This window comes from Eschscholzia californica, unplaced genomic scaffold (genome assembly GCF_041429995.1).
Source record: "Eschscholzia californica isolate CP2 unplaced genomic scaffold, dmEscCali1.0.p SCAF_1, whole genome shotgun sequence".
Lineage (NCBI taxonomy): Eukaryota > Viridiplantae > Streptophyta > Magnoliopsida > Ranunculales > Papaveraceae > Eschscholzia > Eschscholzia californica.
In genome coordinates, this window is record NW_028238198.1 from 18,301,887 (window position 1) to 18,372,320 (window position 70,434).

General features: G+C 37.2%; 6 protein-coding genes across 11 annotated transcripts; 4 read left to right on the forward strand and 2 right to left on the reverse strand.

The window, feature by feature from the left end:
* The first annotated feature begins 1,352 nt into the window (after positions 1 to 1,352).
* LOC147564818 (succinate dehydrogenase [ubiquinone] flavoprotein subunit, mitochondrial) lies at positions 1,353 to 7,703 on the forward strand. 2 transcript variants are annotated; one of them, XM_086650092.1, is made up of 16 exons: positions 1,353 to 1,789; positions 1,913 to 2,107; positions 2,896 to 2,983; positions 3,953 to 4,099; positions 4,190 to 4,330; positions 4,648 to 4,733; positions 4,821 to 4,913; positions 5,005 to 5,068; positions 5,318 to 5,461; positions 5,724 to 5,911; positions 6,016 to 6,190; positions 6,265 to 6,435; positions 6,782 to 6,851; positions 6,936 to 7,056; positions 7,147 to 7,184; positions 7,315 to 7,703. In XM_086650092.1, exons 1-16 carry the CDS (start codon positions 1,685 to 1,687, stop codon positions 7,415 to 7,417), a joined length of 1,929 nt encoding a protein of 642 aa, XP_086506218.1. In that variant the 5' UTR covers positions 1,353 to 1,684; the 3' UTR covers positions 7,418 to 7,703. The 2 variants fall into 2 exon arrangements, with proteins under 2 accessions (XP_086506218.1, XP_086506224.1); XM_086650098.1 differs by lacking the exon at positions 1,353 to 1,789 and having other exon boundaries at positions 2,896 to 3,400; positions 3,451 to 4,099.
* Positions 7,704 to 14,729: 7,026 nt separating this feature from the next.
* On the forward strand, positions 14,730 to 17,752 carry LOC147564819 (scarecrow-like protein 4). The gene has a single exon (XM_086650143.1). The coding sequence runs from the start codon at positions 15,478 to 15,480 to the stop codon at positions 17,332 to 17,334; it is 1,857 nt and encodes a 618-aa protein (XP_086506269.1). The 5' UTR covers positions 14,730 to 15,477; the 3' UTR covers positions 17,335 to 17,752.
* Positions 17,753 to 23,626: 5,874 nt separating this feature from the next.
* LOC147564820 (uncharacterized) lies at positions 23,627 to 26,859 on the forward strand. The gene is made up of 6 exons (XM_086650123.1): positions 23,627 to 23,846; positions 25,062 to 25,148; positions 25,464 to 25,640; positions 25,826 to 25,924; positions 26,004 to 26,249; positions 26,391 to 26,859. The coding sequence occupies exons 2-6, from the start codon at positions 25,089 to 25,091 to the stop codon at positions 26,694 to 26,696; spliced, it is 888 nt and encodes a 295-aa protein (XP_086506249.1). The 5' UTR covers positions 23,627 to 23,846; positions 25,062 to 25,088; the 3' UTR covers positions 26,697 to 26,859.
* A 176-nt stretch (positions 26,860 to 27,035) lies between these two features.
* On the reverse strand, positions 27,036 to 29,504 carry LOC147564821 (uncharacterized protein At1g01500-like). Of its 3 annotated transcripts, none has more exons than XM_086650103.1 (3): positions 29,244 to 29,504; positions 28,070 to 28,862; positions 27,036 to 27,485 (listed from the first exon to the last, which is right to left on the reverse strand). In XM_086650103.1, exons 2-3 carry the CDS (start codon positions 28,781 to 28,783, stop codon positions 27,258 to 27,260), a joined length of 942 nt encoding a protein of 313 aa, XP_086506229.1. In that variant the 5' UTR covers positions 28,784 to 28,862; positions 29,244 to 29,504; the 3' UTR covers positions 27,036 to 27,257. The 3 variants fall into 3 exon arrangements, with proteins under 3 accessions (XP_086506229.1, XP_086506235.1, XP_086506241.1); XM_086650109.1 differs by lacking the exon at positions 29,244 to 29,504 and adding an exon at positions 28,980 to 29,183; XM_086650115.1 differs by lacking the exon at positions 29,244 to 29,504 and adding an exon at positions 28,943 to 29,049.
* A 5,440-nt stretch (positions 29,505 to 34,944) lies between these two features.
* On the forward strand, positions 34,945 to 38,966 carry RUS4 (root UVB sensitive protein (Protein of unknown function, DUF647)). The gene is made up of 10 exons (XM_086650147.1): positions 34,945 to 35,495; positions 36,126 to 36,272; positions 36,369 to 36,515; positions 36,787 to 36,849; positions 36,940 to 37,016; positions 37,199 to 37,304; positions 37,797 to 37,899; positions 38,001 to 38,152; positions 38,232 to 38,297; positions 38,413 to 38,966. The coding sequence occupies exons 1-10, from the start codon at positions 35,037 to 35,039 to the stop codon at positions 38,650 to 38,652; spliced, it is 1,560 nt and encodes a 519-aa protein (XP_086506273.1). The 5' UTR covers positions 34,945 to 35,036; the 3' UTR covers positions 38,653 to 38,966.
* Positions 38,967 to 39,765: 799 nt separating this feature from the next.
* LOC147564823 (uncharacterized) lies at positions 39,766 to 58,085 on the reverse strand. 3 transcript variants are annotated; one of them, XM_086650140.1, is made up of 17 exons: positions 57,718 to 58,085; positions 52,587 to 57,495; positions 52,306 to 52,494; positions 51,596 to 51,710; positions 50,363 to 51,419; positions 48,556 to 49,003; positions 48,218 to 48,271; positions 45,272 to 48,122; positions 45,062 to 45,175; positions 43,686 to 43,816; positions 42,590 to 42,682; positions 42,130 to 42,399; positions 41,012 to 41,624; positions 40,837 to 40,912; positions 40,551 to 40,747; positions 40,310 to 40,444; positions 39,766 to 40,091 (listed from the first exon to the last, which is right to left on the reverse strand). In XM_086650140.1, exons 1-15 carry the CDS (start codon positions 57,954 to 57,956, stop codon positions 40,648 to 40,650), a joined length of 11,259 nt encoding a protein of 3,752 aa, XP_086506266.1. In that variant the 5' UTR covers positions 57,957 to 58,085; the 3' UTR covers positions 39,766 to 40,091; positions 40,310 to 40,444; positions 40,551 to 40,647. The 3 variants fall into 3 exon arrangements, with proteins under 3 accessions (XP_086506266.1, XP_086506262.1, XP_086506255.1); XM_086650136.1 differs by having other exon boundaries at positions 39,766 to 40,078; positions 40,310 to 40,747; XM_086650129.1 differs by having other exon boundaries at positions 40,310 to 40,747.
* Between the last annotated feature and the right edge of the window lie 12,349 nt (positions 58,086 to 70,434).

The following is a 70,434-nucleotide window of genomic DNA, read 5'->3' on the forward strand; positions in this document are numbered from 1 at the left end:
CACTATCTCAGCCCATCTAAACTTCTAAGAGAAAGTAGAGTAGAAAATGTTATAGACACTTAACTACACCCACGGGCCACGGTTATTCACAGTCACCATTTGAACCCATTTTTTCGTTTTACACTCACTTTTTATATAAATACATTTTGGTCAAAATATTTTCATTGGTAAGACGGTTACCGACGCTAATTGAACTAAATTAGAAAGATGCGTTTGATTCAGATATTTGGTTGTTGATACTCATCGTACAGATAAAAAACCGAGAGAATATTTAGAATGATAATTCTTGGTTTTCAGTCGGTAAGACGATAAACCAACGTTATTTGAACTAAATCATAAATATACATTCGATTTTGGAGTTTTGGGGTAGATTCCTAGTTTTGGAAGCGCTCAACGGTTATAATTTGTTTGTGAAGTTTTAAAGGGACCTCCCATAAGTGTTATAGGCGCCTCCTTCTTTCACAAACTCCCTCTTATGTTTGCCTTGAGGGAGGCCCCTAATGATGACCAGGCGGTGAGCATGAATTTCTTTTGACTTGTGGATGAAATTGGGGTTCCAAGAAATGCCGCGCTATGTGTGTTTTAGCCATGGAGAAATTTTGTGTAGGCGTGGATGGCATTAAAACCACTCCCCTCCAAAAGACTTCCACATTCCCACGAAAAAGCATCAACCCATTCAAATTGCCCTTATGAATTCCATCTATTCACTATTTTAAGACTCCCCTCTCCCCCTCACCCAACCATATGATTAAAATTGAGTTTAATTTTCGTGTGACTTTTTTTTTTAATTTGAATCATCTGAATTTTAATCGGTTTTACTTCTAATTTGATTACATCTGAATTTAGTTTAAATCGATTATATAGACAAAATCATGAAATATAGTTTTTAAAATTATTTAATTAAGTACCCTTGGATTTGAATTAAATGAAAAAACAAGCATTACTTAAGAATCTGACTATCCCTTTGAGGAGAGACACCCTTCTTCCAAATCGTTAATCTATCTTCCTACTAAATTACTATCATTTAAGTTAATGAGTCGGTTATTAAAGTAGTATGTTATATATTTGTAATGACGTTAGAAGTCAGGGTTCACCACTTTTTGGTGCAGTAGTTGGACACTCCTTAAATCCATGAAGTTTTCAGATCGAATTTCGATAGAAACTGTTTATCATCAAAATTTATATAATGTAATTTAGAAAATAAATAAATTAAAAATAAGAATAGATGAACTTTAAGACTCCATAGGACGAATATAAGGATCTTTATACGACCTTTACAAGGTTATATTGTTCAACGAAATTCATGATGTATTGTATATTATAATCATAATGTATTGATGTAATTCAAACATAACGGATCTTTCAGTCCAACCTCCAAATAAAAAAAGATGGAGTTGGGTAGTATAGTAAATATAAGTGAAATGAGGGTCGATTTATGGGTGAGGAAGTATTGTGTGCCCTTAGTCATCACCTTAAAGCGCGCGCTTCCATGATATTGATATTTTGTCTATCTACATTTGGACTTCCCTTCTTCCTCCTCCTGCCTTATTCTTCTTCTTCCTTCTTCTTCTTCACAACCAATATTTCTCACAAATCGGAAACCAGACAGTTTTTAGAGAGAGAAAGTTTTAGAAAGAGAGAGTTTTAGAGAGAGAGAGAGAGAGAGAAAATTACTAGTACTAAGATGTGGCGGTGCATTTCAAGAGGAATCGGTCTTTCTTCTTCCAACAGATCCATTTCTAACCAAACTATCAAACCCTTGTTTTCTAGATTTCTCTCTACTGAATCCGTAGTTACCTTCTCTTCTTCCTCCTCCTCATCCTCTAATCTCTCATTCATTCTTAACCAATCAATCTGTTTTCAAATTTAATTTATTTTCATTTGTTCTGATCTAAAATTTTGATTTTTACAGACAGGAGCAGGAGCAGGAACAGGAACAGGAGGAAGATCTTCTTCATATACAATTGTTGATCATACGTACGATGCAGTTGTTGTCGGAGCCGGTGGTGCTGGACTCAGAGCAGCCATCGGATTATCTGAACATGGTTTTAATACTGCCTGTATCACCAAACTTTTCCCTACTCGCTCTCACACCGTCGCCGCTCAAGTATGTTCAAATTCATTCTCAGATTTTAATTTACAATCAATAACATTACTTCTTCTTCTTCCAAATATCTTGGGTAATCCACAATTTCAGGAACGTATTTTGATTGGAATTGGGAATGAATTCGTTTTCTGAGAGGAGAGAGATTGTTTTAGATGATCAAATCAGCTTTTTTTAAGGGAATTCTTGATAAAGTTTGTGCTTTTATATTGTCTAGAAGCTACATCAGCTTTTTTTTTTTTCTTCAAGTTCCAATTTCTAATCCGCTAAACTATCTCCTATATTTCAGAGTTTGTATGGGTATTAGGTTCTATTCCGATATAAGTGCACAATCCTAAAGGGGGCGTTCGATAATTTAATTACTATGTGAGACATGCGAGTTTAGCTGTATAAACGTTATTACATTGATCAATTCAAATTATAGAATTCGGGTATCACTGTCTTACCATATGCATCTTAAACACCAAAAAGCGAATTTGTACCAGTCATTTCTGTTCTACTGTCAAAATATTTGCGCTTAATTTGGTTTATATACTAATGGAATATATACAAAAACCACGGCATAAATTGTTTATAGAAGTTGCAATATTATGCAACTTAAAGTTAAAAGACGCGGGGAAGATGTTTCCGTTTCCTTTCTAAGACTAAAACATCCTTGCGTGATTCTTCTGAGCTGGCCGAAGCTCTTTCTAATTAGTTGTGGCGGAACCATTCCTGTTAATTGCTTGCAGATGCTTGTCATATTCCAATACTTGAATGTGTTACTAATTTAAGCTGGTGCACCTTTGCAGGGTGGTATAAATGCAGCACTGGGAAATATGAGTGAAGATGATTGGAGGTGGCACATGTACGATACAGTGAAAGGAAGTGATTGGCTAGGTTAGCTAATTCTTTAAACTGGATCAGCTTTACATTAATATCTAGTGTACTTTGGTAAACTGATTTGGCACTGGGAGGAGAAATGTTACCTGGTACACCGTCCACTCCGATACGTGGTACACGGTACACTATACACTACCATGTGAGTGTTGGGTACACTAGGGGATACTTCTTCGATACACCATTTCGCAGTATGTTTAGTACTATTTTTCTAGACAATATATACTCTTATGGTGCATTTATAATATATAAACCTACTCCTACACATCCTATCTCCACAAAACTTGCAACTTAACAGGTTAACTAAAAAATTCTTGTAGTTAACTACCCAACTAGTCTAGTTTATAGATTTTTACAAAGACTTCGGGTTGCGCGGTACGCAAGTGGGAGGAGAGTATCTAGTAACCAATAGAGGTCGTTCACCTTTGATGAGATCATTCAATGATCTATATGTGAAACGGCTAAAGCATTTTACCCACGACAAACCACTTTGAGAAACTTTACCTTTTCTACCTGAAACGCCTAGTACAAATTCTCTAAAGGGTCGGCAAGAAATTAGCCAATGATATGATTCTGGTTTTAAATGTACACTCTCTAGCACTTGAGGCTCAATAACCAAGTGTTTTTTACTACAAAATATCATTGTTGAGCCTCCTAAACCTGTTAACAGTTGCCTTTTACCTTACGGTCCAAGACAGTTCTCCCATGAATATTGGCTTCCTTGATGTCTGTGGAACTTGACGACTTCTCTTCTAGTTCGGTGACAAAGGACGAACCATGGCTCATTCATCATTGGAAACCATGGCACTCTTCTTATGCGCTTTTGGATGTCCCAACACCAATATCATATTGATTTCCATTCTCAATAAGCTTACATCTCTTTTTCTTTTTGCAACATTCTTTTAATTCAGTTCCTCTTGAGGCGTTTCTTATTGTTCTTGACATGTAAAACCTGTTGATTATTTCTAGGTGACCAGGATGCTATTCAATACATGTGCAGGGAGGCACCAAAAGCAGTAATTGAGCTCGAGAACTATGGTTTACCATTTTCTCGAACTGAAGATGGTAAAATTTATCAGCGTGCTTTTGGTGGTCAAAGCCTGGACTTTGGGAAAGGTACTGTGGTAGTTCACCATAAAATTAAACCAATGGTATTATTTATTTGAAAGTTCTCTAAGCTTTGCTTCAACCATTTTCTTATTACAGGTGGACAGGCCTACCGATGTGCCTGTGCTGCAGATCGAACTGGTCATGCTTTGTTGCACACTCTGTATGGTCAAGCAATGAAACACAACACACAATTCTTTGTGGAGTACTTTGCATTGGATCTTATCATGGATAGTAGTGGTAAGTTACTGAATCAGTTTGTTAGTTTGCTTCCAATTTACTTAACTTTTGAAATGGGCAATCTGAGCTTAGAAAGATGCTGCACTGTATTTATTTTGGAGATTTAGATCATATCCCGTAGTGTAGGTGCCGATTTGCATCATTTCTCTGCAGAAGATTATTATTTCAGGCCTCTCAAAGAGTTCGGCATCTACTGTCTCCCAGCTCACCTACTTGACCTCGTCACAACGTCCTTGTGGACCAAACCTGCTTATAAATATAATAGGTTGTAGAAATATTGTTCATTACATATTTATATGTTTACGATTTGTGGTCAGGTACCTGTCAAGGAGTAATTGCTTTAAATATGGAGGACGGGACTCTACATCGCTTCCGTGCTGCTTCAACCATTTTGGCCACAGGGGTACTTATAAGTTCTATATAGTACTTCATTTACCTCATCATATTGGTTATACATGTATTCTAATACAATGCTATGTCTCTTTATCAGGGTTATGGTAGAGCATACTTTTCGGCAACCTCAGCTCATACATGCACTGGAGATGGCAATGCCATGGTCGCGCGTGCAGGTCTTCCACTTCAGGTCTGTGAATTTGTCTTTAATTAACAGGATTATTTTGACTTCCTAGAAACCCATTTCTCCTTTCATTATATTGACTTACATCCATTTGCAGGATCTCGAGTTTGTGCAGTTCCACCCTACGGGTATTTATGGTGCTGGGTGCCTCATAACTGAAGGTTGTTAGTTACTCTTTTTTACTTGCGTTGAATTGTTATTAGAAAGGAACTATGATGAGGAGGATGCTGAAAAGTTTCTGCTCACCACATACTTCATTTTTGTTTATCCAATACACCACTATATACAACCTCACCGCACATTGTACTTATGTTATTATGTTTCGTGAAGACTTGAAGTTGCAACTTTTTATGTGGAGATGGATTCTTTTTTTTTATTAGTGGTAATTCTTTCTATTTATGTACACCTAGGATCTCGAGGTGAAGGTGGTATTCTTAGAAATAGCGAAGGTGAAAGGTTTATGGAACGGTATGCTCCCACTGCAAAGGATCTTGCCTCGAGAGATGTTGTTTCAAGATCGATGACCATGGAAATTCGAGAAGGCCGTGGTGTAGGTATGCTCTCATTTTAAAACAGACGGTCGCTTCATAACTGGAGATAACTTTACTTTTCGTGTTTTATTTAATTGAAGGGTCAACATTGCCGCTTACAAGTATACACTAGTTGGTTTCTTGTTATATATAACAATACTAAATTTGCTCGAACTATAGAATGAGACAATGCGTGAACACCTGTAGATGCGCAAAAATAAAGTGTGCGTTGATGTTTGTTACTTTTTAAAGTTCTCCTGATTATATTATCAACAATTGTGTGCAGGACCCTTAAAGGATCACATCTATCTCCACTTGAATCACTTACCCCCGGAAGTGTTGAAGGAGAGACTTCCTGGCATCTCAGAAACCGCTGCTATTTTTGCCGGAGTCGATGTTACTAAGGAGCCCATCCCAGTATTGCCTACTGTTCACTATAACATGGGAGGTGTGCCCACAAATTACCATGGAGAGGTAAAATTTTGAATTACAGATTGTCGAATTTTTGTTGATATTTATTTCCCCAATTTTTATCATCATGCCAAGTTTCAATTGCTATTATATTTGAAACGAGTTAGGTAGTTACCATCAATGGAGATAATCCCGATTCAGTAATTCCTGGACTAATGGCTGCTGGGGAAGCAGCATGTGCATCTGTTCATGGTGCCAACCGACTTGGTGCAAATTCTCTGCTTGACATAGTTGTCTTTGGTCGTGCTTGTGCTAATAGAGTTGCTGAGATCCGTAAGCCAGGTTAGCCAATTTTATAAATTATCACTCCAGCTTTCAGTAAGGTACATTTTATCATACCGTCGGTAACGTTGCAGGTGAGAAACAAAAACCATTGGAGAGTGATGCTGGAGAGAAAACCATTGCATGGCTGGATAAACTAAGAAACTCAAATGGTTCACTGCCAACTTCTCAGATCCGTTTGAATATGCAAAGAGTGATGCAAAATAATGCTGCTGTTTTCCGTACTCAGGAAACGTTAGAAGAAGGTAAGCAATAAAAATTCTTTAGCTATCCAACCGATACTAGGCACCAAAAAAGATTTGACAGGAGTCTGGTTTTACATGCGTTTCTCTTTGCTCTAACTATAGACCTCAGGTGGTATATTTTTTCCCATTGTCTCGATCTGACTCGTCTGGGCCCAAAATTAGCCAATCGGAGGAGTCAGACATCACAAGACAGATAAAGGCACATCTGACTCAAGGCAATTCAGACCTCGAGTCAGATTTTAGATGTGACTTAAAGAAAAACAAACAATACCGTAGGATGGTTCATTCCTGTTTGAAATATTTTCATTCTTGGCTTTCTGTCGCTTACACTTGTTTTGTTTTTTAGGTTGCCAATTAATTGACAAAGCATGGGAGAGCTTCCATGATGTTAAGCTTAAGGATAGAAGTCTGATTTGGTACTAATTTCTGCCATGATGTGGTAATTACATAATCAACAAATTTTCCATCTTCCATAACCCTAATTTACTTTTCTTCTGCAGGAACTCCGACTTGATAGAGACTATAGAACTGGAAAACCTATTGATAAATGCATGTATTACAATGCATTCTGCTGAAGCTAGAAAGGAGAGCAGAGGAGCACATGCACGTGAAGATTTTACGGTATTTGCTCACAGATTTTAATCATTTCTATCCACATATTTAAGTTGAATAATTATTTAACTTCCTATTCAACATCTCTTATCTTTTCAGACAAGAGACGACGAGAAATGGATGAAACACACTTTAGGGTAAGAGCGTTTCGCCAAATAATGCCAATTCGAACTTACCGATTTTGTATCGGCAAATAATGAAATTTCAGTAGCAATCTGAAGATTGTTTTTAGTTATGGGTGAAACTAATGTTCACTTTGATCTGCAGATACTGGGAGAAAGAAAAGGTTCGGCTTGAATATAGACCAGTCCACATGAACACCTTGGATGATGAAGTCGAGACCTTCCCACCGAAAGCTCGTGTTTATTAGAACTTCTTGCTGATTAAAAACTGATAGAAAAAGCCTCTTACAGGAATTGCTGGTAAGAAATCATAATCCCAGCTAATATTTTTATATTGCAGATTAGCGACAGTTGTTGTTAGTCTATATATTGATTGGGTTATTTACTAGAAGTTGATATGTTTCGTCGTCTCAGTGTAATAATCAGCATATTTGGCATTTGTTTGCTACATAATATTATTTCTGTGAGAAAACTGTTAAAATTTTTATGTAATAAATAAGGTTGCTTATGAATATATTAGTCCTTCGACTCCAATGCACGAAGATGAAAAACTTGGAATGAGAAACGGAATATCTTAATTTGGTAAGTGGTGTTTTATCAAAAAAAAAACAAGAAGAAAATAGTAAAATTTAGAAATAAACATGAATGGTGATATTATTTTTCAAATACTAATCATTGTCAATGTGAGTTAGTCATATTGATGTTGGTGGTGTTAATGACATGAAAAATATCTGGTCAACAACTTCCTGTATTTTAAAATCTATGTAGTAGACATTATAATGTCGACCCAATGGATGGACAGAAGAGTTCTTACTCTTTTTGTTGTTGAAAGGATGCATACAAGATTTCTTTTTGAAGAGTTGAATTTATAATGATGTTGTGATTACTAACGTCCTACACCCAAATAAATTAATAATATTATGCATTTTCAACATTGCTTTAAATTATTGTAGTGGTCTATAATTTCAACAATGACTACACATCAAGTTGTATCAAAAGAGACTAACAAGTAATTTTTGAATTATTTTTATTAGACATGATCAAGTAATCTGATTAAACCATTAATACTTTGAGTGAAATATTAAATATTTGGATTGAGTGAAATATTAAATATTCGAATTGGAAATGCGTACTTTGTTAGAGCATCATCAATGGAATCCTTCATTTTAGAAACTCTCACGATCACGTAAGACTTATAGAGGTTTTTCTTTAAAAAAGATTTGATGCAAGTTAATTTTAGGCCAGCGCTTTGGGGAAGCTAAATAGTTTCCGGGGTGTGAAATTTTAAAGGGAATATGTAAAATTTTGAAAATTTTCCGGGGATACATATTTTATGGGGAATATCTTCTAACTTCTACACCTCATGTATTCGCCACCTCATCGTCTTCACCGGTGAAGGTCGCCGGCCGGCCAATTTCCGCTATATAATTTTTGACCAAGTCTTCACACCCCCGAATCTATTTAGCTTTCCCCAAAGCGCTGACCTAATTTTAATGTCTAAATTGATGTGGCGGCAGTTAAATAGAGATATCTCAATATGTCATTTTATTTCTAGAGTGTCCTCTTGAGATATCATTAATTGTAAAACTTAAAAGTTTTTAAAAACAAATTTGTTGAAATATAATTTTCTAAAACTTAGATCAATAGAAATAAAGTTTTTCATGTACATTTAAAATAACTAAATATTCTTTACGGAGAGTTATCGTGTCATTAAATAGACAAAACAACATTAGAGATTTTGATCAGAGATAAAACAACTTTAGAAATTTGGATCAGAGACAAAAAAGTTTCGAGGATCTCTATCATACCACCTAAGAATGACAATCTAACGTAAGACTAAACACATAAGAATTTGATGAGTTAGTTCTTGAGTTTTCTTTTGGAGATGCTTTTAACCTAGCGTGTAATGATGATATTCGAGACTTGTCATAGGAAGAAGAACAAACGCACTTAAGAAGTGCTATAAGATGGAGAGTTGTATGATGGATTGTGAAAGTTTTGGAGAAAAATGTCTATTATTTGATGTGTGAAATGTAAAGCCTAAGAGGCTTTTCTCTATCTAAAACGAACAAGAAAATGGAAGGCTCTCTTGCCTCTCAATCTCTGTCCTATCTATATTGAAGAAGACAACAATTGAAAGGCCCCCTCTTCTTTCTCCACCACAATGACTTCCATGAGTATGTTAGCTTAATAAGGAAGTATTCTTAAGACATGAAAGACTACTACTTCTCTGCCTCCTCTTTGTCTACGGTTCACTTTGATTCACATTGATGGGAATGGGGAACGCTCCCCCTTGATTGTGCTTTTTGACTATCTCCCATTATTACTTCTATCCCACAAACAAACAAACAAATTATAAAGTCACTACACCCATCACTACTTTGTTTACAATCTCCCACAGACAATCCTTTCCACCTTGGATGCTCACATGGCATACATTTCTTCTTTTCATTTTCTTCAAGGAAAATTTAGCATTACTTGCTCCACATTAATATTAATTAAGAATACTCTTCTTTTAATTAATAAATTTATATCTAATTTGTAAGTTCTCCTCAACACTTGATTGTCCAAGTGGTTGAAAGTATTGACATAAACTCTAAAATGTGGGAGGTTCAGATGGAATCCATAGTTTATTGAACTTGAATTATTAAAGGTATAAATAATGTGGAGTAATAAATTTGTCGAGTTTTAGGCCTGATTCATGTTGTTGGGTTTTAAACCTATTTCAGTAATGGTCGAACTTAGTCGATTTAAAATAAAAACTAATAATTTCTCCTTAAATTTTTTGATTTTTCGTTCAGTTCATCGTTTCAATTTGAATTTGTATTCTTTAAATTTACACGAGTTATAATTAGTATAAAATTAACAGTTATTTCTTTTTTGGCCCACTACTTTGTGACCAGCTTTTTTTGGCTCTCTATTTTCGTAAATTAACAATTGACCCATTTTTATTAACTTTGCGAGTTAACTTTAATAACTAATCTTTTTAGGTTGTCATAATTACCCTTCTGATTTCTATAACCCCCTTTTCTCTCTCTATTTTAAATATGGGTTAGTTCTCCAAACAATTTCAACTTTCTTAGAAGAATTAATCTGGGGGGCCAAAATGAAAATTAATCATCAAAAGTATTAAAAAATATTACAGCCACCATGTCATCTCTCTAGCCCCTTCATCATCTTATCCGACAAAAATCGCTAGTCGTCAAAATTGATTTTTTTTTTTTTATAATCCTTCTACTTCTTCCCCCTCCTCCTCTTCTTCTTCCTCCTCTTCCTCCTCCTCTTCTTCTTCCTCCTCTTCCTCCTCCTCCTCCTCCCCCTCCTTTTTCCTCCTTCTGCTTCTGCTTCTGCTTCTTCTTCCTTCTGCTTCTTCCTCCTTCTGCTTCTGCTTCTTCTTCCTCCTCATGCTCCTCCTCCCCCTCCTCCTCCTCCCCCTCCTCCTCTCTTTATAACCCCTTCGTCGCGACACCAAACTTTGAAGGTCTGGTTTCAAGTCAGATCAAACGGAAGTTAGATCTCGTCTGATTTGAAACGAGGCGAGATCTGGATTTTTCTACCTCCGGTTAAGGGGCTCCTTTCCTTCGTGGGAGATATATATAGAGAGATAGAAGAAGAAGAAGAATAAGAAGAGAATACGAAAAAGGAAGAGAGATAGAGAAGAAGAAATAACAAGACTTTTTTTAAGTTTGAAGGCCGATAAAAAATTTGTCCTGTCACAAACTAGGGATCAAGAAAGAAATAACTCAAAAATTAATTGAAAATTGAATTTTATAATTTTATTTGTCGAATTGTTATAGTTTATTAATTTTAAATGTTTAGATAACTGTTGTTGGTCAAAATAAAAAGAAGTCGAATATAAAAAAAGGAAAAGATAGATGTGAGAAATGAAGATTAGTCGGGAGAAAATCAACAATGCTATCATAACAGCCATATTGGAGACGAGAGAATAGAAAAACTATAAAAACGGGACAAATATTGGTCATAAACTAGTTCTCCAACTAGTGGCCCCATACAGATCCACTTGTAAACATTCATTTAGGTGTGGGGTCAAACGTATCAAGAGAAAGCGGGACCCATTAGGACCGTCCATAAAGAACGGAGGGTAATCCTAGAGAGAGAGACAGGGATGGTCTACTTTGCATAATGATGATAAACCCTAATAGATAAGTTAGTGTGTGATAATACGTCTCTTTTGTTTTTGATCGTTCATTCATTCCTCCTTTCTCTTTTGTGCTTCTCTTCTTTCGTTTATTATAAAGTTTCCCATTTTCTCTTCTTTTTACTTTTTATTTTTCATTCACGATGTTTAGGGAAAACCGTATACTGCGAGAAAAAAGAAACATAGGTAGATAAATTAAACAGTGCTTGTGTAACATGACAAGATTTGTTTTGATACAATTTAAAAGTTTGTGATGATATTTACGTGTGTTTAATTTTGAACCTCACATTTTAACATGTGAAAATGAAAAAATTATGATGATCTTAGCATTACTTATAGCTTTTCTTCTATTGATTTCGAAAATTGTTTTCTTGTCATGATTGATATGTGAAAGTAAATCAGAGATTGAGTTTTTTCAATCTAACACATAGGGACCTCTTTTTCTTTTTGTCGTTTATACATTCTAACTTTGTTTATGAGGATAACTCATTTTGGGCGACAACTACGCCTTTTCATTCACTTTTTGTTTTTACCCACTTCATAATAGCTTATCTATGACCGCAAATAGAATTATTCAGATCTCAAATGATTTAGGGTTACTCGTCGTGTTAAAAAAACTTCATCGAAGTATTTGTAATACTAAACGTGTACAAAATCTACGAGCATGAGCTATAAGTGTCTCAAACCCAAATGCACTCCACAATATTGGGCTATACTTTTCTGATGCCATGATTTTTCCAGTGAAGAGATATAAATGTCACAATTCAATTAAAATGAATTCAAGTAGAAAAATTTTACCGAACCAAGTGAACACCACATAATCCAGGACCCTCATTGACGAAAAAACGTGATAAGTGGGGAAAAAGGTCTTTCTAGACCCACTGTATCATTGCACCATGTCGATGGTATCCCATTTTCACAAGAACATCCCAAAAGATTGGGGCCATGAGAGGATGCCAATAGCAATAATATGGGCCACCCCTTGGAACTTGGGGATGGTGAAAGGAAGTGTAAGATGTTAGTGAGCAACTCCACTCCAGTATAGCACCACTCCTCCAAGGAGAAAGGTTAACTTAACTAGGTGATTTTGGTTTTGCTTTGCTGTTAAATTTTCATTTCCCATAGCTAGAAAAATCCATTCAATCTCACTCTCTCTCTCTCAAACTGCTAGTACATATGTAGAAGCTCTATCTCTCTTTCCACTTCTTGTGCTGCCGTTGTATGGTGGGCTGGTCCTCATGTTTTCTCATCCCCTCTCCTATCTAACAATCGTGAAAGAGCTCATACGAGGATATACTTCAACGGTTTCGAATCTCTAAAAAATCGTGTGGTGGTATCATGCACTTTGTCATTTAAGATTTATCTAATGTAATTTGTAGGTACTGAAATACCGTGTTCATCAATAACTTGTTTGAAATTATAGAGCAAAACACGCATTAGGTTAGAGTGGTCTTTCTAGAATGGTAGAATTGCATTTCAGTCTTAAGCTTCTCTTGCCTTGCAATGATTTTTTTTTTTTTGTTGAACGCCTTGCAATGATCTTAGGCCTATTTCATTTCCAAAATTAATTTGGAAGGCGAAGCTTTCCCTCGTACTCTCACTTAATATTAAGTCACAATCACCCCTGCCACAAACAATGTGACATTAGCCATTTGTGACGTGTTTGGGTTATTAACTATTTGTTAGAAAGAAAGTCTAATTCCAATATTTTTGTTTTTTAATAACATACAAAGGTGAAGACATATTTTTCCATTTTTATTGGGTTATCAACTATTTGTTAGTAATTGTATTTATTAGCAAGTGTTGTTAGTTAAGTAAACAATCATTTCTTATTTAATTAGAAACATTAAAAATAAAGGAGCTAAGTTTTCATTTGAGTAGAAACAATATACTCCACTAATTTAATAGATGTTCTTGGAGTATATACAACCTTTTGTTCCTTACTCTTACTGATTGAACTAATAAAATATAAATAGTTAACATAAATCCTATACATATATATATAGCGTAAGTGCTTAATATTGTTGTGACTTGGGTAGAAAATTATTTTCAGGTAGGAAGTTTTAAAGGTATCCCTTCGAAAAGATATCAGCTGGTATTCAGAGCTTGAAGAATCTGGGAACGAAAGATGAAATTTTTTTCATGGATACATCTCTCCTTGAATGTTGGAATTTTTTTCCACGTTTAGGTTGGGATCCCTTTTGAGATTCAAAACAATTTTATGTTGATCGAAAATATCAAGAAAAAATTAATACCGTCTCTAAAATTCCTCTATTCGACGGTCAATATCATATAAATTTTTGGATTCAACATATGGAAGATTGGTTCATAAACCAAGATATCCATGACGAAGATAAGGTTTTTCTCATCGAACAACATATGTCCGAAAGAATCTATGAACAATTCAATGCAATGCAATGGAGACTCATTAATCAAGGAAAAAAATTCGTAGACGATTGGACTACATTGAAAAGCATCTTCAGGTATGTTTTTCTTCCTTTAGATGAATATTTTTCATATGTGGAGACAAAGATTGAATCAAGTAGACGGTTCTCCAATGTTACTTCGGTCACCGTGTTCGATGGTATTGAAGAAGAAGTTTTTGACAAAAAGAACAAAATTTTCTCAATGACTGAGGAAGAAGAAGAACAAAGTGAATTATCCTCTATTAGCTTGAAAAAGTCAGTTCATTCTGATTTAGATTTGATCACGCCATATTCGAGTTTGGTTTATAAGCAACACGAAGATGAACGTGGGAAAATCGTTCAAGTGAAGGATTTCAAGGTTGATTTTTCCATAAAATATTATGTGGTGTTTGTGGTCTTCTTCATCAAATTAAAAGATGACGGGAGATGTTGCAATTTGTTGGAAGTTTCTTTCCTACATTTATTTTTGCAAGATTTTTTGCACTATAAGATTGAAGCTAGTTATTTCGTCCAAGTGGGTGTCCTTCGACCCCAATGCACCATTCGCTCGAAGTGGGAATTAAGGATTGCATTGTTCAGTCTCACTTGAGGGCAAGTTCGTTCTCGGTCGGGGAGTATGATGGAGACCATCAAGATGGGCCTCACGGCCGAACTAGTTAGAGGGCCTCATGGCCGAGTCCATTAGGGTTAGAGTTTAGGAGTTTCCATGTTTTAGTATTTCCTACTAAGTCTAGGTTTAAAAGTTTCTATGTTTGAGTATCTTTGATATTTAGGAATCCTAGTTTGAGTCTATCTAGAAGTTTCTAAGTTCCTATAAAAGGAAGTCAGGTCTGTCCTTGTTATTCAGATCAGAGAATATTATGAATCAAGTTTATTGTTAATGAAGTTTATCGTTTATTATTAATCAAGTTTATCGTTTATTATTAATCAAGTTTATCGTTTTATCGCTTTTATCTTTATTTCATCAGCTTTATTTCATTAGTATAGTTTAATTACAATGGTGTATTCCATTACTTTTACGCTTCCGCAACAATCTACATCACTAAGTGTTAAAGACGTCTCCTTTTCTCACAAACTCTCTCTTGGATTTGCGCATTTAACACCAATAGAGTCCCTTTAAACCTACCTTTTCGTTATAGGTGTTTGTTTTGGGAACAATAATATCAATTACTAAACACATAATAACTTGGGTCAAAGCAATTTGTTTTAAATTGACTAGAGGCCATCTTAATTAGAGTTCATCGTCTTTATTTCTTTACTCTTAATATCCATTTTCACCTGTATTTCTGACCACTACAATGACATTCTTCCTCTGGTCATACCACCGTTTTCGACTATCACCACCATTTCTTTTGTGTTTGTAGATGTCCTATCGTTAGTCAATTTGGATCAAACTAGACTCAAAATCTTTATACCCAAAACAAAAATAAAACTTGTTTTAACATAACAAAGAAGGGCTTTGTGAATATCATGAAATTGTACTACTAGCATTGAGGTGGGGTCATCTTTTTTTTCCTTTTGGGTTTGGCCGCACTGGTTTTCTCGAAAACCTCCTCCCCTCTTAAGTACCCCCAAATCCCTCTCCTCTCTACTCTCTCTCTCTCTCTCACTCGCTATCTTCTTCCTCTTCTGCCCAAAATCCTCTCTTTCTCTCTCTAAAATTAACTATCTCTTCAAGGACTGAGCGTCTGAGATATCTAGAGAGAGAAAGAGCAACTGAGTAATGGCGTATATGTGCACCGGCGATAGTGGAAACCTAATGGCGATAGCACAACAAGTAATCAATCAACAACAACAACAACAACAGTTACAACAGCAGCAGCAACAACAACAGTTCATCAGTGGTGGTGTTGGTGGTGGTAATAACCCATTTTCATGGTGTGGAACTGCTCCTCATCAAAACCCTAATATTTCCACTAGTCCATCATCTTCTTTTGGTTTTGGTCTCGCCGGTGGTGGTGGTTACTCTGAACCATTTCCAGTTGTCGGTAGTGGTGAATCTGACCCACTTTCTTCTTTCCCTCACTTAGATCATCATTCCATTGGCTTTGGTCTCTCTGATATTGGTTCTACTGACTTTGAATCCGACGACTGGATGGAAACCTTAATTACTGCTGCTACTGCCGCCGGCGACGGCGGAGACTCGACGGAAAGTTCAGAACTTCCATCTTCTGCTCGCGACTGTTGGCCCTCGAATAACCCAAATTTCACGATTTACAGTACGGATCCGTTCGCCAGACAACTCAGTCACACTGATCTTCCTCCTCCCCCTTTCGTCTTCTCTGATAATCAGAAAAACCCAAACCTACTTCAATCTTCTTCATGGATCCCACCACCAGTTCTTCCGCCGGAATTACGGAAGGATTTACTGCAAAACCCTCCTTCACAATCACAACCCACACCTCAGAAAGACCCAATTTCTATTCAATCATCTGAAGCTGAATCCATTTCCCCACTTTTAAAATCACTTCTAGATTGTGCTAGAATTTCAGAATCGGATCCAAATCAAGCTATTAAATTACTAACCCATGTTCGGGAATCGGTTTCTGAAAAAGGCGATCCCACTGAACGAGTCTCTTATTACTTCTCTCAAGTTCTTTACAGTAGATTAATGGAGGTTTCTTCTGAAATCACAAACAACCCACTTTCAGATTTCGATCCTTCTTCTGAAGAAGATATTACCCTTTCTTACAAAACTTTAAATGATGCTTGCCCTTACTCTAAATTCGCTCATTTAACTGCAAATCAAGCTATTCTTGAAGCCACAGCTTCATCGAATCGGATTCACATTTTGGATTTTGGTACAGTTCAAGGGCTTCAATGGGCAGCTCTTCTTCAAGCTCTAGCAACTAGACCTGCCGGAAAACCATCACTGGTTCGAATTTCCGGCATCCCAGCTCCTTCACTGGGTAAATCACCTGGACCTTCTCTATTAGCAACTGGTAATCGTCTTCGTGATTTTGCTAAGCTTTTAGATCTTAATTTTGAGTTTGAACCGATTTTAACCCCAATTAATGAACTCAGTGAGTCAAGTTTCAAAATCAATCAAGATGAAGTTTTGACAGTAAATTTCATGCTTCAACTCTATAATTTATTGGATTCAACTCCTCTAACAGTTCAAAAAGCTCTTAAACTAGCTAAATCGTTGAACCCAAAAGTTGTCACTCTAGGAGAGTATGAAGCGAGTTTGAATCGGGTTGGTTATTTTGATCGATTCAAGAATGCATTAAGATATTACTCCTCTGTTTTTGAATCACTTGAACCGAGTCTAAATCGAGATAGTTTAGATCGAATTCGGGTTGAAAGATTATTGTTTGGGAGAAGAATTGCAGGTGTTGTTGGACCAGAAGAAGGTCGAATTAGACGAGAAAGAATGGAAGAACATAAAGAATGGAAAAGTTTAATGGAAGATTGTGGGTTTGAATCGGTTAGACTGAGTCATTATGCAATTAGTCAAGCTAAGATTCTACTTTGGAACTATAATTATAGTTCTAAGTATTCTCTAATAGAATTACCACCTGGGTTTCTATCTCTAGCTTGGAATGATTTCCCACTTCTTACTGTTTCTTCATGGTGTTAAAACTAGACAACTAGTCCTCTTCCTCTCTCTCTCTCTCTTTATCTCTCTTTCTCTCTCTAAAATGTTTTAGTGGGTTTTCTTTGTTTGTGGTTAATTATACAGTGGTTTTTCCCTCACAGAAAAAGAACAACTCTCTTAATTGTGTATTTTCTCTATCTGGATTGGGATTCAACACCATTAAAGTTATTAGCTAGTAGATGAAGATGAAGCTTCTTTCTTGATTAGAAAATTTGCTTGCTTTGGTCCCCATTTTTGTGGGATCTTTTTGAACTTTTTTTCTTGGTTTTCAGAAAGAGTTTTAACCCTAGATTAGTCCTGTTTTATTTTGGGATTCTGTATAATTTTGTGTATAGTGTTTAATTAAGAAATAGTGTTTAATTGAGAAAAAGTGTTTAATTAAGAGAGATGAATTGTTTTAGCTACTTTCCAATTTATTTTACTTTTTTTTTTTTATAGCCAAATGGTAAAAGGCCGGATCTGTTGAAGAACAGACCGGAACTCCGGCGAAGGGTAACCCCCTTCGCCGGAGTTTAGAGAGAGAGAGAGAGATGTGAGAGAAATTTTTTTTTTTTTTCATGGTCGCCGGCCGGAAAATTTTCCGGTCAGCGACCTATCGGAGAAGAGAGAGAAGATGAGGTGGAGAGAGAAGATGAGGTGGAGGGAGAGAAGTGAGGTGGAGAGAGAGAGCTGAGGTGGAGAGAGAGAGCTGAGGTGGAGAAGCTATTTGTCAAACAAAATTGACCAATTTTTTACCAAGTCTTCACACCCCGGAAGTGAGGGGAAGACTTCAACAGACCGGAACTCCGGCGAAGGGAAACCCCCTTCGCCGGAGTTTAGAGAGAGAGAGAGATGTGAGAGAAAAAAAAAAAATTTCATGGTCGTCGGCCGGAAAATTTTCCGGCCGGCGACTTATCGGAGAAGAGAGAGAGAAGATGAGGTGGAGGGAGGTGAGGTGAGGTGGAGGGAGGTGAGGGGGAGAGTTTTTTATTTTGAACCATATTCCCCATAAAATATACTTCCCCGGAAATTTTTCAAAATTTTGCATATTCCCTTTAAAATTTCACACCCCGGAAACTATTTAGCTTTCCCCAAAGCGCTGGCCATGGTAAAATAGGGGTGGCAAACGGGCCGACCCCGTTTAGGCTTGGGCTCATTTCAAGCCAGATAGGGTGGAAAATCAGAATGTAGAGTTGTAGACTAGTACAGTCGGGATTGTCTCCCCGGGTACTAATTGGTTGGGCCAGTCCGTTAAGTGTTTTATTTGACAAATTTGTTGGTCGGGCTAGTCCGTCGGGTTCTAATTGATGTTCCACATACGGGCTTAACGGGCTGGGAGCTGGATGAGAAACCCTACCCATAGTCCTACCCTTTCTGCTAAGATCTCACGGGCCAGTCCCACGGGCAGCCGGATACGACTGGATCTCGTTCTCCCAGCCCTAGTTGATAAGGAGAAGATTTAAATAGATAGTATGTTAATTTGATTCAGGGAACCTTGGATTAATTGTGTCAACATCATTATTATCAAAATAAGGATGTTAGTTGATATATTAATTTGTATTGGAATTGCTAAAGAGTAAAGGCAAGCTAGAAAAGGAAATGGGTCATTTTCTCATAACCCGACGGGTCAGAAAAATGGGTTCAAAACCGACCCCTCCCAATTGAGCTCATAATGTTTGTCACTTTCACTGTACATGCAGGCTTATCAGAAATTGAGCCCATCTTCATGACTTCACTCCATTTATTTTTGGTAACATGGAGTAATTCTCAACTTGGTCCATCCATTTAACCTAGTTTTCCTTAGGGCCAATTCAATCCAAGTGGCCATTAGATATAATCAGCAAGATTAGCTAGTCTTTAAACAAAATCAACATCTGATAATTACTGACATAGAACGGTCAAGTTGAAAAAAGAATTGAAATGATGTAGAAATATATAATTTATTAGTATATTATTTAGTGCTTAAACAGAACAGAGTTTCCAAAGTTACCAAATCTTCTTAACCTAATGGCCCCAGGTTGTGTAAAATTCAATTTTACTCCTATTAACTTTTGGAACCCAAATCAACTACCAGCAGATCCTATGCTGTTGAGTTGCAGAATTGGCAAGTTGGTGGCAGACACATTACTACTGATTGTTTGCTATTTTCGAACTAGAAAATAAAGGCCGTTTAAACTTCTGACCTTATGATATCTCCCTCAGTTTAGACACGAAGAATATTTAGTGAAATTACGTCTCACAATTTAACCCTAAGTCAGCAGTGACTATGGTCGGAAGTTAACCAGTGAATAATAAAATGCACACCTTGCGTTATTAGTACTTCTAATATAATTTCTTTTATGTCAGAAGTTAATCTAGATTTGCTCACATGATGCTCATTTTTTCAACTTTGTGATTGAATCCGACTTGAGAGCTTAATTGATTCAACTCGTATTCAGAATAGTTATGTAACGCCCCAAGCCTTAGCAGTTGCCGATATTGTCCCCGCTTTAACCACCTAGGCCCAAGCCCACACGGGTACGGGGTTTTGTTCTTGGCGAAGGCACCACAAGCCCACCCAAAAGGCCTCGGTACTTACTAAGCTTGAGCTTACACATATAGCCCAGTCTCTGGACACTCTTGTGAGCAATGTGGGACTATTACAATCCCCCACCCTCAGTGAAGAGCCGTCCTCGGCTCTGATACCACTTTGTAACGCCCCAAGCCTTAGCAGTTGCCGATATTGTCCCCGCTTTAACCACCCAGGCCCAAGTCCACACGGGTACGGGGTTTTGTTCTTGGCGAAGGCACCACAAGCCCACCCAAAAGGCCTCGGTATGGGCGACGACACACGATTCGCCCGACCATCAGAGTACGCAGTGACACCGTGGACCCCCCCCCCCCCCCCCCACAACGATTTTGTCCTCACACCACGTTGAGTGGTGGCTAAGTGAGGACAAAATCGTTGTGGGGGGGGGGGGGGGGGGTCCACGGTGTCACTGCGTACTCTGATGGTCGGGCGAATCGTGTGTCGTCGCCCATACCGAGGCCTTTTGGGTGGGCTTGTGGTGCCTTCGCCAAGAACAAAACCCCGTACCCGTGTGGACTTGGGCCTGGGTGGTTAAAGCGGGGACAATATCGGCAACTGCTAAGGCTTGGGGCGTTACAAGTTATTTCTTATCTAATTCGTATAAAAACTTGGCTCAAAATGATTTGCATTCTATTTGAATAAGATATAAAATAGTTCTTAATTAAATTATGCTCTGTAACACAGCGTAAACCAACTTACGTTCTTCCATCTAAAATAAATTGGATTCGAGTAACAAAAATTCAGACTAATCAATACTGACACACATTGGATTTGAGACAATAAAAAGAGAAGTAGATGATGGAAGGGCCACATTTTATAGAAGAAGGATGAATCATCCTTTCCAACTCTTTACCCCAAAAGTTCCAAAAGAAGTAAAACTTAGTGCTTAGGTGTTAAGGGCACTTTGTGTAATTTTGCACATTTCTAGTCATGACCTCATCACCACATAGTAACGGTCGACTGACTGGTCAACAACACACATGCACTTTTGACTCAGATTTTAGCGTGTACGTATCCGCCACGTTGGCCACTGCCTCAAGGGAAAAGGATGGTCACAACTCAACAAGTCACAGGTAACATTGACCCCTAAATTTTAAGTACAATACCATCTTGTCCACGAAGGGTCTGTTTGATTTTATTTCTCAATCACTTTATTTTGTTACTTCTAGTCATTAAAATAAGTATAAATTTGTGTATATTAATCCTTTTTAAAAGCAAATATTATTGTAAATCTTGACATCGATATTATAAAATATTTGTTACTCATATCAACAACAAAAATTTGTTGTATTTAATATGAAGATATTTTTTTTTTGATGAAATTTTATATTTTGAGTTGAATTTAGTATTAAGACATTTTATGTGACACTCTTACGTATGTTAGGTTAAACAATGGGTTTGTGTCAAGTGCTTTAACTGATGTGCATAAATATAAATTTTTATTCAATTATATTAAAAAAACACGTGACCTCTGCATGTAGAGTAACTACACAACATAAAAAATATCGGATTAAATAATATAAATGACAAAAACTTCATGTCCTCACTAGTATATTAGATCCAATAGATAGTTAATTTAATAAACAAGATACCATGAGAACTTAAAGTTTTTCATCATCTTACATGAGAGGAGGTAGTGAGGTACTATTTATTTTTGTTCAAAGTTGTGGTTTTTCATCATGTTACATGAGAGGAGGTACTATTTATTTAATCTAAACAAATTTTTTCACTAAAACAAAACCAGTGGATGTAATTTTATTTTGACATAGTAAAATTAGAAATTCGTTCTTTATTCATATTTTGTTTGGATGAACAAAGTGAAAAAGAGAAGAAAGTGACGTGTATTTGTCAGTAAAAATAGTTAGTCCGAGAAGATCTATCGAGTCTAGACTAAACTAAACTAAAAGGTCCAGTCACGTCACACACTTTCTATTTCTCTCTAGGAGGTTATAGGGTTGCCCCTACCCCCTCCCTTATAGGGGGCTAGATCTCCCTCCTATAGCTAGGGTTCTGTAGGTAACTTTTTACTTGCACCGTACCTCCCACATACCTACAACGCAGTCAACTTCAAAATAGGACTCCCGTTGCCCGCGCTGTAATCAAATCCGTCGGGCACCCATCACTCCTCCTTTCCTCCCAAATTCTCTACTTCTTTTACTCCTTTTTTCTTTTTTCTTTGATAACTAAATCTTTTTCTTTGATTGTTCATTGTTCACTACAATTATTAAGTTCGTTTCTTATAAGATATGAAACTTGATTGGAAGTTTGAACTTACTCGAGCCTCTTAGATTTCTCTAACATATTACTACATATGCCTAAGAAAGATCAATTTTAAGATAGTGTTGGTGTGTGTTAACAACTACTTCGCCAGTTGGTAATAGATATACTAAAAAAGTTCAAATGTCCGATTCACGGTAGATGTGAAATGTGAAATCCATTACAGGATATAAATAAAGTAAAAGTAAAAATAAATCATGCCCATATAATGGTCTCAAGGGTCTTTACAACCTTTATGACCGAAATGTCTTTGTCGTCAATAGTTATCTGACTTATTTAGTTTAACTTATTCATGAAATACACGGAAGAAATCGACGCAGTCAAATATAAATGTGATAGAATGAAACGGTCAAAATCGAAGTTACGGGTGTCGGAATTAGACAAAATTTTGAGGATTGGTACGAACTAACGGTCCACACTACTGATGTAAAAAAATTTCATTCTAGTATCAGTCGGAATGATGAGACTGTGATGTCGAATCCCGCTCTAAGTGGTGGGACTACTACGTTAAATCTCGTTTTTGTTCCTGTTCGTCTGGGGCGAAACTTGCGAGGAGCTCGAAAACCTCTACGACGCTTAAGACAGTCAGATTGTCCTTGCAGTTAAAATATTGAATATTGAGTGAACCGTAGAGTTTGTGCCTTCTCCGAAACAAGTTAATTATGTTTTGTAGGTTGCTTTAACCGAACTGTAGAGAGGCGGTGATGATGAGGCGGTTGAGATCCACCGAGTTGGATTGAAACTGCTATATCTTAGTCTGAAGATATTAGGGTTCACTTTTGGTATCTTTGATATCTAGAAGTGACCTTATTCAAGGATTATCGATAAATTATGTTTCTGAGTTTATAGATTCTTTAAGAGATGTTTTTTCCTTGAAAGAATCTCGAAGCCCAAGTTAAACAAGTACTTCATATCCTCTCCAAATGAGATCTTTTATTAAATTCGTGATCACGTCGGTAAGCATTAGGCACGCTTCTACCCCCATGTTTCAGGATTGAACTATCAAACCTCTGACATGAGCCCCCTAGTCTTCTCGTAAATCCCAACACAGACCTCAAATTTCGTTTAATCTTGTTAACTAAAATTACGTTTCTTACAAATATCATATCGCTGGCCTCATATAACACAACAAACAATTGGATCACATCAATTCTAGCATACTTCAAGATATTGTCAGGGCTTGTACAACGTAAACATACATTTTCTCACTAATTTACAACTTACTCACACTGCTAAAACATGACACATTTAAGAGAACTATTAGTATCCCACTAACACAAGCTATACTAGTAAGTGTATACTCCAAATCTCACAATCTCCCCCTCTCTCTTCTATTACCTAATGAGTTTTTTTGTGGATGGTCATCGTGTCTCGAATCTTTGACCTCTAAGGTGGAAGACTAAACCTCTTGTCATGCACCCTAACCAAGGGCTAGCAATGTTTTTTTTCGTTGGTTGAAAATACTATTGTGTGAATTGTTGAGTTAAGGCTGGTTATTAAAACAAGCAAATGAAATTGATGTGAAGGAATTTAAGGTGGTAGGTACATCCCACACGAGACCGACGCTCCTCCTCTTCCCTTCCGTTTCGGCTTTTAACTTTCTCTATCTCTCTATATATATATTGTTTCTCTCTCCCCCCAAATTCACTCACAGTCTTGCTTCAACCAGGTATGACCACTTAAACACCACTATACTATTATTCCACTCCTTCGATTTGATTGTTAAATGAAATATTTTAGCTATAAATTTGATCTTATACAAATTATCCAATAAAACTTCTCGTGTTTAAATTTCTCGATTTGATCAACTTTATGGAATCGAGAATTAATCATGTATTTTAGGGTTTTTGGTGTTAGGGTTTTACATTGCAGTTGTATCATTGCTTTATTTGCATAATCAGGAACCTTGTGTTATGAATACTTGAAAATGTTCGACAATCAGCTTCAATTAGCCTCCTTAAGTGCATGCATCTTACTTGTAAAAATGAAGGCTTTTTTCAAGCAATTTGACCTAGATGTCTTGAAGAAACCCTCCTCTTTTTCATTTTTTTAGTAGCTAATGCTGTGTGATGACTTGAGCAAATAACTGTCTTTGGGAGGAAAGAATTTCCAAGTGAAGCTCCAACCTTCCAATTTATGCAGCTTAGATTGCTGTTTTGTTTTACAATTAATTGTGTCATTTGAGCTATGTTTAGATTGACTCAGCTTTGAAGTTATATCGAAATGTGATAAAAATACAGCAAGAACATAATTTAGAAGAACCACAGTACAAGAATCTGTATAATGTACTTCTGTTTTGCTAGAAATTGTGATTCATGTAGTGGATCAGTCCTGTTCCTGATTTAGCTTCGGGAACAAGATAGAAACTGAAAGTTGAAATACGAAAAATATCTATGCTCATTTTACATTCAATTATTTGTCGAATTTATAATTGGGCAAAAGCTGGTCTTTTTCACGCTCAACTTCCCGTGCAGCAGAAGTTCCTCTTGTTAACTAAACAACCTCAACAAACTAGATTGCTTGGGAAATTTCTCTCACTTACCATTTGTCACGGGATCGACTTGGGATTTGTCACCCTTCTAAAAACTATGTATATGAAACTATATTGCATACAGATAAAATCATAAAATAACAACTGAAAAACTATCACAATGGTTGTCTACAAAAAGCCTTCGTACGGGATGATTCGTTATCTCTTCTCTTTCTTGAGATCCTGCTCTCTTAAGTGGGAAGTCCTGGACTCGGGTGAACGGCTTAGTCTAACCCCCAATTGCTATCCAATCCACGAATTACTGGGGTGGATTAAGCGATCCTAACTGAATAGTTCTCTCATGAGAAAAATCATATAACACGATTAATAAGGATTTGGTGTTAATTGTTGTAGGTTGGGGCATTTGTAGACTGACTTACCATGTTTCGGAGAAAGCACACTAATAACAACCAGGAGAATGGTTCTGCTCAAGATGCTAAGGTAATTAAAAGCACATAGATACTTATTTTTTAATTAGTTCTACTGCATTTTCCATAGTTAGCTTTTTGATTGATCTTTGCCCTTTTACTTGTTTTGTTTTCCCTAATTGGTTGTAAATGGTTATTATCTCCCTACTTTAACTTTTAAGAAATTCATTCCAAATGGCATTGCTTGCCTTACTTTAACTTGCCTATAGTGAATGTTGAAAGTTCAAATGACAATGCCAAACCATATTAAGCTTTTGTTGTTCATTTCAAGCAAAAAAGGTGCATCAGCAATTTCTTGAAAGAATATAAACTCTTGCTCATGAAACAGATAAAGGAGCTCAAGACTGCTATTGGGCCACTTTCTGGCCGTAGTTTAAAGTATTGCACTGATGCAACTCTGAAAAGGTATTTGGAAGCTCGGAACTGGAACGTTGACAAGGCAAAGAAAATGTTGGAAGAGTCTCTCAAGTGGAGGTCAACATATAAGCCTGAGGAAATCCGCTGGGTAAGTTGGAGCGACCTATTAGAAATTTAGAAGCAAAGAGAGCAAGTCATACTTGGGTTTCTCTGTGTTATCATTTCATCAATCCAAACGATCTCTTAATTGGCTAGACTGACATGAGTATATCCTCTTCTGTATGCATTCGATATAATTGAGTCAGTTCATTTGACTATTTATGTTACTTACAGAATGAGGTGGCAAATGAAGGTGAGACTGGCAAAGTATATCGAGCTGATTTTCATGATCGATTTGGGAGAACTGTTCTTATATTAAGACCAGGAATGCAGGTATTTGTACTTAGATTTATCTCTCTCATAAGATGTTCTATATATCATTAAGGTTTACCCATTTTGTTTATTTATGCAGAATACAGCAGTAGCTGAAACTCAGATTCGACATCTAGTATACCTGATTGAGAATGCTATCCTTAACCTTCACGAGGGTCAAGAACAAATGTCATGGTTGATAGACTTTACTGGGTGGTCATTGAACACCAATGTGCCGATTAGAACTGCCAGAGAATCTGCAAATATTTTGCAGAACCATTATCCTGAGAGACTCTCTATAGCGTTTCTTTACAATCCACCATGGATTTTTGAAACATTTTGGAAGGTTTGATTTCTCAAACCCGCTTAATGCATCTTAGACTACTTGTCCGACAAATATTATGTTATATCGTCGATATTCCCAACATTTTATATAGTATTGAATGTGGATGGTCTGAGATAACAAATGCTCATTCTATTGTTGCAGGCTGTGAAGTACTTTTTAGATCCAAAAACATCTCAAAAGGTAAAATTTGTGTATCCAAAGAACAAAGAGAGTGTGGAACTCATGAAGACATACTTCGATATGGATAACCTTCCAATTGAGTTAGGAGGAAAGGCGACTCTCAAGTATGATCACGAGGAGTTCTCGAGAATGATGGCCGAAGACGATGTCAAATCTGCAACTATCTGGGGATCTGACAACGATAAGGTTTCCATAACAAGCAAGGTATATCCTGCAGGAGCAGAAGTATGTCCAGAGCCAGTGGCCCTCCCACCACTGAAGTCATGAGTAGATCTTCTGTAGAGCTAGGCTAGGGGGACACCAAATACAAATTTAGTTTGTATGTGTTAATTAACAAATGCTGGAAGAGCGAGGAGAGACCTCTTTTCCCTGTTGAGATAAAGTTATAAACTCGTGAGTCATCCCTATATTAAGGAAATTCTCTTCTACACCACGGAGAGTTCGTGCTCTACTTTTACGATATTGTATTTTTCTGTTACTGTATCAGGAGTCGCAAACCCAGTCTTTCTTGAGACTCTGGTAGAGAGAGAGAGAGAAGTTTGTAACGAGGGAAACTCAGCTGAACAACTACCGGTCGAAGTAGCCAATCGGTCCCCAACTATTGGATTATCTTCAACAATGTCAGAAATTTCTGATATGAATAAAATGGAATAGTCATGCAAGCTTACAGGCAGATCTTTTTCGAAGCGATCGGTCTAAAGACTAAACTCTGTATCAGAATTTTGTCAAACAAACAACAATCAGCTAGAAGTTATTCTACTAACTAAACAGTACCAGAAACATCAGAGCAACTTCTAAATGAGAAGACAAAAAAACTAAGTTCTTTTACTACGGGAGTCGCCTTTTGAAAGTTCTCGTAGTTGTTTGATACGTTCGAACCAACAATCCTACTCCAATCCCAATTCCAACGCAAATTCCAAGCCCGATTCCAACTCCTACTCTCACACCCGCGTTAAACCACGATAGTTCACCATCCTCCCCCTCTATATATCCACTTGCGTATAAGCTGTTGTAGTCTTCTTCGTTATCTGGTTTGTAGTCTCGATATCCCGATATCTGCAGAATTCAAGTCAAAAAATGAGTAGTATGCCATCAGGTGCAATATGTTCACAACTGCGTGTGCCACTCTAACGGGTCTTATAAACGGACCGACCCATCATGTTTCCTACCCGACGTGGCCCATTATAAACTTCGTGAAATAAACAGCCGTGTCAGATTCTGGTTAAACATAGGAGAATATAACGTAAAAGAGAACGGTATTAATGTATTATTCCATAGATTTAAATTGGAGGTGGATGGACGGGTGGCCATTTGTACATAAAGGCCTCTCACAAAGAGCCCATATCATAGGTGAGTTATCCACGTGTTCTATGTACAGACGGACCACCTATCTGCACAGACACATTTTTCGACTTAACTTTATATGTCAGTGCCCATACTCTATTAACCTATGAAAAGATAAGATTCCACTTTTTGTCAGTCCTAACATTTATCTGTAACAGGACATGGGTTTTTTTTCTGCCCAAAGACAGGAAACATTTGAAGAACACCCATTAACCAAAAGATGAATTAAACCATAAAGATTGAGGCAAAATACAAAATTTAGATAGCTTTAATTGGTTTTATGAAATTAGTAGTACCTGTATTGGAAGTTCAGACTGAACATCTTTCTTGTTTTCTGCTGTTTCATACTCCGGGATCGAATCTAACGATCCTTTTCTCGTGTTCTTCTTTCGACAACTTAAATTTAGAGTCTTGGTCAAGATAATTGGAGTGCTTGAAAAACAACCAGCTACATAAACCTCAATAGTTGGAGACGGCAAGTCATGGGTCGAGTTTTTTCCTTTCAAGAAGATCGAACTCGAAGTTATCTCTGATTGACACTTGATGTTCCATTGTTGTTTTTTCGACACGCCATTAAATCCATTATTATTACTAGTATTACCCATTTCTATAACCCCATTAAGCACAAGTTCTTCTTTATCTAAAACTTCAAATTTAACACTTCCTGTTATTCTTATACTATCTGTACTCACAAAAGTAGCTTCTTCTGATTTCTTATCGACTCGATCTCTTCTAAGTAAAGAAGAAACTCCATTAGAGTAAATACTACTTCTTCCACTATTAACTTCAAGAAGAGTTTCATGACTTAATGGGATATGATTTAGAGTTAAATACTCGGGAGTTGATTCATCAACTTCACAATTGCTAATTCTTACATAAAAAACTCTCATATCAAACCAAGCAGACGACGATACCTTCCTTCGTTGTGATGGGTAGTTCGTAACGTTTTTACGTGTAGGATCGGACACTTCATTGCCATTGCTATGCACTTTCTCATAAGAATTCTCCATAACAAACTACTCGAAAATCCTTCTTCTTCTTCTTCTTGTTTATTGAAATCCTTTAGAATCCATAGTTGGTAGAAGAAACCTGTATACATTAATATAACAAATTACTAGATGACTTTTTGTAAGATAAATAAAAGAACAGAGAGATATAGTGATCATTACAATTCAATTAAAGAAAACCACAAATTTTTTCAATTACCCAAAAACCAATTATCAAAAAGTATTTGAGATAAGAATTGAAGACCCAAATGATTTCAAGAATCGCTTTCAATACCAAAGATGAAAAGGAAAAAACAGAGGGTTGGAATTTCAGAGCAATCTTAGCCAAGTAAAGTAAAAAATGATGAAAAATGGACAATTTGAGAAATTGAGAACAACCCAAATCACAAAAATTCTTAAAAACAAAATTCCAACAATTCACTTTTCATAATATATAAGAATTAGTATGTATAATTAGGAGGACCTGAGGGTAAGTAGGAGATGTTTGAAGGGAGGAGGAGAAATGGTCGTAAAATATGACTGACTTCTTTTATTTGGATGATGATCTTGACCCTTTTTTCATTTCATACAGGAGTATCTTCTTATCTAAAATTGAAAATCAACAATCACGAGATTGTAAATATAATGAACCAATTCAACCTTTTTATTTGGATTATTTTTGGTGTTGGGATGCGTAGGATAAGATAGTCTGAAACTCTTTTTTATTTTTCTTTCTAGAAGAAAATACTATGAGAATTGATGAGACCATAGACTGACTAATAAGATGCCATGTCCATGTCTATGTTTATAAAATTAAATACCAAATGGAAGACTAAATTCCCTCTCTTAAACAAATTATCCCATCCCCACTTCTTCTTACATATTCCTTTTGTTTCTCTTAGGGATGGCAATTTATGTCATAGTGCCTCAACCACCTGCCCACAAAAATGTCCAAGGACGGATTGCGTAGGTGGACGACTACTCGACTAGTACTAGAGACGGGCATTACGCCACTACCCGCATGAGTTAGCGGTCACACGAGTAAAGGGCTCTTCCCGTCCACTGTATAAAGCATAAAGTGTTTGCTATAATTTTAGTTTAGTCAATAATTCTTAGTTTAGAAGAAAATTTTGTGTGCTATTTGCTTTTGACTTTTAAAGGAAATGTCATCGATGTGGGAGTTACACGAAATTAGCCTTGTGAATGTAAATCGAGACTCTAATCAAGATTACAAGCTTTGCAGATGAAGTGCTAACTTTTATGACCGAACTTCCTAATCTTTGAGTTCAGTCGAGAAATTGTTAGTTTTCTAGAATATTCAATAGTCTTTGAGTTATGAAAAAATGTTGTCGATGTTGCAATTGCACGAAATTCGATTTGTTGATTGAATTCGACAATCTAATCAAGATTACTAGCATTGTAAATGAACTTTTAACAGTTATGACCGAATTCCTATTCTTTGCGTTAGTTGAAAATTGTTAGTTTTAAAGAAATTTCATTTGCTGTAACAGTTACATTTTGAATTAAATATGGCCAATGTCAGAATTGCACGAAACTCAACTTGTTAATGTAAATTATCATCTTATCAAGATTATTAGGTTTGCAAATGATATGTTAATTTTTATGGTAGAATCCTGTCATTTGAGCTTAGTCACAAGATCTAATCTTTAACAATTCTATTAATTTCTTCATACATGATACATGTACACTAAACTAGGGCTGGGAAAACGGTCCGAGACCCCGGGGTCCGGCCCGTTCGGCCCGGACCGTTAGAGCCCGCTGCCCGTAGCCACTCCGAGTCGGGCTAACCCGGCCCGATGAATCGGGCTTATTGGGCCGGGCTCGGTCATAACCTCTAATCCGAGTCCCGGCCCGTTATACCCGTCCGTTACCCGAGCCCGATGAAGTTCGCCCGAAAAGCCCGTCCGCTACCCGAGCCCGAGAACCCGCGACCTGCTTGGAATTAGATCCAACGGCTGAGATAGGGTATCTCTTAAATTAGAGATCAACCGTTGGATCTAAACCCATCCCTTCATCTCTTATAAAACCCCTTCATCTCAAACACAAACCCTAATCCCTCTCACTATCTCTGCGCCTCTCTCTCTCTCTGCGCCTCTCCCTCTCTCTGCGCCTCTCCCTCTCTAACTCAAACAGAAACTTCACTTAACCCTAACTTCACTTAACCCCTTCATCTCAAATGTTGAAGTTCTTGATGGTGATCTTCTCGGGCAAGCAGTAGTTCTTGATTATGTTTGGTGGGAAAAACCCTATTTTGGGTTGTTGAAGCAAATTCGAGTTTGGTGGAAAAACCCTAACTTTGGGTTGTTGAAGCAAATCAGGGTTTGGTGGAAATGCCCTAATTTGGGTTGTTGATGATTTGTGCAAGTTCGAGTGGGTCTGTAGCTTTTTTTTTATTCCTTTTGATTTACTTGCTTTCTTTCATTGTTCATAAAATTAGAAAGGGTTTGGATTTTTTTTTTTGGAAATCGAATTTAAGATCTTTTGTTTAAGCTCAATAATGGCGAAATGGGTATAGAGGGAAGAGGGCGATTTTGTTGTTGCTGGAGTTGTGATTGTTGATGATGATACAGGACTTGTTGATGATGTCTGTGTTGAAACTTGAAAAATTAGGGTTTTACTTGTTGATGATGTCTGTGTTGTGATTGTTGATGATGTTTTTTTTACCCTCACTATTAAAGAGAATTGTTTATTGAAAACTTAAAAAATTAGGGTTTTTTTTTTAGTTGTAAATGAATTGTGAAAGAATTTGGAACTTAGGGTTTTACTTGTTTTATTTTACTAAATTTTTTTACTGAAATTACCCGAGCCCGTCCGGCCCGCGTCCGATGTAGCCCGCTCGGGCAGTCGGGTTCGGACGGGCTACGGGCACTGATATTGGGATTTCTGTCCGGCCCGATCCGCCCGACTCCCTATCGCGGGCTCGGCTTATCCGAGCCCGATCCGCCCGAGTCCGGCTCATAGTTGCCCGAGCCCGTCCGAACCCGCCCGATTTCCACCCCTACACTAAACTGACTTAAGCGTCGGAGTGTCTGAATAGTACCGTCTCCCGATCTCAAGTCTAAAGTCTTTATTACAACAAGAGGAAGAACTCAATGTGCACCAAACATGACTTATGAAGTAGTAATAAACCTTAAGGTCTTCATCAAAAAAAAAAAAACCTTAAGGGCTATTTCCCAAATAGCCCCCAACTTTGTGACCAGTTTCCTGCCTAGCCCCCTACTTTATCAAAAATACCCAGATGGCCTCCTTTTTAAGATTCCGTTATAACACCGTTAGCTAGTCATCATTTCTCTCTCCTCCATCTCATCACCTCTCTCTGCCACCTCATCTTCTCGCCACCTCATCTTCTTCTCCGACAAAAGTCGCCGGCCGGCCAATTTTCCGGCCGGCGACCTTCAAATATTAAATTTTTTTTTTCTCTCTCCTCTCTCTCTCTCTCTAAAAATTATTGCTATTATTTTTTTTAAAAACAGATCTGGTCTTTCTCTCTTCTCTCTCCTGTTCTCTCATCTCTTTTTTTTTAACAGACCTAGATCTGGTGTTAAAACTTTTTTTTTCTCTCTTCTCTTTCCTGTTCTCTCTCTAACTAATCTCTCTCTATACAACCCATCACTAAAAACCGAACCAAATCGTTCTTGACGGAGACCATTAGATGCAGAGAAATTAGATGTCCCCACCGGAGAAGAGAGTAAAGAAAATCTTTGTGGAGGTTTTAGATCAGCCGGAGCAGTCCTTTCCCGAGAGGTTGAATTTCATTGAATCATACAAAACTTGTTCCATTGGACCGTCTTTCTTCATTGGCTTCAACTCTTTTTTTTATTTCTCATCATCATGTTCAATTTGGATCCCAGTCAGTGACAACTCTCTCTCAAATCAAATTGGCTAACATATATAAATAACCACTTCAAAACACATCATGAAACAAGAAGAAAATATCTTCTTCTTCATCCATCAACCACTTCATCTCTTACATCTTCTTTCTTATGGTTAAGGGATTTGAAAGTCTTAGGGATCTCCTAGGTTTTCGATTAGAACTCCTGAATTATCTGATAAGAACACAGGAGAGTTGGAGAAGAGGCTAAAAAGGTCAAATGTGATTATGGGTATTTCTAGGGTTTTAGGAAAATCTAATATTGATAACAGATTAATGGAGGAAGGAGTAAAGAAGAAGAGGGGAAATCTTAGTAATAGAAAATGCATTAATCATGGAAAGGAAAATTGTGATCCTACAAAAGTGAGCAAAGATGAAAACCTGATGATGATGATGATTAACGTCTGGTTATTGAGCGGCATCAATGGTAAGGTTACCACCGGTAAAATCATCGCCGATGATGATGATAGTTAAGTTTGTTTAGATTTTAGGTTTTGATATTGAAATTGTGTTGTTTAATTTGTTTCAATTTTCGGAATGAAGATGCTAGGTTTTGATATTGATATTGTGTTGTTTAATTTTAGGTTTTGATATGGATTTTAGGTTTTAATATTGAAATTGTGTTGTTTAATTTTAGGTTTTGATATTGATATTGTGATCCTGTTGAATCCCTCTTTAATTCATTTAATGTTGTTAGAGAGAGAGAGATTAGAGAGAAGAGAGAGGAAGAAGAAAGAGAAAAACAGGATTTCTTTTTTTGTTTTCATGTCATGCCTAGGAGTGGGAATCGGTTCGAACCGGTCGGTATCGGACTCTAACTTCATCGAACCGGTCGACTCGGACATAAACTGTTGGAGACCACCTATTTACTCGGGCGGACTCGGACGGTCACTCAAGAATTCTTTGTCCATTGACCGTCCAAGACCGTTTATTCTACCGGTCCAGTCGGACACCGGACGGTCTCGGTCCGGACTTTCCAATAAATTTGCTTAATTCAGAACTTTATTTTTATTACCACAAACAAAATTACTTACAAATGAAGATGTTTAGCCAAGAAATCAAAAGTAAATATAAAAAAGAAAAAACACAGTGGATCATCATTTGACAAGATATAATTAAGTCATGCACTAATGTTTGGTCTTCCAGAGGACTATATGACTATAGCCAACGATCATCATATATTCATATGTCTATAAAATTCAACGGTCAACTTCTAAAAATGAGGACAGTTTAGTCGGTCAACCTATTCGGTCACTCGTACCGGTCGGTCAGCGGTCGGTCCTTTGACATAGAATTTTGACAGTGACCGTCCGCCAATTCTTTCGGGCCGGTCGGACACTGACCGTTATGACCATCGGGTGTCCATGGACACTTTTTATCTCGGTCGAACGAGTCGGATAGCGGTCTTCCGGATCTTTTTCCCACCCCTAGTCATGCCAATGAAAAGTTGAAACCTAGACAGTGGGGGTTCCGCACATGCAGATCCATTCTTAGAGCATCTCCAATGGGACACTTAACAAACACTCTAAAAATCTTAAGTATCAAGGGTCAAAAGAGATTCTCTTTCCTAAATGTCAATATAGAGACACTCTAATTTTTGTTGGTCTCCAATGGAGATCTCTAAAGTCTCTATACTTAATACGCATGTCCCTCCTCAATCCAATAGATAAAAAGTAGTTGAAAAACAAGGTTTTCTATTGGTTGAATGATAAAGTAACACTTAGAGAGTCTCAAGTAGGCACTCTCATTTTGGAGTTTCTCTCTCTAGACACTCTATAATAAATGTGTCCATCTCATATTAGAGTGTCTAACAAAGTGTTCCATTGGAGATGGTTTTTTAACAAAAACTCCAAAAAGTCATATGTGGCACTCTAAGTGTTAGAGATTGAGAGTCCCATTGGAGATGCTCTTAGTCTCGGAAATTCCTGATGGATCTCAGGTAGAGTTGGTACCTCTGAATCGTATCCAAGTGAAGTCGTAGTTGTGATGAGAATATATCCACAGAAGAAGAGAGAGAACTTTTTTTTTATAAGTTTGAATGTCGCCGGCCGGAAAATTGGCCGGCCGGCGACTTTTGTCGGAGAAGACGATGAGGTGGCGAGAAGATGAGGTGGCAGAGAGAGGTGATGAGATGGAGGAGAGAGAAATGATGACTAGCTAACGGTGTTATAACAGAATCTTAAAAGGGGGCCATCTGAGTATTTTTGATAAAGTAGGGGGCTAGGCAAGAAACTGGTCACAAAGTTGGGGGCTATTTGAGAAATAACCCAAACCTTAAACCCTGACCTATTAAAAGGCAAGTAGATTATAAGATTTCTCTCTAATAATATTTTCAAAGAGTTAGGGTCTGCGTTTAGAATACTTTGTAGTTTCAGGTTCTCCTAAATGCAATCAACATCTCATATCTCCCATAATACTATTCAGTTTCAATCTCCATGGAAAACCCACAAATCAAACCACACATTCACAATATCCAAACTCAGAAAACCCAAAAACCTAACTCTTTCTTATTCACTCAACATTTCATATGGTTCAGAATTCGAAGGAATTGAAACAGGAGATGATGGACCTCAAACCTTAAATCTTCCTGTTGTAATTCGTAAGTCTGGTAAAGTTTCTCGTTATTTCTGGGATGGAACTCACTTAAAGTTGGTATCTTTAGATCGGAAAGCTTGGAATTTGCTCGAATTCGATAATGGGTTTTGTAATTTTTATCAATTATGCAGTTCTTCAGTTAGGAATTTTTTCATTCCTCAACAAGTTCAAGAAAATTATATGGAGTATGTGAAGTGGAAACTCTTACATAGGGTTTTCAGTTCTGCACTTCAGGTTCTTGCTACCCAGGTAAAATTTTTTACTTTCTTTTGCTTTTGGGTTTTAATTAGGGTTTAGTTAAAGATTTATGACATTAGTTTCAGTAAAAGGTGAAGTGTTCTATTGAGAAAATGAGTTAGTTTTGGAAACTAGTACGGATATGCTTTAGTTTATAGAGTAGAAGGTATTGGGTTCATTGGTCATAAATGAAAATCATATGGAATGGTTATCACTTTGGAGAACATTCGCGATGATAGTGGTTTTTGGTATTTTGCCATATCGAATACTCGTATTCTAGCTAATGCCGGACACTTGTATACTGTTTTCAGATGTTCATGTGCATGAGTGTGCATCCGTCATGAACTTCGCGTTATTTTGTCTAACTGATGTATCGGAAGGAAACCTCATGCGGTCATACCGGTGTCAGAAACCGATACCCATAAAGGTTTCCTTGGTACATGTTATTTATATGTGATATGGAATCGAAATGCTTGATCAATGAAAGTAAGAACAGTTCGTTCGGTGGTTGATATCTTCTTATAGAAATGAGCTGTTCGTTCAGTGTGTGATTTTCCCTCGTAGAGTAGACAATAGTGACTTGTAAGATCTATTGAAATTGTTAGTTTTGTGTATCTGAAAATAGCGGGTTGGTCATATTAGGCGATGTTCCGAGCTATGGGGGTAGGGTTCTCACGGTCCCTTCCATCAGCTGCTGCATTGAACTGGGTATTGAAGGATGGGCTTGGACGGCTCAGTCGATGTATTTATACTGCCAGCCTGGCTTCTGCATTCGACACCAATTTGAAAGTGAGATCCTTTCTGTTAAGTACTGACTCTCGAATTTGATATGATCTATTCCACTATGATTCTCTGTTCTAATTTGCTTGATTTTCTCATGTAAAGAGGGTCAGGTTCGCAACTTCAATTATGTTCACTATAAGCATAGGCATCGAGTTGCTGACTCCAGCTTTCCCGCGTTATTTCTTGCTTCTTGCAACTGTAGCCAACATTGCTAAACAAATTAGTCTAGCTTGCTACCTAGCTACTGGTGTAAGTGCTCTATCTTTAAAACTTCAGTTCAGATTTTTTCTGCTTAGTAACTCTGATTTTTTGTTCTCTCAAGTCTCAAAAGTAATGCTAGCTTCATTTGGGTTTTCTTTAGTTTCTTTCTGCTTCACCTATTTTACTGCGAAATGTAATTGCTTACTTTGTAAAGCCTGTTTTCATATTTGTCATGTTTTATATTTCAAGTCAAATTGAGTTCTGTAGCCAGTAGCCCTCTTTTTGTCCGTGTGATCTAATTTTGTCAGTGTATGGGCAGTCTGCTGTACATCGAAGTTTTGCAGTAGCTGATAATCTTGGTGAAGTTTCTGCAAAAGCGCAGGTGTTTATTTCAAGTATGTTTAGTTTGATCTGGCAAGTCAATTTTCATTTGTAGTATTTTGAGTTGTCTTTGGTTGATTTGGATTTTCAGATTCAAACGGTCTGCTTTGATAACCTTGGTCTGATGCTTGCTGCACTTTTGAATATATTATGCAAGAATAATCAAAGGTTTCCCCCATCTCAAAATCCTACTTTTTACTGTGATAAAATATTTACTTCTTCCCGACATGCTTAGGATGCCCCCAAATTTACTATTCATAAGTTGGTAATATAGTTAAAATTGTTTCCTATTCTCAATCTCATTGCATATTATGTCATACAGTTTCTGACTTACTACTTTTACGCACTAGACTTCAAGCTGGTCTCCCTTTTCTAGTATACCCGATTTTCTCAGCAATGGACCTTTTAGGAATCTATCAAGGGCTCAAGCATGTACATCTCCATACATTGACAAAGGTTTGTACCCTCCATAATTCTTCTTGTATCTAGTATGCTTGTTTTTTTGCAGGCGTAACAATTGGATATGCTTATTTATACGAGGAAAGTAATGTTTTATGTCATGAATCCATGTTATAAATGAACCTTTTATTAGTTTTCAAGTCATGGGTAAAAGGCCCAAAATAAAATCAAAGTAGGGTATGAAGAAGCTAATAGTTAAATGCGTTTTTCGTCCATCAACCAAATTCCTGCGAGTAAAAGAAACTCTTTCTGCAAGATTCACTCCTAGAAATATTTTCATTCCTTTCAGCTTCTTTAAGACTATTTTGGAACATGGTTGGCACGAACAACTTGCGCATCACCCACTTCCCTAAGATGCTTAGGTTGGCGATGCTATAATCTCTTGCCTTCTAGAGTCCTTTTTGTAGTAAAAGAAAATGAAAGTAGGGTTTTCTAATATTGGTAATAGATGTTTATTTGTTTACCTCACTCTTTGGATGTAGTTTTCAGGATAGGCTAGAGATTATACTTGACACATGGATTCGTTTGGGGTTCATTCCTTCACCTGCAGAAGTGAGTGAAGAGGAAGGCATTGGTTTCCCATGGAGAGAAGGTGAAGTTACTTCATGGCAACTCTTTGAACCCGTGTTTAAATTGCTAGGTAATGAACATAAATGTGAAGCTCACAGACGATCAATGAGTTTTTTTTTGCAGGCAGAGAGCCGTGGCCTATCAGAGTCGGTTGTGTAGATCCCAAGGATTCAATTCCAAAGTTCTCGATGTTAACAATGCGGTCTTTAAGAGAGGAGGATTTCCACTTTGTATGCATGGAGTCCATCAACAGAAGTTTCACAAGCAACGTGCAAGTTAGTATTGACTTAGAACTCTAGCTACCCTAATTTTCAGGCCGTAAAACTCACTGACTTCTCTATTTTTAACTTTCAGCACGGCATTCTTCTTTGTCTACGAGAAGGTGCAGGCATTACAGATATTATAACGGGATTGTTGCAGGTGATATGATAATTAAACAACCACCACTCATACCTAGTTTCATTTATAGGTCAAGATATTCAGAATCTGAACCAAGAATCTACTAGATTTTAAATAATTTGGATTTCTGTTTTAGGCGTGCCATGTCCGCAAAGCACTTCGTCTGAGTGATAGTAGATGGGAGAACATTCTAGAAGCTAACGACGTATCAATATCGGTCCTACGGGAGTGGTTTGAGATTGTGGAAAATAGCAAGAGATGCACACATGGAGAGGTTGATCTGTTGAAGGAACAACTTCAAAGATCCGGCTGGTCTGTTAAAAACATCTTATTGAGTGTCCAGGAACAGGTTCGATACAGCTTGCTAGACGACTAGAAATGAAACTCTGGTTCGATTGTGATGGCTCGCTTGCTTGAATCAAATACGTTAAGATACTTGAGGTCATGGGTTCGAGGCACGCTTTACATTTCAAAGAAAAAAACGTTAAGATAAGTTTCAGGTGTTGGTATTGTTTGGTTTGAGTATGGAGGTAAAATTTTGTGTATATAAGCCTCCTGAACCAGGTTTAGCCTCATCTTTCTCTTTCCTCATTTGGGTGATGTTTTCTAGTATTTGTTAACATATAAGAGGCAATCTTTTCTCTTGTAAAGAAGAGGAAGTTTTATGATTTTAATCTGCGATTTTTCTTATAATTTGATTTGTTTATTGCTTGGAATCAGTGTCGGATTGTTGAGGAAAGAAAAGGATTTAATGAATTTCAGAGATATAGGAGTATGAATTATCTTGATGTTTCTCTGACTACGAGTGTGTTACCAATGGCATATGCTAAACAACCCATCAATTCAACCTACTAGTTACACCTAATTACAAAAGGGTGACCAAGATCTAGAGTGTTCGGATCGGATGATCATTCGAAATGTGTACTAGGGTTTGTTCTTTTTGGTTTTACAATGGCCAGCGCTTTAGCGAAAGCTAAATAGTTTCCGAAGTGTGAAATTTTAAAGAGAATATGTAAGATTTTCTGAGGAAATTTTCCACCTCACCTCTCTCTCTTCTCCGACATTTTTTTAGAGAGAGAGGAGAGATGAAATAAAAAAAATAATTATTTTTTATGTTTGAAGGTCGCCGGCCGAAAAATTGGCCGGCCAGCAACCTTTGCCGGTGGAGATGATGAAGTAGCAAGAAGATGAGGTGGCAGAGAGAAGAGATGAGATGGAGGAGAAAGAGAAGAAGTGAGGTGGAGAGGTGAGGTGGAGAGAGTGAGGTAAGGTGGAGTGAGGTGAGGTGGAGGTTTTTATTTCCCCATAACAACTTACAAAATAAAATTGTGAAACAAAATTGACTAATTTTTTACCAAGTCTTCACACTCCGAAAACTATTTAGCTTTCCCCAAAGCGCTGGCCTTTACAATTACTTCTCCCTATGAAAGAAATGAGTACACTATAAATGCAGTAAGATAATCCACTCTTGAGCAGTTTGTAATCAGAGTTCCCAAAACTAGATCCACCACAAATTAAAATCACTGATTTATAACCAAATTTACACTTATTACATAAAATTAACCAATTTTAAACTAATCACATGAAATTACTCTCTTTGTATATTAGTAGACATATTAATTAATATAAAACAACAGTTCTCAGAACTATTTCATGATCACAAATTTCTAGTGGAACCTCTCAACGTCACATAAGAAAGACGATCGATTGCTTTCTCTATGAGGTATAAGTTGCCTAGGAGGCACATTTTGGTTGCAGATCTTCTTGAAACTCCAAACTCTCCAGTGGATACTCCGTTCCATCTAGATTACCGTCCTAAGTTAGTAACAAAGGTTATAACAATGTCATTATGAATGAGGAAACTTCAAAAAAAAGGGTATTAAACCTAAAAACCTGAGACGGGATACGTGTAACTAGAAAAAGCTGACACTTTTTCATACTGCGTCTCAATGACTTTACATCTTCTTAGCTTTTACAAGGTAAAATAGCATTTGTCGTATAGAAATAGGGTAATTGAAAGGAAAAATTCTTACTCAGTTTTCATGTAGGAGGATTTCTGCTTCTGAGAAGATACCATGTATCAGCTCGACAAGGCAAAGCTCATCCAAACATTGATGACATCTGAGACGGACCACATCGATTTGCCCGAATAACTCCCTCGAATGGTTCTGGCACATACCTCAAGGCAATACGAACAGTAATTGACATATTGTCAGACACTTATAGTTGTAAAATATCCTATGTTCCTAGCTCTTGAGTGCCAATGTCCCATACCCATTATCCGAAACTTGTCACGTCCTCAGTCAAAAGCAGGAGATAGCAACAAATCTTTTTCTTCTCTCACTCTTGATCCCAAAATGATATGAAATGTTCAAATCCAAGGTGTCCAACCTTCGTACATGTTACACAGATTATCCACACTTGTAGCTTGCTTAAGGAGATAATCCACTTGCTCGGAGATACTGATTTCCCTACAGAAGAAGTGACAAAAAGGTTAAAATCCTTATATACTTTATAAGTTTATATCGGAAATCTCGAAGTGAGAGGGAATCTCGTATACCTGTCCTTTTGAATATCTCGGCCATCTAGTTTCATTTCAACTCGCCTTAGCACTGATAAAGCATATGGACTTTTACCTAGAGAAAGGAAAGAGTCCACAAAAAGAAAGAATGAAGAGGAGATCACTAGGAAAACTGTACGATCAGAAATAAAACTAAAATGGACTCAATTCTTACTCCTTGTGACACGAGTTGCATCATCAGCAAATGGCGGGGGAGCTTCAGGGTTTTGGTTATTTCTCTTGACTTGATTTAAAACGAATGATTCATCTTTTCCATCAACATTCACCTCCACTGACTTTTCCTTATCCAGAGGATGCAATTGGTCCACTTCACTAGTTATCTCTTCGATATTCGTTTGTGCAGATGATGGTTCATGTTCAATTTGATCTTCAGGTGTTGAAGTGAAACTCTTCTTGACCGAATGTTGGGATTCCAACGGTCCATGCAGTGGGAATTCATGCACACACTCGTTGCAATTAATCTCATGTGAAAATTCTTCCGTAACATTCTCTTGACCAGTAATATTTTCAGGAAGACTTGTTTCAGCTGAGGTATTGTCTGATTCAGAGCTGCTCCCATAGACACTATCAGGAGGAGAGATCCATCCTTCATCTGGCAAAGAGAACCCATTAACATTGCTATACTCTGGGCTCAACAATTGAGCAGTTTCGGGTGAGAGCTCCTTTTCCTTGCTATCAAATAGATTTGCATCATCAGTTAGGCCCGGCCTGGGAAAAGAAATTTCTTGTGATCTTTCTGCCTGGCTTTCTCCTAGCCCTTCCAGTGCCTGCCAGGAAAAATGAGACGGCAATTGCTGTCTGTTATATTTATATACTAGGAAACAAAGTAAGGTGACAAACTGACAATATAATACTGAAAATGAATACACTGAGAAACTACACAAGGTCTATCTTCCGCAATGAATCCTATCTCTATGATGTAAAATAGGAATGCATCAGGGCTGATGTCAGACCCAATGAGCTTTTGACGCCAACCATTAGGTATGAACTATCAAACCATAAATTCTGGATCTGGAGCGCAGTTGGCTAGAGAAATAGTATTGGCTCAAATGTTTTGTCTAATGGCTGCTTAAGTGCCTAGGGATTATAATTTCTAGATTATGATTAGAGAAAGGCATAGATAAAGGGCAAAGGCAAGCTACTGGATGTTTCACAGTAACGAACCATCATGAGGCACTATAACTTGTTATAATACGCTTAGGATAACTTTACGGCCCAAACCTCAAAATAAGTTAGAAGAATGAAAGTTTTGGGTTTAAACGTTGAATTTACTTTATGGAGATTTCCTGCATGAGTGCTAGCAGATCTTGCTAGCTTCATCAACATAGAATGTAGTTCCTTCACTGAAATAGTAAGTGATGGCACCACAGACTTAAATGACTGACTAGCTTCTCGTAGCTTCAGAAAGTAGGATTGATATATTGCTTGCCCGTGAATAAGAGGGATTTCCGTATTGCTCTCTCTGTCCCTAGAAATAGCATCATTCATAGCAGTTACATCCTTGGATAACACAGATTCAAGAGGAAGAAGTACAGCATTTGCCTGCAAAAGGTTCATTGAAATCAGCAGCTATATTTATATATGCCAAAAAGAAAAGACGGAGTTCAAAATCCTGCAAAAGTCACATATGTAAAAGTTCAGTTTGAACTACCATTAGTATCTAAAAACACGAGGGAAATAATTTCCAACAGATAAATTACAGAAGTTCTAAGGCTCAAATAAGAGGGGAAACCTTTGACAAATCTTCCATGAGAGCATTATGTACTGCAGCAGCTTCCTTTCCCAAACTGTGAACATCGTGCACACCCTCTGTGATCGCCAGAACCTACAAAAGGGAATAAATAGCAATAGTAAAGAACATCTGCAAAACTCGAAACAGGAAAAATACATATCATTTGACTTAAATAACGTTCATGCTTCTAAAAGAAGCCACACTTAGTTTGAATCAACCAAGATGCAAAACTGAGTCAAGACCAAACCTTAGTTCTTGAGTTTGGATTGACGGCCAGTCAGAACTATGCAAAACTAAGAGATGCCAAGAATGGGAACTTAGTTCATTCTATAGACAGCTTAATTTCACTCAAGGGTTGTCTTAAATGATCCAAAATTACTTAACTCTTGAGCCCTATATAGTTAACATTGTATTATGCCGGCAATAGATCATTTATTGTCCAATATAGCTCATTCAAGTTATGCTAGAAGGATCATAATTCTAGGATCCAATTCATGTAAAGCTTGTGTAAAATGTATTGTGTGTCCATTTAGTTACCAGGCCATTTCTTTTACAAAGTGATAACTTATGGAGTTGCTCGAGGAGAGCAATATGGATTGCTTCTTTCTGAATTATGACAAGCAATAAGTCGTAACCAGTAACCAGAGCAGCAACAGCAGTAGTTTTTTTATTCATAACATTTGCTGCTATGGTTACTGGTTCATCACTCACTTTGCCTCTTACTACATACAGGAAAGCATCACATTTTACACTTTTAATTGAGTACTGACGCTCCAGGGTTGGGAAAATGATTATGGTGAAGATATTACAGGAAAACATCACATTTTATATGAATCCACCTTACAAACAATATACAGGAATTCTAGGAACATATTATCGCGGTAAGGGTGTACATGCACATAGATTACTGAGAAAGTAGGAGGTTTCAACGTTATTTACAATTGCTACAAACAGTTCAGCACCACCATTATGATTCTCATGAATAACATCATAGGGACAGAACCACTTCAATTTCATAAATGCAGTATAAACAAAAGAAAGCACCCTTCAAAAGGACTACTCTAAGTAGCAAACTGTGATGGAAATGGAAGAATACCTCTTCAAGCATCGACCCACATTCAGAAGTCAAAGCTGTGTGGCCTCTTGTAAGGCGACCAAAGGAAGATAGCGCTACACTGCCTTGATAAGCACAATCCCACATTGCTGCCAATGTTCTTTGCAGATTACCTGAAAAAAAAATCAGTTCATGATAGACATATAATTGCATTTCTAGGAACATAATACATCTACCAAGACCCATACGTTTAGCATATCTACAGATGCATGCACTTAAAAGTAAGGAGAAGAGTACCGACACGTGAACATAATAAACTGTGGTGATAGAGGAGCTTCAGGCCCTTGAGACAGAACAGTGGACTTTTTTGCCCATATAGTTTCAGGAAAGTTTTGTGTACATAATGTCACACTACCACAGATAAACCCAACATCCACCAGTTTTCTATCTGGAAGAGTTTTTTAATCAATGTCTTCTAGTTAAATGCAATGCCTACAAATTTTAGCATGAATCTAAATCGCTCTTCTCCATATTCTATATATTTAGTTGTAGCCTTGTAGGTCTGTAACCCATGCTACAGTTGGCTGTATGTAACGGTTAAAAAAAAATTCACCCCTCTTACTCTTAGCTAAGGGCTACCATTAGTCTCTCAGTCCTCAACTCTCACCAATTTCCTTCATGTGCAGGCGCTTCTTCCGCAACCACACACACACATATTCAATTCCCACAACCTTGCATATATTCCAATTTCATAGCTATTACTCGAGTGAATCTTGTCTCGTCAAATTTCAAAAGGTTCTCAATTTTACATGTATAATAAATAAGAAGAATAAATACCTCACCACATGCACTCTTAGGTGGGTTGATCATAACTCACTCAATTCTCAACTCTGCTCTATATCCTTCATGCTGAGGGGGTTCTTCAATACCCTCATTTAAACAGTGATTATTAAAAAATTAATATAACCCAGACATTTATCCCTTTCAATCCTATAAATGCTCCTATACTGATTAATAACTCCAGGAAACTTGGCTCGATTAAATTTCTAAACCTCTCATCCTCTGTGGGAAACGTTAGGAGGACGATGCCCAGTACAGTTTACCTATAAATAATTGTTTCATCTAAAACAATCAATTGTTCTATTATATTTACTAATTCTGCAAATTATCTAATTAACAAACCACTATTCATGGGCTACCAAACCCGCCAAACCTATCCATGGTGATTTTGAAAATAGAAATAATGAAACAAGTTATATCAATTTCTTTTGGGAAAAAAGAAAGAAAAGACAGGTGACTAAGGTATGCAGAAACATAAAATAATACTTGTAGGTACAAAGTGAAAAAAAAAGTATTCTGGTGGATCACATGGATCAAAAACAGTTGGAACTTATAAACCAGAAAAGACAATAATTCACCTGAAGCTGACTTGGCTTTAGCAGAAATAACAGAAAGCTCACTACTGGCGGAAAACAAGCCATTGGCAGCAGACTCCATGCTGCTATCTGCTAACTTCCATTCTTGTTCAGCTCCTAGTGAACACATAAACAGGAGCAGGAAGAGGAACAGTTATTAATGTAACTTGATTAACATGCAAGAGGACAATCCAGTAAGGATCAGAAACTCACGTGCAAATGAATGGTAAGTAACATCCAGCCTCAATAGAATATTCAAGAAAGCTTGCTGCCAGCTCCTCCCATCCCCGGTACTCCTACCAATAAATATTTCCCCTGGCTTCACGAGGACACCATCCCTCGATGCTTCAAATTCCAATATCGACGTGCAGGCATTGATAATATCTGATGCCTGCTCCCGTGCATTACAGAGGACCTTTTTTCGTTGCATGAGATGATCATGGAACGCCTCCGGAATCCCCGAGGTATTTCCGTTAGGATTTGAGCCACCACAAGCCCAACCCATGGCTCTCTCAAGCTGCCCTTCAGCTGACACAGAAGTCCTTTCGCAAGCTTGCAGACCCTCTATTGATTTAGTAATTGATGCTATTGATGATTGTACATTTTCCAGTAACTTTGATCTGTTGAGGTTTAGAATTTGGGGTTGCAAATTATCATCACTTCCGAGGAAAATCTGACATATAGCCCTATTTTTATGTAGAAATGGGGAGGAAATATTGTGCAACCATTCCATCTGAACAATTTCTAAGATAGTCTTGCGAACACCCTCCTTGAGCTCATCAATCTGCCTTGCCATAACAGAGGCTGCTGAACCCGCAGCCCTGGAAGTCTCATGAGCATTACAGTATTCCTCAAGCATAAGTTGGACCTTATTTACAGCTTCAGTTTCCCTTTTTGATTGATCAGAACCAAACTCATTTGCTCCCGCAGTAAATGTCTTCAAATGTTCAGTTTCTTTTTCTAAACAAGCCAAGAAAGCAGGACCAACTCGTTCTCTCAAGTATTGGCCTATATGTTCTTGAAGTTGTTTCTCAAGCTTCTTCTTCAAGACATTGTAGAGCTGATCAAATCCTAAATTGCGATCCAAGGAGGAAGTTACATCGTGTATGCAAGAATCAAGAAAAGAATCCATGATACCCACTTCCCAAATGAAGAAGCAATGGCTGTTCAGTAAACCGGAGAGCTTCCAGACAAGTTCAGATAATGAGTAGCCAGAGGCCATCAAATCTAAAACATTTGGAGACCCATTCAAGTAAGAAGCCACATGTGCACCGGACGAGGATAACATTTGATCAATGGATTCCAACTCAGCAAAAGGCCCAGACAATGTTACCAGAAGGGATTTGCTTCTTAAGATATGCGGATCGTTTCCTAGGTCGTCGTTGATTAGAGATAGAAAGCGCCGTTCAGAAGAAACTAATGCATTTCTAGTAGTAAGTTCCCTCTTTATCAGGGATGAGGTCCTCATGTCCTTCTGGTTCCACGTTTGATGGAGTTGATCCAACTCTGCTCTACAAGCTTCTTCTTGCGATGCAAGCTCTTCTGCTTCTTCCCATGAAAGATGATCTCTTCCCTTAAGCGCAGCTTCTTTAAGGGCTAATTGCTGTTCCGTGATTCGACTAACTTTCACAAAGTAATTCTGTTCAAGCTCTATCAATGATGCTGTCTCTAATTCAACTTCAATACGCTGTTCAAGTGCCATTTCGATTGATCCACGGATTTGTGAAAGAGATCCAAATGCATCCATAACTTCTGAATTGTATGATACAACATACCTTATTATCTCCGGAAGAACAACTTCAGTCATTTTCGCAACCAACCTTCTACAAGAAAGTAGAGCACCCTGAAAAGTAGAGGCCCACTTACCTTCAGAAGAATAGTTTACAGGGTCCATACCTGGACTTTGTTCTTCCACGCCAATAATATGTCGGATTTCATCAATGCACCCTGCAATAAGCACACACTTCTCTATTTGCTCTTCAAATTCACGATAAATGGTTCCTGAATCAGCGTACAAACTCTCTTCCACATCTCTCCAGCCAGTTTTTCCAATTGAGCTATTCAGAATCTTGAGTAACTTACCTTTCACATCATTATAAACAGCTCTAGATGCTCCATATAGCACAGACAATACCTTTTCTTTCTTTTCTTCTCGATCTCCATTCAGTCTGTAGTCCCTTTCTGTAACATGTTGAACTTGTCCCAATTGAACAAACGATACATCATCTTCTTTCCTAGAAAGACCGGAAGATTCTGTGTACTTTATGAAAGCGGAAAAAAGACGATCTTTAGCTCTAGTCTCAGTCTCTGACCCAATAGAGTTAACCAGTTCAGAGTACTCGTTCTCAATCTTCCGTATCTCCACTAAATATCTCTCTACTATGAGACACTGATCTTCGTACCTCTTATGGATCGAATCAAGACCGCCCCCTTGCACTTTTGCAACAAGATCAGATGCCTGTCTCCTAGCAAAAGCAAGAGCTTCAGAAGAAATTGTATTCACTAATGGCTGGAAAACTTGTACCCAACCATGCATTGGGCTTGTCGTGATGTAATTTAATGGTAAAGTTCTCTGCAAAGCTAGGGCATATGCCTGGAGTGCTTTAACTGCAGAAGAGATTCCGCCATCCAATTCAGCTATAAGCTCAGAAACTTCCCTATCTAAATCGTGGCATTGTACTTGCGTAGGCTCAGGGACAATCGTAAATGGCACACCAGCAACAAGGACGGCAGATGTAAGAGATAAAGAATCTTCCATGCCTGTCAACTTTATGCATGATTGGGCTCCAGGAACAGAACCATTCCGTAAAGCATCAAGAACTCTTCCATGTTGCTCCAGCCACATTGCCGCCTCTTGGGCTTTCTCCGCTGCCGCAGTTTTTACTTGAGTAAATTCACGAGCTTGTATTTCCAAGGAGGCTCGTGTTTTTTCTGAAGTAGAAGTTGCCTCAGCAATGTTTGACTTCGCTGACGCCTCATGAAGAACAAGGATAGATCTCTCTTTTTCAGCACGGTAGTACAAGGCAGAAACAACTTCATATTCATTGAGGACATCTGAGAACCTCTAGAGTACATAAAGATTAAACAAGTTAAAATTCGAATAAATTTTCAATAGCTAAAGTTTGATGTCAAACACAATACAGGCATATGCTTTCATACCTCGAGCGCATATTCGACAGCAGGTAAAGTGGCCAGAAATAGATCATGATGTTCCTGAACAACAAAAAGACTTATATTAACTGATATCCGAGTCAATTCTTAGAGCACAAAATTGGAGTGTATGATCCTCGCTATATTTCCGGGAGAGCATGACTAATTTTTACATTTTAAATTTCCTAACTTTAACGTTCAAACACGACCCTGGGTTTGTCCACAAATGAATCAGATTAGAAAGCCTAAAATAATTTATTTTCAACACACACCAATCAAGGTTCTAACAAGAAATTTTCACCTTCTTGAACAATGAAGCCACATCACAAAGGAAGATGCAACTTTACCTGTAAAGGGACGCGGATTTCTTGAACTCGAGATGCGAATAAACTAAGGCTAACTGCCAACTCCATGCCTTTTCTTTCTTCACCACCGATAGCTGCCTCATCATGACCATCTCCACGTGTCCACTCCACTAAGGGATCCCAAACGAATACCTCTAGCAACATTAAGATTACGTCTCTGTTCTTCCTCAAGACACTGACAACTGCTTCACAGTTGGCTCTAAAGGTCCCTTCAATTCCGGTAAAGCCTAAGGCAGCTTCAATCATATGTGTGAGGCGGAAGGGAACTATCTCGGGGATCTTTAATCTTTTCCCTTTGTCAAAACACACATTATAATCTATATGGACAACATCCCCTGTATAGAAATCCATTAGAATATTATCCAAATGTCTATCCCCTAGGCCCAGAATGTGACCAACCATGCTCATTGCTGCTACACTACCGGAATACCTGTAAATGGCAAAACAAGAAACAAATTTCAAAAATTCCGGACTTGCTAATACTCAATAAACGTAGAGACTACAATACGTGCTAAACTCCTATACATTTACATAGAAAGAAGCATACAGAATATAAGAATTTTGATACTGCGTAAACTGAAGTGAGATTCTGATGATTTCATTATTTAACTTTTCATACTCAGGAAACAGATCCTTATGCTCTAAAGTATCAAGGTCATTTCTTAGTCAAGCTATGCATCCCCCAGTGTCATTCATAGAAAAATCGAGCCATTTTTTTAAAGCATGAATGAATGTATTAAAGAGAAATTTTTTTTTGCAGTAAATCCTGCTCTTGTTACTTAATTTTATCTCCTGCTGGTGCTAATGCTAGATCCCTCTGGTTGGTCTATCCCAAGGAATAAAATGTCGACATATTTCGGTCGAAATGACCGAAACATGTCCTAAATTCACATCATCGAAACGAAATTTCCACCGTAATCTGATACGAAATTTCGAAACTGAGATTTAGGTTTAGGGTTTCGAAAGATTCTAAAATCAGAAACTCATATAATACCTTAGTCGTTTATCTTTTACCTATCTGTTAATTTGTTTCATCTTTCTTGACTACTTCTCAAATATTTTGTTCTTCAAGAGATTCTTCTCTTCTTTAGGTGATCTTTAACTTTAGATTTCGATTTTAGGAATTTAGTTTGGGATTTGAAAGAAAATCTAAAGAGAGAGGAAGAGGGAACAGTCGAAACCGACTGAGAAGTCTTAGAAATAGGGATTAAGGGTTGTATTTAAGGGGAAAACAATTTTTACTACAAAACAAGTATGTTATGTTTTATTTTTTGTTAGCCCCCTAACTATTACTATTATAGCAGATTGGATCCTAAGCTAACTGTTTTAGGTTTACCTCTGAAAAATAATTCAATGTACCCCCTAAACTAACTGTTTAATTGCAGATAAGCACCTAACTTAACTGTTTTAGTACTAATAGAGTTAAATAACTCAATTTACCCCCTAAACTAATTGTTTTATTGTAGATTAGTACTGAACTTAATTGTTTTAAAACTGTTTTATCATTCCGGAAATTTGTAAAATTTCCACACAGAGCGAAACGTTTCCACGAAACGTGTCCACTTTTGGACCGACCGAAATTTCCATCGAAACCGACATTTCATTCCTTGGTCTATCCCAACCCTATTTACGGCCCAATCAGACCAACATAACAGTGTCAAAATATGGAAAGGGTTCACACGCAAAATGGTGTTTGCAAATATCTAGAGATACATGTCAACTGCTGTAGTTAGTGCTTATTAATGAGACAAAGAAGACCGTTTGAAGTTTAGGAAAAGGATCACTATACCTCTTCGACTTAGATCTGAAGGATTTAAATCCTTCACTAGCACACCAAATTTCTTGGTAAAGAAGTTGTCTAGGGGTCTCTTTCATAAGATCCAAAAGAACTTTTCTCTTAACTTCATGGGGCCAGTCTCTTCTTGAGATTACTCTCCTTATGCCCTTTTCCTTGAGTGCTGGTATAATTTTCCCGTAGAACATGTCACTTGGTCGAGGGATAGTTGGAGGAACTGTATTGTTCACCTTACCCACATCTGTTGCCGATAGTTGTGCTAACTGGGCACGGTTCTGCCAAGATTTAAAGACACTATATATACTTACTACATTGTCAACCCACTGAATAAGACCAGCCCGACCACTAATAGGTGTCACAGAATAGTAACGAATAGCTAGAGAAAGACTACGAGTATCAGGGGACGAACACAAAAAACCATTAATAGCTTGTAAGAGCTGCATAATTCTGGCATCAAGACGCAAATCCTCTCGTCCTTTCAAGAGATATGTATATTTTTGACCATCTGACCCCAGTATAGCAAGTTTCTTAGGTTTAGTCTTGGTTGATAGGATAGTCATTTGTTGGAAAAATGAAGCAATTGTTACAGTTCTCTGATGATCAAAGGGAGAACCAGCAGAAGAGTCAGGTGCTGTAATTTGCTTCTCGAAACCAGGCATTGGAACCTCAGAGGATGATAATTGGGCCAACTGTGGGGCAACATCGCCCAAAGAAATTGATGTTTTCCTCTGATAACTTGCCAAAGAAGCAGCAATGGCGTCGAATGGTCGCCATACATCGCCAAGTGATGACGGCGATACTGGAGGAGTCTTGAAGGCTACAACGGCAGATTTCAATTGTTCCCCATATTCCTCATAGAACCATTTTTCATGAGGGGTCTCAGGTTTCCGGGAAGTGGAACTCAACCGCCGCTCCAAAGCCACAACAATGGGAGCCATCATGGCAGAGTATCTAGCAGCATTTATTTTGTTCTTCTCACCGCGGTTAAGGGTTGGATTCTCTGCAATCCGTGAAGCTTCCTCTTTCAATGTATTTATGCGCCTTACAACATCTGATATCAAAAGCAATCCAGATAACTAACTACGTCAGTGGGAAAGCTTGAAACAAAAAAGTTATAAATAGATTAGACAAAGTCGCAAAAAGTGCGCAGAACTAGCACTCAGAAAATCTTTGAAAAGCCAGAGGAATTATCATAGGTTGCAGGATATGTGGACAAGATGAAGGGACCTGCATGAAGATCTTGCAGCGTGCTAAGCCATAGTTCCTCCCAAAGAACAGTCATATTTCCTAGCTGATTTATGACAAGTTCAACATCCATAATTAATTTCGGGTAAAGCTTTCCCTGCATAGTAACGAAAAACAAATTATTTCCTTCCCGAGTTCAAATAGAATTTCAAGATTTGGAAGATAAGCAACATAAGATAAGCTCTGAAAAAATATATATTAAAACATTACACCATTCCTAAAAGGTAAAAGTAAGCACGCTAGAAAATAGAAATCCATATGAACAAAGGCTCCTTTGATCTTTCTGACTTTCTTTTTCTCAGGAATGTCAATAAAACGGTACAAAAAAAAATGTGTATTCATTATCACAAGTCACAACTTGAGTAAAATTAAACGAACTGGTCCTAGAATAGAGCGAATTAACACCGTTTAAAAAATTACACAACTAAAGTGAAGACGAAGGAAACAACAAGGATAAATACGAAACTGCAATTCAGAGCCAATTAAACCCAAGACGGCATGAAATTTGTACAGTTCTACTCCATTAGCAGCTTAGATTTAACAAAATATTAAACAACTATATGCTCAAAACTGCACATCGCAACCACATAGTTGTTGCATCGAATGCAGCATAGCACTCAGTCAGTATGAAAACCAGAAACACACAAAACACATTATAAGAAATCGCAACTACTGAATGAAGGATGATTTACCAAACAACCCAGGATGTGTTGGAGCTCCTCTGAAGGCTGCCCTTCATAAGCATTTATGTCAACTAGTGTAGGGTACACTATGGACCAAGGATGTAGCTTTGCAAGCTTCATTAATAGGCCCTCCAGTTGCTTTCGGATCACTTTCTTAGGATGAGAACTTAATCGGGAAAATAGTTGGGGAATTATCTCCTACAAAACCAAGTAAGCTGTCAGGCATCAATCTATCAGCTACCTTATTATGAACACAGAAAATAGATTGTCAAGCATCCCATGATTCGCACCTGCCAGGGCAACAAAGGGATTGTTGAGAGATCAGTTTCAAGTGTATCTTTTAACTCCACTCCGTAGTTCAAAAGAATGTCTAAGATATATAGTGTAGCCCTAAGAGTGTAGCTTCCAGTCTTTTGCTTCACAGAATCGAGATCAGGACCTGAAAGGTGGTCACCCTCCTGAAGATTGGAGGATGAATGTGAAAGGTATTTCGAAAATCCATGAGCTGCATATCCAAATAGTGACACCCTTCTTCGCCTCAATGACTGCCAAACCTCAACTAATTCATTAAGTGAAGCAAAAATTTCAGTTTCTTCTAGGCCAGCATCCACAAAACACCTCTGTAACTCTGAGATTAGTGTATTAGAGTGGTTTCCTTCATCACAGTCTTCTACTCTTGGTGCCCTGCTTGCAGTCTCAATTACCTTTACTACCTGCTGAACCAAATCCCTAATAGGGTTCGCACTTTTCAGATGTTCAAAAGAATCAGGAGAAATAGTGTGTTCGCCTCCAACACCATCTGTACTGTTTGCATCTCTTTTCTTCACAAAAAGCATCACAATTATAATTTCCACTGTTGATATCTCTTCACTGGTTAACTGAAATCTATTGGGTTGAATTTCAGGAAGAAGAACGGGAGACAAGGAGCAGGACTGCAGAAGAGCACCACGTGGAGCAGAGAGGGAATCTTTGGCTTGGCTATAACACCAAGAGGCATAAGAAACCCATGATTTCCCCATAGTGGGGCAAAGAACAGATGACACCTTAGTAGCTGTGCCCACTATCTCTTCGAGAATACAACTGAAGCTTGGCTTGCACTCTAGGTTCTCGTTGCTACAACAATCATTGATTGACTTGAAATCTTCACGCATACTGGACACAACACTTTCCTTACTCAAATCTGAATAATCCCGCCTCAACCAAGATGACAGTTTTAAGCATGCCTTCGCCTTTAAAGTATTCATGTCACCATCAGAAACTAGTGATGCTGGATACAATATACAAGAGCGTAAAAACGCCCAAAGATTTTTGAAAGCATCTTCAAGCTTATTTTCAGCATACATCAACAGGATGCCTTCATACTGCAAATTCATAAGAAGTAAATCATGATACCTTCCACTGGATAAACTTGAGAGATGGTCTTTGAGATACTGACTCAAACGATGAGCAGTGGATAAATTTTTCTGTTTGCGGGCTAAACTGATTAGTTTCTGACAGAGCTGTAAAGTGGTGCGCGAGGTCGGGTGCACAGTACGATAAATACGGAAAACCTTCAACCACAGGTTACAGTCTTGGTGAACTCTACTAATTGGAGACTGTACTACTTGATCATACAAACCTATACTTGCTTGAAGTTGTTTCGACTCTTCTTGGCTGTCACGAATTTTGCAGCCTTCCTCAAATGCAAAGATGCAGGACAACTGAGTGGCATATGGTGCTGACTCAGTCAAGCCATCAAGAGGAAGAACAGAAAGGATTTCGTCCAGCATCAACTTGGACTTTTCTATTTCCTGTTGCACCTTATCTAGCTTCCCATCACTTTGAAGAAGCATTGCCTGTAAAAGCATCTGCTCACTCCTTTGCAAAGCCAGCTTAGGGTCAAGTGTGAGCTTACTGCTGCTTTTCGGTGTCAAGTCAAGGTAGGCCCATGCTCCTGGAATATCTCCCTGGTCAAAGCAGGCTAAGGCATGAAGAGCGTTGATTTCATTGCCTGCAGTGGTCAGAGCACCAGAATAACTCTTTCCAGCGTGCCTAGCCCGAAGTGACTGCAACTCTGATAACCAGGATTCTAAAGACTTCCAATCAGAGAGTGCAGTATAACTATCAATTGCCCGTGCTATAACAAACTGAACTCCATCAGAACCCATAGAATTGAGTGCTTCCTCAGTCTGAAGTAGGTTTGTAAAGTAAGCAGCAGCCTTTTCATACTGGCACTGTGCTTGATAGATAAGTCCCGTAATCCATGAAAATGGCCCTATCTTTCCAGTAAGACCTATAACCTGGTTTTCCTCCACAAACAAGGACGAGAATGTCGCGGTGACCCATCTTTGAAGTCCGACTAAAGCTACAGCTTCATGATTCCTGCACAAAGCCAAGGATGCATGCCGTACAACCCTCAAGACATCCCCTGCATATCTACCTCGTATATTATGAAGAATTTCAGATACTTGGGTCCGAGGTTTATCCTTCAAAGCCAATGACACCTGAAGTTGAAGTTCCTGCAAGCGCAATGAACAGTAATGGAAAGTAGCATCTTGACACTGCAATACTAATTCGGCATTCATCATGGGTTCACATATGCGGGAAAACCACTCCTCACAAACCTTCTTGTTCGCTCGGAAGAACAAGGAACTCTGCCTGGTAGTACATGGTAAAACAGAGGACCCCTCGTAAGCATTATACACGTTTTTCTTCAAGGCTTCAACAAAATCCAGTAGCAACCTCATTGGCAACAAGCGGGTGCCAGATGAACCTAAACTTAAGCTACCATCACTCTGTTCAGTATCCAGTTGCATCACATGTGATATATCTAGAAGCATCCGCTCCAAGGCTGCAAAAGTTTGGGTGGGCCCACCAAGGTTAGTCCGAACACGGCTAGCAACGCAGAATCTAGCTGCTTCATGTACACACCACCAAAGCGCAGCCTGATTGTTCACCGATGAAACTTTCTCCAGCATATTACCCTCTACTTTTACGTCCATCCATAAACCATCAGCACCGAGTGCTCCACTTTCTTCGGGTTGACTCGAAACAAAGTCCTTAGAGGCACGGCAGCTACAAATAAGACGTTGGATCCATGAAGAAAGGGGCACTTTCCATCTTTGAGAGATGTAACTCAAAATAGAGATTAGTTGTTGTGAATGAAGTTGTTGGGGTAGTTGTTTGAGCGCAAATACTTTCTTCCAGTGCATGTGAGGCCTATTTCCTAACTTAAGAATATTAGGATCATCTGTAGAACCTATTCCACAATCAATCAGTCCATGAGCATAAATCGTAGCAGGTAAAACAAGGGAAAGTACTTTCACAAATGCATTTCTCGCAGCAGAATCTGGATCACCAAGTTTTTCAATTACAACTTTTGTGATGGAGTACAAATGTCCAGGATATATTAGTCTGGCTTGCAGAAGACTTTCTAGAACTGATGCAACGTGAGATCTCACTTTCAGCTCCCTATCCGAGGCTGCATCAAGAACTGCATAAATCAAATTACGACCAATACCAATACACTCAACTTGTTCACAAAAATACCTGATCGAGTTCACCTCATCATTTGCATTAATTGCAACCCTGCAGAAGCTACAGATCCATTGCAAAGCTTCCAGTTTAACCGTAAGAGGAGAAGAAGAGTGAAGAGACTTAACAAGAACTTTGGTGTATTTCCTCATGCATTCAATAATGACAAAAGAATGCCCATTCTTGACACCATTCTGACATAATAAATCATCAGGCGAAATAGCAACAGAAGCTGTCTTGCTTGAGTGCTTTGTCATGGCCAACTTGCTCAAGAGTTCAACTTCACTGAGCTTGTTCAATGTCCTCAACACAGTGACTTGCATCTCTACACATCCTTGAATAGGAGAGTCAAAAGGATTCAGCTTTTCGAAAATGAAAGATGTCAACTTCATTAACCGCTCAGTGTACGATGTAGCAATCTCTGGCTGGCCCACTAAACTACTATTGCCACCCAAAGAAACACAACTTAACAAAACTTTCAGATCAAATTTAATCAATGCAAATATCTCAAGCTTAGAGAATGACTTAGAATAAGTATTGTCACTAACTGATTCTTCATGATCCCAAATCTTCCCAAGCATGCCCTTTAACAACTCCAACTCTTCCATCACAGAAGAGATCCCCTGTTCAACAACTTCATTATTCCCATGCTGAAGCAAGAAAAGGTAGGTGGCAGCAGAACTTCCAGACACAAGGTGATTCGGATGCAACCGCAGCTGGGATACAGGTGAGTCGAACGCCAGAATTTTCTGCACAGACGATGGTAAGACACCTAACTTTTCTAGAGCCAGCAACTGAAGATTAGTTTTTAGCATTCCATGAACTTGAAGGGATGGAACTTTTCCATCAGTCAAGCTCTGAAACAAAATATCAAAAGCCAAAGGGTAAAAGGTAGAAAATTTTTCATGTAGAATTTCAGCTAAGAGAGTCAAACATCTCCAAGATTCACCTATCCATTTTGACCACCCAAATTTCTTACCGACCATAGAGAGGCACGTTAACAGCTGAGGGAGCATTCCAGTTAAGGGTTCATTAATTTGTTCAAGTAAATTCACTTCTAACATTTCCGAAGCTGTGACTTGTAAAACTGTTGAAAAACAGGATAGTAAAGCAAGCAATCTTCGAAAAAAATCTGGAGTCCCAGGGCTTCCTTCTTGAAGTAACACATCCATATCGCCCAAGAACTTTGAAAGCAACTGTAGCGAAAACTGCAAATTATTCAACCAATGTTTCCTGAATTGCAAAAAACTCTCCATTATAACGGACCGATCAGATTCAGGAAGGCCCGGCATCAAAGCCCACCCAAGAAGTAAGTCAACAATGTCGACAAAATGGGGCTGAAAACACCTAACAAACTTCAATGAAATTAAAGTTAACAAACTCAAAAGTTGACGGAGAAGATTCAAGGAGGTTCTCTCATCCTCAAGAAGTACTTGGCACGACTTAAGTATAGGTAAAACGTATAACTCGATTCCAACTGCATCGCCAACATTAAGAAATTCTCGAATACCTTCCAATGCCAATTCAACATTCCCATCTCCAACAACAACATCTCTAAGTAATGGCAAAGCCCAACCTATGAACCTATCGACTAAATGCCTTCCGTTCGACGTTAAAGGGTTTGGACACAACACAGCACATAACGCCCCATAGGCAATTGCAGCAGACCTTCTAACTGAGTAAGACCTGAATGCAATTTCAATGTTCACAAGTCAATCAATGCCCTAACTTTACTACATCTACTCTTTCTATCAAAAAAAAAAAAAAATTAAGCAGTTATTCTGAAAATTGAAATTGGATTCAATTGGGTAACAGTTAAAGGTAGTTCCTTTAATTTAATAATAATGGAAGAAAGCAAGATATCATCTAGAGAGAGAGAGAGAGAAGGGGAAAGAGAATAGTACTTACTTGTCAAGGAGAAGTTGAGAGAAGCCTTGAGAGAGGAAAGAAGAAGAATGAGAAATAAGTAAGGAGTTAGGTGGGTAAAGAATCGCTCGGTGGAGTGAGTTAAGAGCAGCGAGTCGACCGGAATCGGTTTCTTCGACGGAGGAAGAAGAAGAAGAGGTGATGGTGGATGAGTCTTCTTTAGAGAGTGCTACTGATAGAATAGCTCCTAATTGTTGTTGTTGATGGTGGAGACCTTGCATCTTTCTCTCTCTCTAGTCTACCTCCCCATCCTTTTTTTCTGAATGTCAAACTCCACTCTCCGATTTTCAATAAATTTCTGTTTGAATCCAAATATAAATATTTATACTTTTATTGAGTTTATGAAATCTAATTTTAACACGATTGAGATGATCCTACTACAAATATTGTTCAAGGACGAAAAAAAATAACGAAAATGTTTGGGTCACCGAAAAAGTGGGCATGAACTTTAATGGACGATTGGATTCAAAGTATTTTCTTTCTTCAGATGAAACTGGGTGATTGCAATAGCTGGATATCAATCCACGCTAATTTCACGACAAGATTTTTGGTCGTCGAGTGGAAATTCATTTTTTTGAACTCCATATAAACAATCAATTTACAACCATAATGTACTATTTTTCGACTTCTCGACACGTATGAAAAGAAAAACAAGAAGAGAATTCTTTTTGTTTGAAAAAAAGTTGTTTTAGAAGTTAGTCATAACAGAGCAGTTATATCTACGAAATGATCATCGTTTGTAAGTCAAACTAAACAAAAAAAAACTACAAGTGTTATAACAAAGAACAAGAAACCGAGAAAAACAGTAAAACAAGTAAATAATTACATTGAATACACGAGATTTACGTTGTTCGGTTTATTACACATATTTCATGGCGAAAAATTACGATGATTTCCACTATGAATGAAGAACAAGTTACAAATATACTTCTCGGATTCAATTTATATAGTTCACTGGAAACCCTAATTCCACCATCTCACCGCCTCTCTTTAGAATTTCAAAAGATACATTGTTACCCATTATAAACAGAAGTTTTGTCTTTCAATTCAAATAACAACTTCTAAGAAAATAAAACACTGAAATCCCAAAAAAATAAGAGAGTACCTAAACTAAAAACACTGACTAAAATTTAGTAAAAAAACTACTAAAAGACCGCTTTGAAGACCTGGACAATGGATTTTGATCTTCCAAGTGGGTCACTTGTGGCGAAGCGACTGCGCATGAGCGAAAGGTTATTTCGCACCATCTCTCAAAATTTCGTCCAATTCCGACAACCGTAGCTTTGGTTTTGCCCGTTTTAGTTTGTCACCTTTATACTTGCCCGAATCAATTTCTTCCATGTACTTTTTTTGGCCAATTCCTCTACATCACATCCACATCCGCATATCTCCATAATATGTCGACATGATCATTGAATTTGAACGACGATCTAGATAAAGACCAATGTACTAAATCTAAAATAAAAAACTCAAATAATTCATTGCCTCTTTCTTTTTAGGAGGATCAACAATCTACCTCGACATAATATACATCAGCAACTGATCTTACATCCACTATAACATAATCTCCAATGCAACACTCAAACTCTAAATCTTAGAGTGCCACATAAGATCTTTTAGAGTTTCTCTTTAAAATTCATCTCCAATGCAAAATCCAACATGAATATCTCTAAAATGATGTGTCAAGATTTATTTTAGAGATCCTTAAGAAGACAATCTAAATTTAGAGTGTCCTCTTGAGGATCTCTAAGTGTCACTTAAGCAAATCGGTTAATTTTGTACCAAAATACAGGTTTTTAGAGTTTCTCTTAAGAGTTGTATTGGAGAAAGCTTTTAAATATAGCATATCTAAATGGCCAAACAAGAAAGACACCATTTAGATATTCACTTTTCACACTTGACACATAAGATATATATTTAGAGTTTTTTCTAGTCCTACATTGGAGATGCTCTATGGTCACTTGAGCTTACCTTCTTCTCTGTAAGAAAACTTGAATATCTCTAATAGATTGATTACTTAGTTTTAAAGTATTACATCGATCCTATATTGTCAAGTTTGCGACAAGATATTATCCTCCCTTATTATGGCCGTCCACATGGACGGAAAAATCTATATTAATTAATTGAGGTCCTTTTGTTTACATATTTTGGACACATGGCGTGGGGAAATAAGAAAATTTGTCGGGGTATAAAATTTTGAAGGGAAAAAGTGATTTCTGACAAAACTTTTGGGATTCAAAATTTAAAATGAACAAAGTATCTTCTTCCTCATCTCTTACATCATAAACTCAGACCTTCACCACCACCACTTTTGCACATAAATGGAGAACCAAAAAGACGAGAAAATTAGTTTTTTTCATTTTTCCGATGAGATGAGATGTTTTTAGATCGAAGGTATGGACAAGTTTGATCTTTAAAGAAGCTAACAACACTAAGTAGATTTCTTACTAGCATCCGTGGCAATAATGCTTTAACACAAACATATGCTCACTTTGGGCGTAACATATGACGATGATGAGGGAATGGGTTTGAGGGAACTGGGAATATTGGAAGGAGAAATGGATTGTGTCTAGTGGCTACAAGTAAATGTGATTTAGCCATTTAGGGTTGAAGACGCTGTAGAGAATCTCTGATGAAGATGAGTTAAAAATTTGATTCTTAGATAGAATTGAAGAACAAGAAAGAAATGCATCAGGGCTTCTGAAAGGGCCTGAAAACCAAATCTCAAACTAGTCTTGTAGATCCCCTTCGTCGTCCTTCATCGGAACAACTAGATAGAGTAGAAGGGAGAGAAAAAGCGACGAAAAATGAGGGAGATGAAGAGGAATAATAGTTGGGGTGGCGGGTGAAAGAAATGATTCGAAAAAAAAATTAAAGGTTGTCGGCAATGGTTGTTTGTCGACGACCATCACTGAAGTGGAGAAAAAATGCTGGTAGAGTTGGGGAACTAAAAGAGAAAAAGCCAAAAAAAAATCACCAATTTTTTTTTCCCATAACAAGTAGAAAATAAATTGGTCAACCAACTTTTTACAAAGTCTTTGCACCCAAAAAATACTCTTATTTCCCCAAAAATATTGTAATTCGTGTGGTTTCACGGGACATACTATCAAATTTTGTCCTACAATCCTAGCATTTGGGGATCTTTTGAACAACCATTAACAGAGAAACAAAAGCAATTCGTCCTTAAAGCAATGGTTCTTAAATATTCTGATGCTTTGAAAGTTTCGTTCAAGAGATTCCATGTTTAAAAGATATTATCGTACAGGTTTGATCGTAAGTTTAATGTTGGTCAAAATTTCCCAAATTTTAATTCTTCAGTGGGCAGTGACCAAATGCCTTTACCAAATCATTATATCAATTCTAACTTTGGTGATATGTTATCGAGTTTATGTCAGGTTAAGAAAAGTAAGATCCAGACTTCAACGGGGGAAATTGCAACCGACTCCACTGAGTCTCAACTGCGTACAAATGGGTGTACTCATGACATTGATGGATTATCTGGAGAACAAAGTCCTTATTTGAAAGAGAAGGAACAAATTGGTGATGATAGAGTGAAAAAAACATTATAAGCGGACTGCTCGGCTAATTGCTTCTAAAGACAGCGGGGTATCGACAACCCAAATGTCGAATGTACCATGAGTATATTTTCCTGGATTTTTAGGGGTTTAGGGGACACCCTAACAAAGGAAACTCTCAATCAGTTCCTGGGATTGATTAAACCATCATTGGTTTTTCTTTCTGAGACTAGACTATCTAATTATAAACCTGTTTTATGTTTCAATAAATTTAATCTTTCTAAGTATTTTTGTGTTCCTTGTAATGGTAGGCGCGGGGGTTTAATTTTACATTGGCTCCAGATGTTGGCGTACTGTTAATTCGACATCTGCAAATTTCATACATATTACGATTATATCATACTTTAGCACTAAACCTTGGAACCTATTTTGTATTTATGGTCTGCACCGGGTACAAGATCGGTTACCTTTGTTGAATAATATCTTGACTAAAGTACAAGGACTCACAAACTCTTAATGTTTCATTAGTGATTTTAATGCTCTCACTTCTTATAGAGAGAAATGGGGTGGTATGACAAATATTCCTTTTGCTTTAGAATTTCTAGAAATTCATTACTGATGTCAATAATTTATTGGATTTAGGTTAAAAAGACCAACAATAAGTCAACAGGAAATTAAGTCGAATACCAATTTTTTTAAAAGATATTTGTTAAAAAGACAAGTTAATGTTTTTTTTTTTGTTAAAAAAACCCAAATTTTGATTTTTTTAAAAAACCCCATATTGGTACTTTGGGTCCTTTTTAACCAAAGTCCAAAATTTTTAGGGAGTTTTGTTTAAATTTCTCATAAATCAATCTATCGTCTGATAAAGGAACATTTGGATAGGGTTCTTAACGATGGTACTTGGCTACTGAATTTTTCGGAAGCTGATGTATTTCACCTACCTCGGTACAACAACGACCATGCACCCATTCTGCTCAAATCAAAAGTTTAGAGGCAGATTCCAAATACTACTAGACTCAATATGTCGACTATTCCACTATTTTCAAACATAATTGAGAACAAAGTGTTGGCCAGTTTGCGAACAAACTAAAATAAGTTAAGGACTCGACAAAAAGGTAGAGTAAAAGAGCATTTGATTTAGTTAAAAACACTAGCTTAAGGAGATTTTATATCTAGAAAACATTCAGTGTGTTAAGGCAGAGTCAAAATGGGTATTTGACGGTGATAGGAATACTAGGGCGTATCACGTCGCTATTTCTATTCGAAAGCTGAAAAATACTATTCGTTAAACTGACTTTGAGAATGGACCAAAACACAAGGAATAAAGAAGAAATTTCTAATGAGTTAATTGATCATTTTCAGAATTTATTCAGAAGCGAACTAGCAAGCTCGCTTCCTCCCGAAATTCTCGATGCATATAGGGTGTTCTCGGCCGAACAAGGTTGTTTACATCTCAAGGATTCCAACACTAGAAGAAATAAAGGTTGTGATCATGGAAATGAGAGCAACCAAAAGCCCGAGTCCTGATTGACCACCTCCTTTCTTTTTCCAACATAACTGGGACACAATTGAGACGAAACTAGTTAACTATATTCAAGCTGCCTTCACATCAGGTTACATTGACCCATATCTTAACTTGACAACTATCGCTCTTATCCCCAAAATACGAAACTCGAGTATGGCCACAAATTTCAGACTGATTTTCCTATGCAATTCAGTTTACAATTTGATCACAAAATTAATAGGAAACAATCAGCCCATACTTAGAAGATAGTGGGATGTGGACTCAGAATGCTTTTGTGCCTAATAGACAGATATTGGATAATATTGTTATTACCCAGGAGTTCATACATTAATTGCATAATTCTAAGACCAAAAAAGCGTCATGCCCTCAAAATGGACATGCCCAAAGCATATGACATAGTCAATTGGACTTTCCTAAACAAGGTCCTTCTAACATTGTAGCTATCAGACTCTACCAGCTAACACAATAGCTCAATTGGAGCGACTAGATAAAGACTTCTGGTGGGGTCATACTAAAGAAGACCCCAAATTACATCATATAAAATGGGACATTATAACCTGTCCAAAGGAATATGGTGGCTTAGGAATACGTTCGCTCAAGGAAGTCAATGATTCCCTCATTGCTAAGATGACTTGAAGGTTTATTAAACAACCCCAAGGCATATAGGTGTAGAGGTGGGATTTGGTCGTGCTCGGGCTTAATGAAGACGAACTCGTGCAGATCAGGTAAGGAAAGTTGAAACCCACCATTGACCGTCGAGCGGATCGGGCCAGACACTTGGCCACTTTCTTCTCCCCGTAGCTCTCCCGTGCCCACTAACCCGATCGAGCCGCGGAGGTCACAGACCGAGCTGGCTCGGGTTTTTTACAAAAAAATAAATAAATATTAATCAACTTAATCTCATATACTTTTAACATTACAAAACAAAATTTACAAAAACAAATATAAAAAGGAAATTACATAACCCAAAAATAGTTTTTCTTGTTAGGGTCCGTTTGATACGTTATAATGTGTGAGTAAGAAAATCAACTTTTTCTGATGGCCAAGAAAATGACTTTCTTTCTTATATGAAAGTCAAGTTCCACTCTTTGTTAGGGGGTTGGGAAATTTGAGTGGGAATTTTAAAAGCGCTCATTATAACAATTGTTAGCGCCCTATTTACATGTAAAAAGGGGCGCCAAGAACAGCTACATAGGGTGCCCCTAGAACTTCTAAAATTTCTTAACCCTAATGACTGCCCAAATTATCCTCCATCGTTCCACTCTCACTTCCCCAATAATTTGGCAAAAAATTGATTCATGGGTTTGATTATGAGAGATGAGAGAAAGAGAGATAAATGTTGGTATCCATCATATGGATTCTTGCCCAAGTAGAAGAAAACGCATGAAGGCAAAGCAAATCCAAAGATCTATTAGTTTGATAAATTAGGGTTTATGTTCATTGAAGAACCAAAATTAGATCCGTTCAGATCGGTGGATGAAAATAAAAGTAACCATTTCTTGTAAAGAAAGTGAAATAATTTCATATCAGGGGTTTTGTTAATCAAAATGTACCAGTCCACTTAAAGGCTAGATCTCCCAAGAAGAAAAATTTCACCTTTGTTTTATGAACCCTAGATGCAATTATGTTGCTGCAATTTGAAGGAGTTTAGAGAGAAGAAATGGATATGAGAGTTTAGAGAGACGAAGAGATGGATAACAGAGAGTTTAAAGAGACGAAGAGATGGATAACAGAGAGTCTAAAGGGAGAAAAGGTATCAAATGATTTCATCAAAAATAAAAAGGTATCAGATGAGAGGAGAGAGAGCACGGTTTTGAGACGGGAGAAATCTGTTTTCCCACCTTTTTAGTGGGAAAAAATAACAAGCCTTTTGCCCACTTTTTTCTCCCACGAGAATTCGATTTTCCAATGTTTTGTTCCAATCAAACAGTGGAAAATCGTATTTCTTACGAAAATAGATTTTCTTACCCACTTTACAAGTGCATCAAACAAACCCTTATTTCTGGTTATGCCTCTATCACTGGAAATTTACAAAATAATATAAAAAAGGAAATTTACAAAAACAAATATCACCAAATACAACTTAAAAACAAAAAACTAACAAAATTTGATTGCATTTTCCAAATCTTCAAATCCAACTTTCCCAACTTTCATCTAAGAAAAAGAAATGGTATAAGGAAAAATAACTTAATAACAATATATAAATCATATAGTTTACATCAAAACCATTCACCACCATGAATTTTTTTTATAGATTCACATCGGAATATAGATTTGATAAGTTTACATCATCACCATGAACTAAACTACATATCCACATCAGATTTATTTCAGAATATACATCATAACAAAAATAATAGATCTCATTCATCAAGATTCAGAAATAATAGTTGAAATTTTCCTTCATAAAAATACATCAAAAGATCTATATAACAAAACACAAAAGTTGTGACTAGGACAAGTTGACTAGGATCAAAAAAAGAGAAAAATTGCCAACTAGATTGAAAGATGACACCTTGTACTTTCCCTTCAAACTTCACATTGTATTTAACCATCCATAGGTGCTTAGACATAATGGTGCTCCGTAACCATCCCGACTAATGGCATTCCATAGCCCATTAAAGATAATGAAATTCCAACCACTTCTCCTCCATAAACCCCCATAAGTGAATTCTAATGGTTTTTAAACCTCCTCTACTCCTCCAATAGTTCAATTCATCTAATTCAATGAATAAAAAAGTTCATGCAACAACTATCCCCGGTAACCTCCCTCTCCTACCTTTTTTTTTCTTCACCCTCCTTAATGTTCATATATCAATGGATTGTTTTAGACTTTTGGTTGCTCTACTTCTCTATAAAATCTTTATTCGATCTCAACTACAACACATGCAGCGTTTGATACATTGTATGAAAGAGTTGTTGAACAATAGCTAGGTGAGATTTTTTTTACAGCAACCTCATTCAAAATAGGTGATCCGTGCTATTTAAATTTCCATATCTATAGTAGCTGTGTTTTTTCGCGAATAATAGAAAATACTGGTATAGTTTCTATAATAGTTGTCAATATCAGGTTGATACACAACATGATCCTGGTACGAAGCAGAAGCTCAATTTGTCAGGAAGAAAAGTGAAGAAGGTATAAAATTGTTTCTAATTTGTTTTTCAGTTTCGAATTCATTTTCTTATGGGTTATGGAGATTGAGTTCTTGGTATAGTCTCATTTTCTATTTGGGTTTAGCATTTTATGAAAAAAGTTTTTGCAGATTGATAATGAATTAAGAAATACTGAACTTCTTAAAAAGTTGGAGCGAAACACAACTAATAGTTTAATTGTAACAAAGAAGAGCAAGGACTTCGATGAAATTTTTTTTCTTTCATGCCTAGGATGCTTGCAGGATCGTGATGGTAATTTAAAAGTACTAACTTAATCTTCATGGTTATGATGCATAGAATTTTGAAATCAACTCTACTAATATGTCAATACATATGTAATTTAGAAGCTTATAATTGTGAATTCTGTCGTTCTTTGCGTGGAAATGGTTTTCGTGTAAAATACTTTTTTAAAAATTGAGTGGCATTCCGATATGTTTCTTGTAAAAAGTTCGTTTAAAAATCGACTGGTGCATGAATTAGCAATCTCAACAACCACCGGATCAAAATAAAGACAACATCACTCTTTGAATCTTCATTATGATTTGCCAACATATGTAATTGATATTTCATTTCCTATGTTGTAAAATTGTCTCAAATCTGCGGCCCCAAATGCTAAAGTTTCTCCAATGTTTAACATTTTGTCTTGCAGGTTAAAACATAATATGGCACCAGTATAAAACAACAAGTAGACATGATAGCACTCCGCCAAAGGAAATAAAACCAGTCAAACATTTTATTAAACACTACAAATTTAGAAATTCAGTTTTCAAGCACTACAATCGTTGTATCTCCTAGAAATGAAACTATGACGGAAAATCAAATTGGTTCGTGCATAAAATGTTGATTTGCATGAATGTTTATATATCAATGAAAAAATGTAAAGTTTATACGATATTTTTTTCCTTATAATTTGGTTAGTGGTGATACAAAAATCTGGAAGAATTGTAAAATTTTAGTTAGATAATAGTTGACATATATAATATTGAAAAAATAATGATAATACTTTGAAATAATCGAAAGTAGTTTAGAAAGAATTCAAATTCCTTTGTTACAAAAATATAATCGGATGCATTTTTTGATTTTTGATTAATTCTTTCTATTTTCTAAACAATAAGAACCTGAATACGTTTGGCATAAACTATTAAGGTGGTTCAACATTCACCATGCAAACAGAGAATTACCAAGGTTAGGAATCTCCTTAGAATTAAAAATAAACTAACAAATACCAAATCACTTAAAGGAATCTTAAATTATTATCTTCTTCTGCAATCATCCTATGCATAAAGTGTTTTACAAAATAGTTCGTGCCGGAGGCACGGGTCATGCCTAGTATTTCATAAAACTCAGAAGATTTCTTTGCAATTAATACAGATCTGATTCATTAGAAGAAAAGAGATTTTCATTTATAAATATTGATCTGATTCATTAATAATGTTCATTTAGATCTAGAGAAAATAAAGGGTAGTCTCCATACCATTTTTCCCTGTCCATTCAGAACTCCTCTTGATCTTCATCTAGACATTGAATTATTAAAAGCAAGGATTCTTCACAAAGCAAAAGTCGGGATTCTAAAAAAATCCTAGAAGGTTAAACTCTAAAAAACCTAGAAGTTCAATGAAGATATAGTCTCCATATAGTTTTTTTTCTCTCTCTTTCTCAAACTATAAGAAACCCTACAAAGTACAAAAGTTTAGTAAGAAATAGTTTATATAGGCTAATTCTATGGATCTCAACTGTTTGATCATTGAATCCTACGGACCCTATATAGGGCGGGTTTTCAAGCAGTTTTCGGTCGGGTACAACGGGTCGTGACTCGGGTAGAAAGCTCTACCCGAGTCCCGCCCGCTTTAACCCGAGTTCTCGGGCGGGTAAGCCTGAGCCGGGTTTCTTTTGGGCAACGGGTCCTCACGGACCGGATGATTAGGGCCGGGCCTCAGGTTTCCCAACCCTATATGGGTGAGGTTTTTAAAAGCCAAATATCTCAAACAAGCTGACTATTGAAACTCAGACACGAATAAATTGGCTTCTAATTTCTGGCATGCGATGTATAAAACTAAATCTACTATGAGACAAAATATTTTATGGATAGTAGGTGATGACACTTACATTAAAATAAAATCAAACCCCCCAAATACCCTAAATAATCTGTCTATCATGGAATTTGAACTACCATCGAACATATTATGGGTGTCTGACTTGATTTTCCAGGATACTCAAAGCTTGAATTATGAGCTGATTAACACATTCTTTGATGATTCAACCGTGCAAGCCATCACTAACATTACTTTGCGGGAAAATGGTTGTTTAGGTCAAAAAATTATCAATAATAACTAAAAAACAACTATATTTTTCTATCAACTAAAAGTTATCAAAATAATATGAACAATGACACATAAAGTTTAAAATAATTTGATTAATTATTAAGAAGGTCATTTTATATCTTTTTCAGTCCCAAAATACCCCTATCCATCAAAATTTATTTTCTCTCTCAAAAAGACCAAAAAAAATGTTTTAGGGTTTTTCTTTCTTTTTCTTCTTTATCTCGATCCTCCTTCTTCTTCTCCATCCCGATCCCTCGCCTTCTTGAATACCACAAGGGGCCCCTGGTTATGTCGATCTTGAATACCACTAGTCAACGTTTATAGTTTTGGAGTCGTTTTGATTGAGCTCATGTCCTCTAAAATATATAGCAGTTGATATCAATAGGTATCCACACGAAATCAATTCGTCTAACCTGGCAATTCTTTACACGAGTTGATTGATCAATCGTTAGGGGTCGACTTGGATTTAATGTGGAGAGGATGATTATATTGGTTGTAGAGTTAGCTTTTAGGTGTTTGTAACAAGACAGGGAAATCAGACATTCAATGGTGGAATTTTTTGAGGCTGTGAAAGGAATCCAAAGTCAAGTTTGAAATATGCCCATGCTAGTTGAAATGGATGTCAAATCTGATGGGATCAAGTTCACGAAGGATACTCCACCCATTTCACCCAATTCAGTCACTCATAAATGGTGTAAATCCCACAACCCTTAGTAATAATATATGTTCTTAAAATATATCTCCTTGTGGTTTTTAAAACAAAATCTTGATATATATATATATCCATCATGTATGTTTCAACACCATGAATTAGTTTTGTAGTTAATTTTATTAGTACATTGATTGCTCAGTGTTAGATGGTTGATTCAATGGAGGAACTTTGTAATTCTCGGAACAGGTTTCACCAAATGGATAGTGACGATTTAATCACTGTTGTTAACTTTTGGTGGAGGTCTAGCATAATGTCTAGTATGCAGTAACTCATGGATGCCTATTATATTTGCCTGATATTTGGAGCCGGGTTTGTTGCTAATGGATAGTGATGATTTAACCATTCCTGATCGCCACGAAGGAGTCTTTCTTTTCGGAATTAGAGATGTTGATTTGCGACATCAAAGAGAGAGAGAGAGAGAGATGTATGGTTTTTGTTGTAATAATTTAACTTTAGATGTTTGTTATTTGTTTGATGAAATACAAATGAAAATTTTGATAGTTTCGATTTTCTTCACGAAATCGAGTTTGCAAGATCTCCAACCCGAAATCACATATGCAATGTTTGCAAATCATGTTTGCAGTTTACATTATGCAAACACATGTTTGTAGTTTACATTATGCAAACACATGTTTGCAGTTTACATTATGCAAATTTGCAGATCAGATTGTTGCAAACACGTTTGCAGATCAGATTGTTGCAAACACGTTTGCGTAACAGATTGTTACAAACACGTTTGCAGAAAAACGTAAAGGAAAAAAACTCCATTTTTTTCTGGGTTTTTTTTTGAAAAAAAAATATTGAAAGTGGATGTTATTAGAAAGCTAATGAAAAATCATTTCTAAATATATAATTTTTATAGAAATCCGACATCTCAAACAAAAGTTATATCGATTTAAAGTTTAAAGAAAAATAAAAGAATTTAGTTACACAAAATGACAAAAATGGTATTTTTGTATTTGCACACTTTTTTACCTAAATAATAATTTTTCAAATGTTTTTTGCTTTTCTACTCATTTTCAATATTATTTTGACCTTTCTAGAAATTACCCCTTACTTTACCTCAACATTACCAAAGAGATAAACTAGTTTGGAAACCCACACCATCAGGAACTTTTAATAACAAATCATAATATGCTTCCATAAAGGTTAGACCGACTATTTCTCAGAAAGCACATCAATTTCCTATGAAAAAATTTTGGAAGAAAACGAAGATGATTCCACAGATCCAAAATTTTATTTGAAAATTAATCCACAATGGACTCCCAACACTAGGTAATATAGAAAAAGGTGCAAAATATACCCCACAACTGTAAGTTATGTGATTCGAATGAGGTACAAAATACCTTTCTTCTTTTCTCTGGTTTTCCTAAATTTAGAGAGCTAATTGGAATCATCAAAATCATAGATTTGCATTTCGTAGCATTAGATCCGATTAGTTCTCTTCGACAAATTTTATTACAACATGAA

Coding starts and splice junctions, on each gene's coding strand:
- LOC147564819 (XM_086650143.1), top strand. CDS start 15,478: ATGGCGTATATGTGCACCGGCGATAGTGGAAACCTAATGGCGATAGCA.
- LOC147564821 (XM_086650103.1), bottom strand. CDS start 28,783: ATGGAGAATTCTTATGAGAAAGTGCATAGCAATGGCAATGAAGTGTCC. Junction 27,486..28,069: donor AGTCTGAACTTCCAATACAG/GTACTACTAATT, acceptor TGAATTCTGCAG/ATATCGGGATATCGAGACTA.
- LOC147564818 (XM_086650092.1), top strand. CDS start 1,685: ATGTGGCGGTGCATTTCAAGAGGAATCGGTCTTTCTTCTTCCAACAGA. Junction 5,069..5,317: donor TGGGTGCCTCATAACTGAAG/GTTGTTAGTTAC, acceptor ATGTACACCTAG/GATCTCGAGGTGAAGGTGGT. Junction 6,191..6,264: donor TGCTGAGATCCGTAAGCCAG/GTTAGCCAATTT, acceptor GTAACGTTGCAG/GTGAGAAACAAAAACCATTG.
- LOC147564820 (XM_086650123.1), top strand. CDS start 25,089: ATGTTTCGGAGAAAGCACACTAATAACAACCAGGAGAATGGTTCTGCT. Junction 25,641..25,825: donor AGCCTGAGGAAATCCGCTGG/GTAAGTTGGAGC, acceptor TGTTACTTACAG/AATGAGGTGGCAAATGAAGG. Junction 26,250..26,390: donor TTTTTGAAACATTTTGGAAG/GTTTGATTTCTC, acceptor CTATTGTTGCAG/GCTGTGAAGTACTTTTTAGA.
- LOC147564823 (XM_086650140.1), bottom strand. CDS start 57,956: ATGCAAGGTCTCCACCATCAACAACAACAATTAGGAGCTATTCTATCA. Junction 43,817..45,061: donor TAAAGCCAAGTCAGCTTCAG/GTGAATTATTGT, acceptor TTTTTTTTTCAG/GTAATCTGCAAAGAACATTG. Junction 41,625..42,129: donor ATGCAGGAAATCTCCATAAA/GTAAATTCAACG, acceptor TTTTCCTGGCAG/GCACTGGAAGGGCTAGGAGA.
- RUS4 (XM_086650147.1), top strand. CDS start 35,037: ATGCAATCAACATCTCATATCTCCCATAATACTATTCAGTTTCAATCT. Junction 37,305..37,796: donor ATCTCCATACATTGACAAAG/GTTTGTACCCTC, acceptor TGTAGTTTTCAG/GATAGGCTAGAGATTATACT. Junction 38,153..38,231: donor GTTTCACAAGCAACGTGCAA/GTTAGTATTGAC, acceptor TTTAACTTTCAG/CACGGCATTCTTCTTTGTCT.